The 72,089-nt window shown below is 39.0% G+C and overlaps 1 protein-coding gene across 1 annotated transcript; it reads right to left on the minus strand.

The window, feature by feature from the left end:
* Positions 1-10,587: 10,587 nt before the first annotated feature.
* LOC118590776 lies at positions 10,588-53,136 on the minus strand. The gene is made up of 7 exons (XM_036198531.1): positions 52,952-53,136; positions 17,678-17,739; positions 17,043-17,298; positions 15,343-15,948; positions 14,859-15,258; positions 14,054-14,393; positions 10,588-12,497 (listed from the first exon to the last, which is right to left on the minus strand). Exons 1-7 carry the CDS (start codon positions 53,134-53,136, stop codon positions 10,591-10,593), a joined length of 3,756 nt encoding a protein of 1,251 aa, XP_036054424.1. The 3' UTR covers positions 10,588-10,590.
* Between the last annotated feature and the right edge of the window lie 18,953 nt (positions 53,137-72,089).

The raw sequence follows: 72,089 nt of genomic DNA on the forward strand, positions 1-72,089 counted from the left end.
TTAAAATTTCCTGCCTGGTACCAGTTTGCAGAGAACAATAATTAGATATAAGCTTGTCAAACTTTCTCAAAAAGCTATTTTGAAGACGGGGATATATTCTGACGTTAGAATAGGAAATCTGTGTGAGGTCTAAAATACTTATACAAAGCTAACTGAAGGAAATATGAAGTATATTTGGCCCATCAGTGATTCATAAAATATCTACTGTGAAATCCGTGCTATCTTGTTATAAAAAATAAATGATTTTTTTATAAAAGTACTTACTTTTTTTTCTACTTATACTACTGCTAGATTTCTGCAAGAAAAATGGAATGGGATTGTCCAGCATATCCTATTTATGAATGTCAGTGACCATAAAGTTTTGGCAGACAAGAGGATGGAAAATGATGATGAGAGATGAAGTGAGCAGCTGGGATCAGTTGCCAGCTCACAATGTGTCAAGCACTGGGTGGTTTGTTTGCTTGAAGCCTTCTGATGGGCATGCAATTGCATTCTAAATAATATAAAGCGGATGCTTGGTCGAATCAGTCCTAGGAAACTGACTTAGAATTGCTATACTTCATTGTTCTTAATCTCCTTTTTTACATTTCCCTGTGCAAGACAGAGAAACTCACAATTCATTGAACACTAACATTTCTGATAATGTGGGACCACAGACTTTGGTCTGAAAATCGTATTTTTTTCTCCTGAGAACTGGCAGACCTATAATTAGAAAACACAGAATTAGATAATCCCTCATTTAAAAGAATACAAAAGCTAGAGCCAAGCATCCTCAAAACAGAGACGCACTGTTTATTTATAAGGTGGGACAAATTAATTTATTACAGTAGTAGTCTTCAGTATGCTCATATAACACAGACCATAGCACACAACCTACAAAAAGAAACTGATTTGAGCTTCTCTTCTCAGAAATCAGCCCCCTATAGCAGAGCTGAGTGGATCAGGATGCAGCTGAAATGTTGTCAGGGTTAGGGCTGAACAAACAGGAAAAACGTTGTTGTGAAACACCCTCTGTTTGATTTATGTTATATAATATTTCTCTCTCTCTCTCTCTCTCTCTCTCTCTCTCTTTCTCTCTCTCTCTCTCTCTCTCTCTCTCTCTGTGTGTGTGTGTGTGTGTTTTCTGATAAATAAACTTGCCTGGAGATCAGAGGGTAGAGCTAGCCACCAGTTAACCATAGAGGCCAAGCAGTGGTGACACACACCTTTAATCCCAGCACTTGAGAGGAGGAAGCAGGAAGATCAGGAGGTTCAAGGCCACCCCTGAACAAAATGACTGAACAAAAAAAAAACAGAGCCAGGGCAGTGGTGGTTGCAATCTTTGAATCCCAGCACTAGGGAGTGAAAACAGGAATGTAAGGCAGGTGGAGACAGGATCTCACCGGCCACATTCAATCTGAGGATTTGTAAGAGACAGGATATTCCCTCATTCGGTCTGAAGATTTTGTAGAGGTAAGAAGGACTCTGGACTGGGCCCCTCTACATGGGTGAGATAGTTGTGTAGCTTGATCTGTTCGAGGGGCCCCCTGATAGTGGGAATAGGATCTATTCCTAGTGAATGAACTGGCTTTTTGGAGCCCATTACCTATGGTAGAACACCTTGGTTCAGCCTTGATGCAGGGGTAAGGAAGGGTTTGGATTTCCCTCAGTTGAATGTGCAGGCCTTTGCTGACTCCACATGGAGGCTATACCTTTTTGGAGGAAGGGGATTGGGGGGTGGGCTTGGGGGAGGGAAGGCTGGAGGGGGGAGTGGGGAGAAGGGATGAGGGAGGGATTTCATGGTTGGTATGTGGAATGAATAAAAAATTTTCCTAAAAAAAAAAAAGTATCTAGTGATTGGCTGTTCTGCTTCTCTGATCTTTCCAGCTTTCACCCTCAATGTCTGACTCCAGCTTTTTGTTGTTAAGACTAATTAGGATCACACATCAGATTTCCTTCCTTGCTTTCCTTGTTCAGTTTAGTTTTACAAGCCTGAGTTTAAAGCCAGTAAAACATTTGTTTAATTGTGTTAAGAAATAACTAATTAAATCCTAAACTACAAATAAGGTATTTACATGTTTTATTATTATGCATAATAATAATATAAATGCAATATACCTCAACTTTTGGAAAGAAATAAAGTCAAAATGAAATAATATCTGTTTCAGCAGATTTCTCTTTTTTTTCTGCATAAATTACCTGTTAAAACTGAGTATTATGTAAGAATGTTGGTGTATTTCCTTTTTCCTTCAGGTCTGGGGGAGGGAAAATTAATTAAAAAATAAATATACAAAAGCATTTGAATGGCTTTAATTCAGGTAAATCACGAACTGAAAATATAATGTTTGTCCTAGTAGAAAAGTGAGTTAGTTTTGCTCTTTGTTGTCCTTCATGGATTCCTAGTTGCCATGGCTTCCTGTCTGTCATGTTCATGACAAGCACCCGAAGCACAGACCCTGTAGGAGGATTACTTGTCTGAGAACATGCATTCTACTGACGCCCTTTATTTCTGGCTCACTGACACTATTCACCTAAACATGCAATGAATGGCCAGATAAGCTGTACTTACCTTTTTCCTTCTGTTGTCAGTGTCAGAACCCTGAAGCCAGCATGCTTATTTCAGAGTGGGTTTCACTTCTCATGAGTTTGTCCAAATGGTGCCTCTTATTGGTAGCTGGGGGAATAACACAGTGTCATTCAATGCCCTTCATAAGCCCTCTAATTCAATTTGACTCAGGATTGTTAACTACTAGTCTCATGATTCCACTTTTTCCTCTTGATACTATAATTACAACGCCTACTATATCACTGACAGAAGCATTTTATATATGTGCTATCCACTGTACTCACATACAGAATCTTAAATTAAAATTAAAATTCAATAGCCAGAAAGTTCTATTATATAGCACTTCATTCTAAGGCAATGACTATATTATACATAGTAAACATATATATTATTATAAGACATATTATTAACACCTTAAGTTAAATACTTTCATACATTATCAAAAAACAATCTATAATCTCTATGTATAAAACGTTATTATAGTTCAGCATTATTACTTTTGTACTGAAAGACTTTTTTTCTTTAATTTTTTACATTACATGTACAACTTTGAAACTTCGGTTTCTTGCCTATGGACTGATTGATTTTCAGGCTTTCTCCAGGGGCCCTGTGGCATTTTGAGCCGAAATGGCCAATGTTTGGAGCCATCTTTGTAATTATTAATTTCATTATAACCCATTATAATTAAAATGGCTTTTTTCTCATTTATCTGACATTACTTTTGAAGATATTACTAGAATATATTTTTATCAGATTTGTTAATATGATTTGCACTTATTTTCCTTTCTAACAAAAATTATTGAAATTGGTTTTACATGCACACATTCATATATCATTCATACACATAAATCATCATAAATTCACTTATTCTTTTAGTTTAAATTGCATTAAATGGTTTGGGAAATTGAATGTAACCCAGGGTCCACCATTCTCTTACACTATGGGAGAGAAACCTAGAGGAAGAAAGACTTTAGCAAGGAATGTTAGGTCAGTGGGAACATTCCTTTAAAAGCCATTATTATCTCAGCAAGAATGAGATCAATAGATCCCTGCCACAAGGCAATAGCAACAACCAACAAAGGATGAATACTTTGAAAAGTGAACTAAAATAAGAATTTTCCTAATTCAAAATTAGAATTAATTACTTGACAGAATGATTGGAAAAGGACCATCACATAGCTGGCTATTATAAAACCTTTATATATTGTCTATGAGACTTAGGTCCTAGAGTATAACCCATTGTTTTATTTTGCCATGGTGTCAAATCTTTGAAAGCTTCCGAATACTGTGACCTTTTAATACACTGCTCAGGTGGTGGCGACAGCCAACCATAAAATTACTTCATTGCTATTTCATAGGTGTATTGTTGCCACTCATGAATATAGAGGATAACTGGTATGCAACCCCCAAAGGGGTCACAACCCACAGGTTGAGAACTACTCTTCTAAACACTTAAGTTTATACCATAGACCCTAGCTGCTCTCAAACTTACTCAGCTGGGCGGTGTCAATCAATGCAGTGGGCAGGAATCAATGCATAAAAGCATGGCTGGTCAAATTACAGAGAAAAGACGGGAGTGCTCAACCTAAAGGGGCTATCTTTATAAATTCCCTATCTCCTGGCAAGGCTACCGGAACATTTCTGAAGAGAAGGTGGAAAGAATGTAAGTATTGGGTGATGAGGAGGAGTGTTGTGATGTGCTGTCTTCTGGACGTGACATAACTGTTGCACTTACAAGCTCCTGCACAAGAACTGCACCAGATCAAACCAGTCAATGAGAGAGGTACTCTTCAGGACCCATCTCTTACTGAGGAGCTGTTGGCAGTAGATAGCTGTTGACAGAAGGATCATCGATCTCCTCTGAGGTGTGCCCACTGGTTGGTTTACCATGCCCCGCATACGCATACCAGGGCAGTGCTAATTAGACTTAGTGAGTTACAAACAGTAAAGAGAAAGAAGTGGTTAGAAGGGGAAGATTTTGGAGGGGTACAGGGGGAGCTGGAAAGGAGACATGGAGAGCGAATGTGATCACATTTCATTGTGGACATATGGGAAATTATGAAACAATAAAAAACTCTATGTTTGAAAATAAACTAACTTAATACTCTTTGATTTAAGTCATATTTGTCTTCATCAACATTTGGTCTCAAACACAGGACAAATTAGTAACTGAGGTGCCTTTTTAACATATCAAAATGGACCTGGCCCCAGATTCTCCCAGCATCCCTCAATCCCTACCTGTTACAGGGTATAGTTGGCATCCACCATCCTCTTCCCTGAACTGTCTAGCCCAGATATTGGGCTGCCTGCCTTCCAGTTGCTTTTTCTAATATAATCCAGTACTTTTGATTACACACACACACACACACACACACACACACACACACTGGCCTTTTTTTTTTTTCTAACTCCTTTTCCCTTTTGAACTCTTGATCTCTGCCCTGCCTCCATGCCCCCATCCTCACATGGCCCAGATGAGGTTCATGTTCACTTTGGACCCTCCTAGATGTCTCTGTCTCTGTCTTTGCCTCTTTCCGTTTTATCCCTTTTATCTATAATAAGCCTTCTCCCATTGTACTGAGGAACAGTCTGTCTTTCTTTTTTCTTTCTTTCTTTCATTCATTTGGTGCTGAAATCATGAGAGTGGCAAGAATGAGTTCCCTTCCTAGGGACTCAGCTGCTCAGAACCAAGCTGCTGATTTGACTCTCCTAAGGAATGTAGAGATCATATCTTTCTGCTGGCTTCTGTCATCCATCACACTTGATTCCAAATTCTAGAATCCCATTCTTCAGCTGTCACTTTCCTCCACCTGCTTTCTAACTACTTAGCTCTCTCCTGTTCCATGTAAGTATCTCTCTGAGCTCTGGCCTACTATACCCTCCATGTGGACAAATAGTCTATAAGTATATCTCTGTTTCTTGCAGTCTGGTTTGCCTCTGGCCTGCCACAGGGCATCTCTCTACTAAGTTACAAGTTTCCTCTCCTCCCCTTTGGGGTTGCAATCCAGAGAGAAGCAGTGTCTTGTATTATACAAAAATTCATGAATACATACATCTGCAGACACTAGACCTAAGCATATTTTATCATTAATTCTGTAAGATTCAGAAAGGAATGGCAAGAAACATAACTTTTATGATTAGCTCAACTTTCAAAATTGTATATTACTAAAGATAAAGTTCTACTTGGTCTTACTACCTACAGTAATCTCTTACTTTTCTAATATTTGAAAGTCATTATATTCATTGAGAATCAATCTAATAACTATCTTCTAACTGTGATGAGAATATCAGCCCGTTGCAATGAATGCACCTTCAACCTGTTATGTATCAATTACTAATAAATCATATCTTGTCAGTAGACATTTCTGTTTTCAAGACTGGAAGTTTATTTCTCCTTGTCTGGAGGGCAGATGACCAATAGTGGGGAGACCCATGCCCAAGAACTGAATGACAGACACCAAGATGAAACAATCAGAACCTCTCTACTGATCTGGGAAAGGGCTAACAGACATCTCAGCTTTACACACACATGGGGGGAAGGCTGTGGTTTTTGCACCATATATCTTTTTATTATTATTATATTTGTGTTTTAATTTTACACATTAGCCATGGGTTCCCCTGTCCTCCCCCCTCTTGCCCCTGCTCCCACCTTCCCCCCAGCCCCTCCCCTCCATTCCCATCTCCTCCACGGCCAAGACTCCCCTGGGGATTCATTTAAACCTGGTGGATTCAGTACAGGCAGCTCCAGTCCCCTCCTTCCCGGCTGAGCAAAGTGTCCCTGTGTGAGCCCAAGGTTCCAAACAGCCAGCCTATGCACTAAGGAGAGGTCGGGGTCCCACTGCCTGGGTACCTCCCAAACAGTGAAACGATTGAATAGTTTGGAGCATATAGCTTACCCTAAATTTTTCATTTAGACTGTCTCATTATTTTTCCTTCCACAAGCATTAATGATACAATATGTCCTTATCAATATATTGCCTGCTGATTGCCATATTTTATTTTCTTGTGTACTAACCTATGCAAAAATCATGTATCTTTCCCTCAAAACACAAATTTTCTCAGAGTTGATATGCATGTATGTGCTATCATTAGGGTAGTTGGTCAAGCTATCATATTTTCCATATTGTGGTTTAGTTTCCCCATTCTTAAGGTAGGTCTACTAACTTTTGAGGTAATTGGAGAATTAACTAAAAAGACATGCATTTAAAAAATTAACCTAATACCTAGCAGTGGGAAATAATAAATATTGTTTAAAAAGTAGACAAATTTTGATTCATGCTCCCACAGATAGAAAATAATATTTATTACTGGTCTGTGCAGTTTGCATAAGCTAATTATATTCATAAATTGGCAGTTGCTTGATAAATGACTCTGTTTTAGTTAGCCAATTAAAATGTTATTGTAGTGAAATTATGATCACCATATAGCCATTGCTGTGCCTATACTGAAAAAAATATAATCCAGAAATGGACATTTCCTCAAAATACTTAAAAGTGAAAGAAACCTCAGGACAAAAACAAAAAACAAACAAACAAAACAAGCACTCTAATTTATATTTCTCAGTGGAAACTAATTTTATGTTTATATTATATCACAGATAACATAATTAGCAGAATAATTGAGCCAAATGAATCATGCATGAAAATCTGATCATCAGAAGGCACCATGCTGATAATATAAAGCTGGTATGCTTTCTTCTTTCTTCTTATTGCAAGACCAGAATTCTCCTGTGATTTAGTAGATAAGCATTGGTGTCTATTTCAAGGATATCTCTTAATAACCAATGCTTGGATATCATGATACATTTTATGTGAATGATGAACCTCAAATTAATTTATTACTTCAAAGAAGAATCTGCCACAAGGACAACTGTTTCTAATAAATTTATTTACAATTAACTAATGTGCAATTTGTTGCTTGTCAAAACATTAGGAATTGTATTCTTGTTCCATGTGAAAGATAATTAGCTAAAAATTTCTCTAGGAAATGCAAACAGAAAGAAAAAGCTACTGAATTAGGACTCAGTATTCTATATTTAGGCTCTGATTTTAAAAATGAATTAAAGGAGTCTTCTGTTCACATAAAATAAAATATTTCAGCATAATATCTTCATGTCTGGTTGAATCATTTTTGATTTCAGGATAACCAGTGTAAACAAAGCATATAAAACAGACTCATTTGGAATCTTTTAAATAATGAAACATAATACATATTCTTATTGGTAATATATTTTAATTAACATTCATATCTTAGGGTTTTGGTGTGGTGCTAGTGTCCAAATTTTAGTATACTGAAAAACTGAATATAAAGATACTTCACAGCTAAAAGGGAAAAAAAACTGTTCATGTTCCTTAATTCTGCTGATCCTCTGACTCTTTACTGAATGCCTCCTTGCTCAAAGGCAGCTGGAAGTACATCTATGTTGAAAGTACATTCCAGATCACTTTAAAAATATCAAAAAAAATGACCAAAGTTTGAAAGATAATCATTAGTTGCTATTTATTACATGTCCACAGAGATCTAATTACCTTCCTAATACTCTAATTCTTCTCTTTAGAAATAATTTCTACATAAACCAGGCTTGAGACACACACCTTAAATCCCTGGAGTCAGGAGCTAGAGGCAGGCAAACTCTGTAAGTTCAAAGACAAGCTGCCCTACATAGTAAATTCAAGGACAGACTAGGATACATAGTAAGAACCTGTCTGAAACACACACACACACACACACACACACACACACACACACACACACACACACGTAAGACAGAGGGGTTGTTTCTACTTAGCTGAACTGGAAGCTACCTCCTACTGATTAGCTTTCATAATTCTGGATGTTGTTCTACATGCTGCCCAGGGAAAAACGTACAAGCTACCATTCAAATCTGGCAAGACAGATATGCTCTCTCGGAAAGTAGTGACATAACTATTATGAGGTTAACTAACCACTTTCTGATTGACATGAGGCTTATTTCATAGGGGTTAAATAACCACTTTCTGATTGACATGAGGCTTATTTCATAGAGGTTAAATAACCACTTTCTGATTAGCATGAGGCTTATTTCATAGAAGAGAATTCATTCCTGGTACTGTAAAACTGGGGAAGACATAGGACCCAGTGGAAAAGCCAGTGCTGTTGTTTTGCTGAGTGGCCATTTTTCAAACTGCCTTTTAAATTTTATAAAATTTATAAACATAAATTTAAAATTGATGTTTAGGGCCAGCATATGTTTATGCTTTTCTCAACCTTAGTCTATGTAGGATATTTTATACCATGGGCAAATAACTATGAAACCACTTAGAATAAGTGACTACAGAGTTCTTGACCCCAACGGGAACATCTATATCACCCCTTCCAAGTCTCAAGGAAGATCACAAAAGAGGGATCAGAAAAAAAAAATGTAGCAGCTGAAGAGTGGGGGAATGTTGTGAAACACTGTTCCAGATATGACATAAATCAGTTGCTGGTACCTACACAAAACCTGTACAAGATATAATCTGTTGCTATTCCATCATGGATCCAAGATGGAATCATTTGACCTCTCCTTTCCCTGAGGAGTCATTCTCATTTAATGGCTGGGGTGAGGAAAATCAGTTTCTTCAGTGGTATGGCTACTCCTGTAAAAGTGTCCTTGCTTTGGTAAATGGCCCTATCCATGAACACACAAGCAAGCTTAATGAAGCACCAGAGTAATAAAGCAAACTAGGAAGATGCATGAAAATAGGAGGTCTTCTTTTTTCCTGAAAGAAGGATTTAGCAAGAGTAGAAAAGAATGAAGAAGGGTAACAGAGGGTGAAAACAGCAAAAAAAAAAAACCATAATGTATATAAATAGATAGATAGATAGATAGATAGATAGATACAGAGATACAGAGATACATTTCAGAATAATTTAAAGAAATATGGTAGGTTATATTATAAATTAATTAAATATTTTTGAATTAAGAGAAATAAGTTCCACTCATACCTTATGTCTTAACCATAATGAAAACATTAAAATGAATAAGCCAGCCACAAAAACTCACAAAGACTAAGTCATTTTAATAAAATTGAGTTTATTCTATAAGGCAGGATTTGAAACTTCACAACAATTTTAGAGTTGCTGTCTTCTGTCCATGGCATGGCTGTTGTGTGCACGAATTCACAACAGTAATTGCTACTGAACAAACACGGGTACATTAACATGACAATGAAAGACCCCCGGAGAGGTCTCCCCTCAGGAGAGACCCCCAGCTCAAGGAGCACGCAGCGACCACGGATCAGATGCAACAGCACGAGGTTTATTTAAACACAGGTACCTGGGCAACCAAGTCTCTCGGAAAACTTGCGCGCCTCTGGGTTGGTAAGATGGGTTTTTATAGCAAGAAGCGCGGGAAAGCATTAGTCAAAGGGTTCTGATTGGATAATTTAAACAAGGCGCGAATGGTTACAAAGCTCTGATTGGACAATTCAAGTGAGGCGCGAATAGTCAAAGGGTTCTAATTGGACAAAGCTCTGTCAAAGTGAGGCGCGAATAGTCAAAGGGTTCTAATTGGACAAAGCTCTGATTGGACAATTCAAAGTGAGGCGCGAATAGTCAAAGGGTTCTAATTGGACAAAGCTCTGTCAAAGTGAGGCGCGAATAGTCAAAGGGTTCTAATTGGACAAAGCTCTGATTGGACAATTCAAAGTGAGGCGCGAATAGTCAAAGGGTTCTAATTGGACAAAGCTCTGTCAAAGTGAGGCGCGAATATATGAGCATAAATCAAATGGGGCGTGAACTCAGGCTCAGGGCGGTTTGTGGGTTTTTCCCTGGGTAACCGGATATGTGTGTTGGCTCAACCCCTATCTAGAATTCCAGCTGCTCTGGCCCTCCCGCACTGACGCCAGGCAGTCTGCCCCTGACATCCTGCTTATCTATTGGCTATCTGGGCTGCGGTGGGGCCATTCTATTTCCTGGAACTGTCTTTTGTTCCCTTATAAGCCTTGCAAACATAGCATTACTATAGAGGTGCCGGGGGGTCTTTCATTCCCCCATTTTCTTTTTAACTAAATGGAATCTTTCATTTACTGAGGTGCATAAAGGTGAGGGGCCAGGGGTGGTGTCTCAGTCTCTGACTGATGGAGTCGTTGATATTGTTGAGTTAGTACCAGAGTCTGAACCACCGAAATTCTCTCCTTAATAAATTGAATGAGTCTGTTTAAAATGCAAGGGCCAAACATCAAAATAAGCACAAGAATCAGCAGAGGGCCCATGATGGTCGATATGAGGGTGGTGAGCCATGGGGACCTGCGGAACCATCCCTCGAACCATCCTTGTTGTTCCTCAAAATATCTCTGTCTCTGCTTCAACCGCTCTCTGAGTTTCGCCATGCTATCTCTGACCAAACCTGTATGATCAGCATAGAAACAGCATTCTTCCTTTAGAGCGGCACATAGTCCCCCCTCCTGTAGAAACAGGATGTCCAGTCCCCTACGATTCTGGAGTACTACCTCAGAGAGAGAGGTTAAGGACTTTTCTAAGGCACTTATAGATTCCTCCAGAGCCTGTATATCCTGGTTCATGGCGGCTTGGAGCTGTTGGATGTGTTGAGTTTCAACTAGGGCTTTTGCTCCTGTTCCTATCCCAGCCGCAACTCCCCCCATAGTGAGACCTCCTAACATAAGGGCTAAGGTCAGGGACACAGGTTCCCTCTTGGTTCGGGCGGGTCCCATCTCAAATTGAGCATAAATGTCTTCAGGCTCATGATAGGTTATCCTGGGAAACAGTTCTATTAATACACAAAAGCTGGACTCATTGCCTTGCAGTAATGACCAGGATGCACAGTGAGTGAGTCCCGTGTCGCATGCCCAGTAAGTTCCATTAGGACTAATGGAATATCCGGTTCCCGAGGTCACAATAGTATTACAGAGGCCACGATGGGATGGGGGAGGATTCCCCAGGCATAATCCCTGTCCAGATACTTCTGACAGAGTCAGCTTATGTTGGGTCTCTCTCAGGCATCGCGCGGGGGGGGGGGTGTCCAGCTGGGAGTGCGGGCCCTGTACTGCTACCCCTTCATAATAGGGAGGGAGGGAGAGTAAACATAGCCAACATTCCTGAGTTCGGTTAGGCTGGGTGGCATTTAGGGTGGAATAGGCTCCTTGCAGTAGACCAAGGAGTCGATCCCCTGTTCCTAGGCGGGTCCTGGCGGGGGCCGCAGTTGTTGGGGCTGCAGTTATGTTGGGAACATTCATATTGAGTGACGTAGTGGGAGTGGGGAGTTGCTTACCCTGTCCTGTCTGGGACGGGGGTTTCTGATCTGAGAGGACCGAGTTGGGACCAACTGACAGGGGGGTGGTTTCTGCCTTGAGCTGAATTTTGAAGGTCAGGCCTTTGTTAAACCCTGTCATATAAAACCTGAGTCCCCAAGTATGCCCGGACTGCCATCCTCTGTCCTCCTTGCCCTTTTCAGTGAAAGAGATAACAATGGGTAAGGGGACAGTTCCCTCAGTGCTGACTGTACATTTGTTGGGGCTGGAATAATTTTTAGACACCGTTATCAGGTCCCAACTAGAGCTGGGCTTCCAATAGGCCCCGCCGGTGGTCTCACATCCCCATTGTTTGCAGAAGAATTCCTCATATCCCCCACATCTACGGGCCTCATTCCGGTTGCGGCCATCACGGGGACAGACATAAAAGTCATAAGTGGACAAGGAACAACGGGTGTCTGCATTGATACATCCAGGTCCCCTCTGTGGGAGATGGCCTCGTCCTCCCCCAGGTCTGATTGACCGGGCCGTGCGAACCGGGAAGTCAGAGTGACTCAAATGAGCAATGTCCCAAGCGTCCAGGCCCGCTACCAGCTGGCAAATATCGGGAGTTAGAGGGGGCCACCAGGTGTGGGGGGCATGGTTAGCTGTGGTTGACCATATGGTCTCCCCGGTTTGGGATATAACTTGCCAAATGAGCCTTTTAACTTGGTGAGGGGACCCTGACCCCAGGGTTGGGAGAGGGGTAAGAGTAAGGAGGAGAATCAGGCACGAGAGAGTCTTATCTTCAGTGGATTTTGAGTGCGCTGTACCTTCCATGTGGACTCCTTGGCGCTGGTCGGGTCAATCTCCTTAGCAGCCTTCACGTGGGAGGCGTGGACCCAGGCAGCAATCCCGTCGACCTTGAGAGCGGTTGGTGTGGTCAGCAGGACGGTGTATGGTCCCTTCCACCGTGGTTCCAAATTCTTGGTCTGGTGTCGCCGAACCCAGACGGAGTCCCCGATCTGGAAGGGATGAGGGACTATTGGGTGGTCCAGTTGCTCTCGGTAGGCTGCTGCCAGAGGTTTCCAAACTTCCTTCTGTACCAGCTGGAGGGCCTGGAGGTGTGCCTCTAAGGTAGGGCTGGTAGCGAAGGACGAAATGTCAGGATGAAGGAAATTCACAATAGGTGGGGGGGCCCCATATATAATTTCAAAGGGAGTCAAACCATAGGGTCCGGGGGTATTCCGGGCCCGGTAAAGGGCTAAAGGGAGTAGGAGCACCCAGTCTCTAGAGCCAGTTGCAAGCGTTAATTTGGTCAAAGTCTCCTTAATGGTTCTATTAGCTCGTTCTACCTGTCCTGAGCTCTGGGGCCGGTATGCACAATGAAGCTTCCAATCAATCCCCAGCAATCTGGCCACCCTCTGACTTACCTGGGAGACGAAGGCAGGCCCATTATCTGACCCCATTACCTGGGGCATCCCATATCTGGGAAAAATGTCCTCCAACAGCTTTTTGGCCACAACGTTGGCTGTTTCCTTCTTGGTGGGGAATGCTTCCATCCATCCAGAAAAGGTGTCCACAAAAACCAGGAGGTAACGGTAGCCATAGAGTCCGGGCTTTACCTCTGTGAAATCTATTTCCCAATGAGTCCCAGGGCGATGGCCCCTTAGGCGGGTTCCCTTGCCTAAGTGGGCCTTTCCGGGGTTCACTTGGGTGCATGCTGGACAGCTAGAGGTCACTTGCTGGAGTATTTGGTCCTGGTTCAGTAGTATAGCCCCAGAAGTCTCGTCGGCCAGTAGGGCCTTCATTTTGCCCTTGCCTAGATGGGTCAGTGCATGAAGAAACTTGAGCATGTATTGGGTATGGGAAGTAGGCATGACTAGTTTGTCTTCTTTTGTATAAGCCTGCTTCTCAGAGTCCCATTCCGCCCCCATTTTCTTTGCTAGCTCATGGTCCTCAGGGCTGTAGGGCATAGGGCCTCTGCCAGGCGGCGGGTGACCCTGCAGGAGCATCAGCTGCCCTTCCTTGGGTGGTTGGGAGGCTGCGGCTCGGGCGGTTAGGTCAGCCAGCCTGTTTCCCCGAGCCACTGCTGTGTTCCCCTTTTGATGCCCTGGACAGTGCATTATACTGAGCTGCCGTGGGAGGAATAGTGCTTGTAGGAGATCCAGAATCTCCTTTTTATTCTTGATTCCTTTACCTTCTGAAGTCAGGAGGCCCCTTCGTCTGTAGATTTCTCCATGCATATGAGCAGTGGCGAAGGCATATCTGCTGTCAGTATAGACTGTGAGTCTCTTACCTTCTGCCATCCGGAGGGCCTGGGTGAGTGCGATCAGCTCCGCTCTCTGGGCCGATGTTCCAGCCGGCAACGGCGAGGCCCAGACCACCTCTGACTCAGTGGTGACAGCTGCTCCTGCTCTTCTCGTCCCTTCCTCGAGGAAGCTGCTCCCGTCCGTGAACCAGACATAGTCTGAGTCCTTTAATGGTTGATCGGTCAGGTCTGGACGGGTACCGTGCGCTTCCGCCAGGATCTGGAGGCAATCATGCTCCCCCGAGGAGGCAGGCAGGGGTAGTAGGGTGGCCGGATTGAGGGAGACTGTGGGGCCGAAAGTCACTCGGTCGGTATCTAGCAGCAAGGCCTGATAATAAGTCATTCTGGAGTTGGAGAGCCATCTGTCTGGGGGCTGCCGGACTAGGGCTTCCACCGCATGGGAGGATAGCACAGTCATTGGCTGACCCAGAGTCAGTTTACCCGCATCCTTGAGCAGGACTGCAATAGCGGCCACCATGCGTAAGCAAGGGGGCCATCCAGTGGCTACCGGGTCCAATTTCTTGGATAGATAGGCCACCGGCCTCCTCCAGGGCCCCAGTTTTTGCACTAATACCCCTTTGGCAAAACCTAAGTTCTCATCCACGAATAGTTCGAAGGGCTTAGTTAGATCTGGTAGGCCCAGGGCTGGTGACTCGAGCAATGCTCTCTTAATTTGTTGGAAGGCCTGTTGATGTTCTTCCTCCCATCGGAACATAATTCCCGGCTTAGTGAGAGGATACAGGGGGGCAGCCAGTTCAGCAAACCCAGGAATCCAGAGGCGGCAGTAGCCGGCCGTGCCCAAAAATTCTCGGACTTGCCGAGGGCCCTTGGGAGGGGGGATTGAGACAATTGCCTCTTTTCTGGCCTCGGTCAGCCATCTTCGCCCTCCCTCCAGGGTGTAGCCCAAATAGATAACTTTGTTTTGGCATATCTGGGCCTTTTTGACTGAGGCCCTGTAGCCCTTCTCCCCAAGCCTGGTCAGCAGAGCCTGAGTTCCTTCCAAGCATTCGGTCCGGCTCCTGGCGGCCAAGAGGAGGTCATCTACGTACTGGAGCAGAGTCAAGGTTGGGTGCTCTACCCGGAATCCGGCTAGATCTGCATGGAGGGCCTCATCAAAGAGTGTTGGGCTATTCTTGAACCCTTGAGGGAGCCGGGTCCAGGTCAGCTGTCCTGAAAGCCCGATTTCTGGGTCCCTCCATTCAAAAGCAAACAGTAGCTGGCTCTGAGGATGCAGTCTCAAGCAAAAGAAAGCATCTTTTAGATCCAGCACCGTATACCAAGTATGGGTCGGTGGGAGGGTGCTGAGGAGGTTGTAGGGGTTAGGTACTGTGGGGTGTATGTCTTCTACCCGCTTATTGACCTCCCTTAAGTCCTGGACCGGTCTGAATTCCCCCGTGCCTGGTTTCTTGACGGGTAAGAGGGGAGTATTCCAGGGAGATCGGCAGGGTTTGAGCACTCCCTGGTCTATTAGCCGCCGGATGTGGGGTTTAATCCCCTCCTGCGCTTCCCGAGACATGGGGTACTGTCTGATTGAGATTGGGGCTGCGGAGGCCTTCAATGAAATGACGAGGGGCGGCTGGTCGTGCGCAAGCCCCAAGCCTCCTGTTTCTGCCCATACCTGTGGAAACCTGTCTAGCCAGTCCTGCATCTCACCCGGTGGTTCTTCAGGGGGCTCAGGCTCGAAAAGGCGGTATTCTTCTTCCAGATTTAGGGCGAGGACTTGTAAGGGGGTTCCCCCAGGCCCCGTGACCGTGGGTCCTCTTTCATCAAAGTAAATCTGTGCTTTTAATTTGGTCAGTAAGTCCCGGCCCAGCAACGGGTGAGGGCAGTCGGGTATATGTAGGAAAGAATGGGTTACTTGCCCCGACGCCAACTGGACTTTTCTTTCAGTCGTCCACCGGTATCTCCTACTACCAGTGGCCCCCTGGACCAAGGCGGAACGGTCACTGAGGGGGCCCCCCAGTATGGGTCAGGACCGAATGTTGGGCCCCCGTATCAACTAGGAAGGTTATGGGTTGTCCCCCGATCTTGAGGGTTATCCGAGGCTCAGGGGGGGCTCCTGGCCTGGACCCCCCCCTAGTCTTCCAGATTAAGGAGGTCCACAGCCTTGGGTCTGGGTCGTCGGGGTCCCTGTGGTCTCTGTGGGCATTCCCGAGCCCAATGTCCTTTTCCCTTGCAGTATGCACACTGGTCCTTTTCCAAGGGGGGTCGCCTTCGTTCTCCCATCCTAACTCCCTCTCTGTCCTGACCCTGCAACACTACGGCGGCCAGTGTCTTGATCTCCTTGTGTCGTCTCTTGTCCCTCTCATCCTGCTTCTGCCACATCCTCTCCTCCCTTTCCTCCGGGGTTTCCCTCTTGTTAAATACTTTCTCTGCCTCCTTCAGCAGATCCGAAAGATTCAGTGTCGACAGTCCTTCTAACCTCTGTAACTTAGTCCTGATATCTGGGCTCGACTGGTAGATAAATGACAGGATAACTCCTGGCGCCTGCCCTGGGTCCTCTGGATCATAGGGGGTGTACATTCTATAAGCCTCTTTTAGCCTTTCTAAGAATGCGGCAGGCGTCTCCTCCCTTCCCTGGATAGTGCTTCTTACCTGGGCCAAATTAGTGGGCCGCCTAGCAGCGGCACGGAGACCCGCTAAAAGCAACTGGCGATAGAGACGTAGGTGTCCCCTACCTTCATCGGTGGTATAATCCCAATTCGGGCGCGTTAGGGGAAAGGCTATGTCAATGAGATTGGGGAGCTGGGTAGGTCTCCCATCTTCGCCGGGGACCAGCTTCCGTGCTTCCAGGAACACCCGCTGCTTCTCCTCCACAGTCAGGAGGGTCTGCAAAAGCTGTTGGCAGTCATCCCAGGTTGGCCGATGGGTCACTAGGATAGACTCAATCAAGTTGGTTAATGCCACGGGATCTTTGGAAAACGGGGGGTTAAATTGTTTCCAGTTATAGAGATCAGAGGCCGAGAATGGCCAGTACTGGAGATGGCGGCCGGGCCCTTCTCTGAGGGGAAAGGCCTTGGATTCCAGGGGGGTGTCATCCCGGCGGGCCCGAAGGCGACCGGCGATGGGTGAGGGAGCCGGGGTCCCCCCTGTGTCCCCGCCAGTTGCCATCTTCTCAGGGGCTGCTGCCCCTCCGATGGCCGTCATCCCTGTTTCCGGTCCCGTGGCTGGCACGGCCAGTGCCGCGCGATAAGGCGGCGGCTCAGCTGTTAGGAGGTCAATGAGGGGAGAGTCTAGGTCGGAGGGGAGGACGGAAGGCTTGAGAGCCTCTTTGCGGGGAAGTATAGGGTATAAAGAGGAGGAAGAAATCGCAGGCGGTGCGGAGGGCGGGGGAGAAGCCAAAGGGGTTGTAGAGGGACCTAGGAGGAAAGGCTTGACCCATGGAAATGGGTTTTCTACCAGGGATCTCCAGATGGCTATGTAGGGGACCTGGTCCGGGTGCCCGTGGGGTTTGGGGGCAAAAATCTTCCCTTCAATCTGTGAAATCAAAGAGAGGTTAAAGGAGCCCTCTCGGGGCCAGCCGACACCCATCATAACCCATTCGGCCTCGCAGAGAGTGGTCCATTTATTCTTTTTGATGATGACTCCTTCATTGTTGCCACGGCCTTTTACGTCCGACCAGCGGTCGAGAGTGAGGCTCAGGGGCGTAGCAACGGTTTGTCCCATTCTGGTGTCTAGATAAAGAAGAATTAGGCAGCAAACAAGAAACAGACAAACAACAGACGTTACAACAAATCGCGCTGCGCGGCTTCGGCGCAAAACCGAAAGCAAGAACTCAGTCGGGGATTGGGAGGGTTTGCGCCCCCCGTCCCCTGCCAACACCACGTATCCCTCGGATACCTGGGAGGCCCCGAAAAACCGTGCCCCAAAGGGGACTTCAGACTCCCGTGGAACGTCTTCCAGGGTTGGTGAGCGAAGTCCGGGCTCGTCAGCCCCTTCAGCCTCACCCCGATACAGAACACTAGGGGAGATACCCTAGTGCGGGACTCAGGCGGCCCGGCCTCACGGCAAGTCTGCCTGCCTCCTCTCCCGGCACTACAATCAGGCGGCCCGGCCTCACGGCAGACCTTGCCCGCCTCCTTTCCTGGTCCCTCCAGACGCTGCGCAGGAACAGAGCTCAAACATAGAAACAGGCAGCACAGAGACAAAACGGACACAGGACGGCTCGAGCTTAAACAGAAATACCGAGGCCGGCCGGCTTACCTCCTGATGGTGGGTTGGTGGTCTGTGAGTAGAGGGTCTCTGCCTCCTGGCTGGCTCGCCAAATGAAAGACCCCCGGAGAGGTCTCCCCTCAGGAGAGACCCCCGGCTCAAGGAGCACGCAGCGACCACGGATCAGATGCAACAGCACGAGGTTTATTTAAACACAGGTACCTGGGCAACCAAGTCTCTCGGAAAACTTGCGCGCCTCTGGGTTGGTAAGATGGGTTTTTATAGCAAGAAGCGCGGGAAAGCATTAGTCAAAGGGTTCTGATTGGATAATTTAAACAAGGCGCGAATGGTTACAAAGCTCTGATTGGACAATTCAAGTGAGGCGCGAATAGTCAAAGGGTTCTAATTGGACAAAGCTCTGTCAAAGTGAGGCGCGAATAGTCAAAGGGTTCTAATTGGACAAAGCTCTGATTGGACAATTCAAAGTGAGGCGCGAATAGTCAAAGGGTTCTAATTGGACAAAGCTCTGTCAAAGTGAGGCGCGAATAGTCAAAGGGTTCTAATTGGACAAAGCTCTGATTGGACAATTCAAAGTGAGGCGCGAATAGTCAAAGGGTTCTAATTGGACAAAGCTCTGTCAAAGTGAGGCGCGAATAGTCAAAGGGTTCTAATTGGACAAAGCTCTGTCAAAGTGAGGCGCGAATATATGAGCATAAATCAAATGGGGCGTGAACTCAGGCTCAGGGCGGTTTGTGGGTTTTTCCCTGGGTAACCGGATATGTGTGTTGGCTCAACCCCTATCTAGAATTCCAGCTGCTCTGGCCCTCCCGCACTGACGCCAGGCAGTCTGCCCCTGACATCCTGCTTATCTATTGGCTATCTGGGCTGCGGTGGGGCCATTCTATTTCCTGGAACTGTCTTTTGTTCCCTTATAAGCCTTGCAAACATAGCATTACTATAGGGGTGCCGGGGGGTCTTTCAACAACAAGCATGCAGGCAAGGCTCATGAGGTCCCACCCACCACTGAAGAGATATTTGCAGGTAACAATGGCTGGGGAAAAGGGGAGTAGTGCCTCAAAGGTGTAGCCACTAATAAGTTGCCCTTGTACAAGTAAATAACCATGATCATGTAGCCCCCTTAATAAACACAGTAGTCTGGAAGAAGGAAGAAAAGAAGGCAAAGATGAAAAGTACAGGGAATTTGTTGGGAAGAAAACTTAAAATATTAAACAAATGTTTAAAATAATAATAAATAATAACTGAGTAGCAGGAGTATTGTTTGGTAGATAGTTCCTACTGGTAAATTCAAGCTTCAATGGAAAATGTGTAATTATGCCCCCCCCCATCCATCAACCTAAAGCCAAGGCAATTTTGGTGTTCTCAAGAGTACATGAATAAGAATGGCCCTTATAAGCTGATATAATTGAATTGTTGGTCCCCAATTAGTAGAATGGTTTGGGAAATTTTGTAGGCAATGCCTTGTTGGAGGCCCACCTATTTCCTGTTAGCTCTCTAATTCTCTGTCTCATATTTGAAGATCAGATGTAAATTCTCAGTTACTGTTCCATTTCCTGATGGTAATGAGCTCTATTCTTCAGAAATCATGAGACCAAAAGAATTCTTTCATAAGTAATTAGGTCAACAAAGTAAATCTCTCTCTATCTCATTTATCACATCATCTTACTTAAAAGAAAGCATTATCTTGCACTATCTTCTCATTCAAAAGTAGGATGAAGTTGACAGAATTCATCAGCCCATAGCTCCCCAAAGATGAGTATTTTTATTGTGGCCTCATCTTCTAAGTATATCTGATATAATGTAACTATAAATGAATTAAAGCTGCACACAATGGGTTTTGCCTATAATTCTAGCACTCTGAGGAGCTGACAGAAGGATTATAGTTAGTTGGAATCCAACTAACGGCTGCTCTGTGAGTTTGTCTAAATAAATAGGCAAATAAAAACAAATGAATTGAAAACTAAAGCAAACCACCAAATTTTCATTGGGCTGGACTTCCATTTCTATATCCATTAAACAATGTCAGTAATAAGACAGACACTTTGAAATTCAAGTGAAATGCCATAAGCAGATATGAGGAGAGGAATAAAGGGAATGTCTGCATAAAAGTCAGTCACATTATATTTGCACCTGGTTATTTTCAAATTTCTTGGTGTTACATGACCTCAAGCACACCAATAATACATCAGATTTGCCTATTCAGATGGAGAATAGTTCTTCCTAATTTTAACCAACACTAGTCAGTTCTTTACTGGTACTCTAAAGGCCCACCACGCCATATCAACTCACTCATTCAAAATGCTAGTAATTTCTAATGAGAATAAAAATATAGCAACAAACCAGCTAGAATATGCTAACTTGATAACTAAACTTTTAAGTCACAATGGGAAGTGGGGGAGAAACCAGGAAGAAACAGATGTGATTCTATCATTCTTGTCGATGGTAATATCACTATTGAATCGTGGATATTTAGTTATACTAGTTAGTTCTTGGGTGAAGGTTTTACTATGCTGATTATTTGGGAGGACTAGTAAGTACAAGAATGGGTACTTCTCCAAGGAGATACTGGCATTTCTGTCTTTATTATGGCACTATTGACAAAAGAAACCATGCAAATAAATGAAGATGACTAAAAATGTAGTATATACATCCAACTGAAGATTTTCTGTCCATGAAAGTGTCCTTTGAAGCAATATGAATGTAATTGCTAAATAACAATAAATAAACCTTGCTAAAAGATATGTACCAGACACAGGAAAAGGAAGCATAAACCTAATTAATCTTATCAATAAAAACCAGGAGTCATATATCGGGGTAAAATCTGAAGGATCAGAGAAGCAAGGGAGCAGCCACAGTCATATCATACCGCTCCAGACCCTCTATCCAAAAGTGGCCAAGATTCTGTGTCCACCCTGTCTTGTCTTATCACTTTCTGTTTCCTCTCTGTACAGACCCCCAGACCTCTATGGTTAACTAGTGGCTAGCTCCACCATCTGAATCTAAGCAAGCTTTATTTTTCAAAACACAAATAAAATATCACATAGCAGGAAAAGAAACAATACCCCTTCATCTCATATATAGAAGATAAATATTGTTGAAATAAAAGTAAAATATGACAACTAGAGATAGGAGGAATGGGGAACAGGAAATATTAAAATGAATATTAGAATTTCTCAGCACATGCCCTGTGCATGTGAAGAAACATCACACTGAACCCCATTAAAATGTTAAATTAATACATGCTAATAAAAAAATGTTAGGACGGGGCAGTGATGTCATACGCTTAGTCCCAGCACTTGGGAGGCAGAGCCAGGCGGATCTCTGTGAGTTTGAGGCCAGCCTGGGCTACCAAGAGAGTTCCAGGAAAGGCACAAAGCTACACAGAGAAACCCTGTCTCAAAAAAAAAAAAAAAAAAAAAAAAAAAAAAAAGTTAAAAGACAAACAATAAATGTTTCAACCAGACTACCAAGATTTTCATTGGCCATGTTTACACAAGCCAAAATAGAGAAAGTTCATCAATAAAAAAGAAAGGTGCTTATAGAAGACATTACATAAATACTCAGAATTTAATAACTTATACAACAGCCAGTCTTATGTTGTTTAGGGGTTTTTCTATATATTTGTAATTCTTTGTTAAGTATTAAGTTTTAATATGAAATGTCTCCCACAAGAATTTGTAAAAACAGCTCAATTAGTAAAGTGTTTGTCATGCTAGCATGAGGACTTGAGATCCATGGTGGGAAACAAAACTAACCTCGTGGCACATATGTGTAAGTCTATCACTCAAAGGCTGAGACAGGTGGTTCCCTAAAGTTTGTTGGACATCTGGCCTTTCATAATCAAAAAGTTCTCAGGCCACTGAGAGCCCTTGCTCAAAAACCAAGGTGAATGGCACCCGAGGAAGGGCACTCTACACCCTGGAAAGAGAGAGGGGGGATAGAGAGAAAGGAAGATTGATTTTCAAGTAAATACAATTAGAAATGCAACCAAAGGCTCATATAAAAACAATGACTTCAGTTGATGGTGATGTTTTAGAAGACAGTGGAACTTTTATGATATGAGTCTATCATGGCATGGACCTGGAGGAGGGCAGACTACAGCCCAGCTCTTTATGGCCATAGAGTCTTTCTGATTCCTGATGGAAAATGTGAACAAGATTGCTGGTATTGTATAGAAAACAAGAGCATAGATCCTTGTAAACTTGGCTGGCAAACCATGGCTTTGGCACTCATAAGCTCCAGAAGAAAGCTCACTACTATTATAATAATAAATCAGCATAATTTTAAACTGCCTTCTAAATATTTATCCTTACGACCACAGATTAGTGTAGCTTTCAGCCTTTACCAGAAAAGCTTTTTGCAATGGCCAGTGAATAATGGAAACTCACAACCGAAGTGCCAAGAATAAGTGAGTGTAGAGTGTTAAATTTAAAATGGTTACAGATATCTCCACCATTATCCCGTCTTCAAGGCTCAGGGAACATCACCAAAGAGCTGATAGAAAGAGTTTAAAAGGCAGAGTTTCAGGATGATTGTTGGAGGACAGGACAAGGTGAATGTAATCATGAACTCAGAGCAATCAGGCTGACTTGCATAAGATATGCATGAGAACAACCTAAGCAACATTCTACCATAAATAGGGAAAGAACACAGGAAAACCCAACCAGAGCTGAGGACCGATGGACAGTTGATGGCTACTAGGAAAGGGAGTGTCATTTGTCTTCAAGAACATGGACTCTGGTATATTCCCTATGCTCCACTGGACTACACCCATCTGTTCATATGGGCAACTCAATTAACAAAAGAAAAAACAAAAGAGGAGGGAGGAGGAGGAAAAGGAAGAAGAAGAGAAGGAGGAAGAGGAGGAGGGACAACGTTGTGAGGGGCACATGTGGATGTTCAGGAAGAGGTGGAGGGATGAGGTATGTGATGTGTTGAATTGGAATATACCATATTGGCTTTGGTAATTGGATTCTTAGTGCCCCGTTGTTCATGCTATTTCAGGAGGCTTAGGATGAGCAGCCTTGCTGGAAGAAGTATGTCACTGGAGGCGAGATCTGTGTCATGCAGCCTCTCGTTAGTTCTAGTTTGCCCTCTCTATTTGAGACTTAGAGTTGAAGATATGATTTCTCTACCACCTGCTTCTGCAACAGTAGAGCAGACGTTTATGCTTCTGGAGCTATAAGTCAAAATAAACTCTTTACTCTATAAATTGGCTTGGTCATGGTGTTTCATCGCATCATCAGAAAAGTAATAAGATAAGGGTATAAATATAAAAAATTCTTATACAACTAGAAAAAATGTAGAGCTCTTGCTTATTAAAATATTTATTCCCTATAAAGAAATGATAACTTATACCTGCAGCATTAATTGTACATAATCAAATTTTGTAAAACAGTGGGAAATTTCCTAGCCAAAATTATTAACTAAAGATATAAATTACAGTCTAATTTATGGTGTTTGTGGATAATATTTAAGATAATTTGAATCACTACTATTTATTTAAATGGCATGTTCTTTTCAATGTAATGAAATTAAAAGTACTTTCATTTATGTTTATTTATCCCTATCCATGAGGCTGTTACCTGAGATTTAAAATTTACCCAACCAAAACCAACTTTGAGTTACAATATAATTAGAATGTCAAATCAAACACATTTACTTGTTTTGGCTTCACTTGAAGTCTCAGAGTGCAGCAATACCAAGAACTTTGTTAAAATGCTGTATGTCTGTAAATGAGTCAAGTTTACTTTACATAATCTGTTCTTTCTACTTGTTTTAGAGTAACATAAAGAGAACACTTCTTTTTTCATAAAGGAAGAAAATTCATTTCTATGAGATGCTTGCAGATTCTTCCTATATTATATTAGTGCTTCCTATATTATATTAGAATCATCAGAATGAAGTTCCTCAGTTGTAATGCTGGATTTCTTTAGTACCACCTGGAGAACTGGACAGAAAAAAAAAAAAAAATCTGTGTTCAAGTCTGCTCTACTACATACATTTGAGATAAAGAGTTTGCTTTTTATGAGACTGCAAGGAACGTTGATGATGAAACAGTGTAAGAAATGCCTCAGCAGGGGGAAAGTCATTATACTTCAAATGCTCAAAACAGTGAGAGACTGCAGGATGTGAAACACACTGCAACACAATAGAACAAGCTAAACCCACAGATGAGGCATGCATTAGGGTGCGGAAAGCCTAGGAAGCTAATATAAAGTTTCACTGCACCATTGGCTGTCTTTCAGACCACCAAAAGCAATCCTCTTAAGAACAGGAATAACATTAAGGGAAAGTCATAATTACATGGGTGGTTAACTCAAACTACACATCCTATAGACTCACTAGTCCCTCTGTATTGTGTATGATAAGTACAATATCAGGTGGTTTACCTCACACATACAAACTCAAATGCAGAAAAAGAAGACAAAAAATTCCTACTTCAAATATTTGCTTCTTCACTGTCTGCATATCTGGCAAGTCACTAGGGTTCTTTAGGCAGTGTTAAAGATGATGATATTGGGAGGTGACAATGGCTCAATATGTCTTTGCAGAGCCCATTTAATATGATAATGAGAAATATATTGCTATAGATAACATCTGTGAAGTAATAGAAAAGGCCACAAAGTGGTTAAGAATAATGACAGAAAGGAGATTTATTCTTATTCTAAAATGTTGGAGTTATTATGAATCAGTCACCATTTTTTTTTTCTACACGGAATTGAAATTATGGCCTGACTCAGAAAGATAGATGAGGACTAAATTGGACAATTATCACTTGCTGTGGACCAAACAATGTAGTCATCTAATCAGCCTACTAACATTGTATAATGATGTGTAGTTTTTTTTTAATGTAGTTAAAAATTGGTTACAAAAGCTCTATAATGGCTGTATTACTGAAGAAACAAATATTAAAGTTTTGTTTTTCTGAAATATGCTATAGATGTAAAAATAGGAATTTAAGATTAAGATAATATAAGATTTAAAGAATATTTTATCTCAAGTTAGTTTTATACTGTAGAAGAAACAATGTATTCATGTTCAGTACTAACATCCTCTTATTTTCTGGACCAATTTGTGAGTTGAATTATCTTTGCTTTTTTTCAGAATTCAAAACCATCTGGATAAATATTTATAAGTAACTTGTATCTTTTTCTTAAATTCTTTTTAATATTTTAAAGGTTTATTTATTTATTTAGTGTGTGTGTGTGTGTGTGTGTGTGTGTGTGAGAGAGAGAGAGAGAGACAGAGACAGAGACAGAGATTCCCCTAGAGCTGGAGTTACAGGCAGTTGGGAGCCATCTGACATCACTGCTGAGAACCAAATTCAGGTCCTCTGTAAGATAAATAATTGCTTTTTGCTACTGAGCAATCTCTTCAGCTCCCTGTTGTTTTAAAATTTTATTTACTGTTTTCTTCTGTGCATGGTGTGTGTTTAAGTATATAGGTGTGAACATGTGCATGAGGTGCCTACAAAGGTCAGAAGAAGGCATGTGACCTGGAGCTGGAAGTACAGGCAAACCCTGTCAACATGGGTGCTGGGAATTGATCTCCAGTCTTTTGCAAGATCAGCAAGTGCTTTTAACCACAGAGCCACTAATTAAACCTATCTTTATAAAACTATAATTTTCAATTTTAATTTCAAAACTCTGATAAGAATTGAGGAGATAGATCAGCAGAGCACTTGCTGTACAGGCATGAGGACCTGAAATCAGATAGCCAGCACCCAGGTTAAAGTTTGGTGGGACCAGATATACCTGTAAACTCAGCACTGGGGTAGAAAAGGAAACAAAGATTACTGGGGTTTTCTGGCCAGCTATCCCAGCAGGAACACAGCAAGCCTTTTGTTCAGGGAGAGACCCTGTCTGGAGGGAATAAGCAAAGGTAACATTCGAGGACAGGGTACACAATATCTCCCTCAGGCCTTGCAAGATGTGCATGCCAGCATGTACACACATTGGTAAACATACTTACACAACACTCACACACACACACACACACACACACACACACACACACACACACACACACACACAAAGACAGAGACAGAGACAGGGAGACAGAGAAAACCATAAAAAAAAAAACTCTAATAAAAAATACATTCTTAAGTATCACCAAATAATGTATTTGAGAACAAAGGAGATTTTGTTTTGCTTTGTTTTACCTGTTTGATCCACACAGCATACTTAACTACCCCCTCCCTTGGCATCTTTTTATAGAGCAGAGTTTATATAGAATGGATTCCTCTCAACATTTCTCTGAACCTACTGTGTGATATGGATATGCCTGATCCACTTGGGTAATCTTTAAATATAGATGTGTCCACTCAAATTCCTTCATCCACCAAGTCTTCCATGGCACATTAACCCCCTAACACCACTCCTTCACACATAGTTTTGTAATTAGTTACCAAAGTCATGTGGTTTCTCAGACATCTACGTAATTCACTTGTATGAGTGCTGCCACCAACACAGGGGCCAGAGAAAAGTCAGCATCTTTCCCTCCAGACCTGAGTGTCTGTAGTACATCTACCACACTATTCTTGTTTCCATTCTGCCTGATTTGATTAACAAGCGCTTCTCTTCTTTTATCTCCAGTCTTATTACCTTGCATTTCCATATATCACATTTCTCTCCTAATTGTAAAATAAATCCTTAACTACTCCACAAATTCCAACATTCCTTTGTGGCTTTACCACCATTTCTGTCTTAAAAATATGAATCTGAAAAATAACCAAGATAGATACTGGTTCATATCACAGGGGAAATACATACTAATTTACAGTTTTCTCTTGCCCACACTTACTGCCAACTTGACTCAACAAGTAAGGAAAAGCTTCATGTTTCTATGAACAAAACTGTATCCTGAGATAGGAAGATGGAGCTTCCCAACACTTCCAGTGTCTAGTGCTAGCAAATCACATTAGCACCCTGGAATACAATGCCAGGTCTCCTTATACTCTTGCAGTTATGTTCAGTATGATTTTTCCTTCTGGCCTTTATTTTCTGAAAATGCATTCACTTCATATATATATCCTAAGGGAGGCTGAAGCCATTAATACTGCTAAGGAAGCCTCTGTGGAAGATCAATAAGATTAAGTCCCTCCTTGCCCATCTTTCTGCAGCCCCTCTTTTATATATGATTTATAGCCTTGATAAAATGAGAGCATTAGAATTTCCATAATGTTTCTGTCTTCTGGGCCTAAGTTCTTCATAACTGGGATCTCTTCAAAGACCATGTTATCTTTGATCCCAATCACTTATTGCTTCTTGGCAAGAAATATTCAATAAATACTTCTAATTATGTAAAATCCTAAGTCACTTCTAGTCTTATGGCTACAATTAGACCAATGGGATATATAATTTTAAAGACACTGATCTTATTAATATCCCACAGTACTATGCTGTGTGTTAGCTTTGCTGCTCACACTTCTACTTTGTAGCCCTGTCTTCCTGACACCTAAGAGCAGTAACATTTGTTTCTCAGTGATTGCTGTGAGACACACAGTACTCAGCCTCTTTCATTGTCTCCATTGCTCTGTGTGAAGAGACAAAATAACAGTGATGTAAGTACAAACCTAATAAAGCATACACTCACTTAAACACCTTGCATGCGCACATTATGATTCTTAAGAATATATTTGAAATTGAGAGAAAAATATACTTTTGTTCCAGTATGTTAGGAAAAAATGAGAAAATTTCGACTAGATACTTTTAGTCAATCTTTGTGATTTAAAACCTGCTGTTGAGATGGCTCAGTCCAAGAACCCCCACTGTAGAAGGAGAAAAATAATTCACTTCAAGTTGTCCTCTGATTTCCTCTGATTGTCCTCAGACACAATGTCTGAGATTGCATGTGCAGGCATGTATACACAAAGACACACACACAAATAAATATAATTTAACATTTTTAAATAAACATACTTCATGATATTATGCATAAATATAATATTATTTCAAAAAATTAATATATTGGCTTGTTCACTAACTGGTACTTCATATACCTCCCCAGGAAGCACAAAACTGTTCTTCCAGTGTTTGGAGTACCATACACCAACTCTGCGGAGTGTTAGTTATTCTCATGCTACTTCTATTTGTGGTGCATTGTGTTTTACTTCTGCAATTGTTCAGTATTCCAGCAGAAGAGTCTGAGGTGTGTGAAAATGTCAGAGTGGGAAAGGGCGGCTGTCTTTTTCCATTGTGAGTCCACATTTACTACATCAGTGTCGATCATGCTGTCATCCCACAAAGACACACCGACTTAAAATCTTCCTGGTTAGTTTTTATGTAAGAAAAATGTATTATGCAAAGTGAAGAGTTGACAGCCAAGAGGTAAATGCTGCTAAATGTCAGTTGACAAAATCATGAGTGAGTCACATGAGAAACCATATATTTTTTACTCTGTGTCAGAGTATTCACTCATAGGACAGTTTCAGAGAAATGGAGCAAACCTCTCACTACAGAGGGATTTCTTAGAAACAAGCTTCTTTGGAAAATTACAGATTGCATGAAACATTGCCCTTACAGTATCTAGACAAGATTGTCCACATTTCATAACAAAATCCAAGATTATTATTATCATCACATTCAACCATTTGTGCAGAAATATTTACTTGTGAAAAAAGCATAATTTTTTTCATAAAAAGGAGTGGCAATCACTGTGAAGAATTAAAAGGACAAGAATTGATTTTTTTCCTGTAAACAATAAGCTGAGGGACGGGGAAGAGGTTCTATAATAGCAATAGTTGTCTTAAGAGTACAGAGCCCTGGGTTCAACCCATAGTATTAAAAAAGAATTATTATCTCTAAAAAATCCAAAACTTCAAGAGGATATAAATTTTTAAGTAATTATTAAAATTCCAAATTTATTAGAGATTTGTGTATAGTTTCTATTTTGTTAAATTTAGAAATACCATCACACACATAGTATTGTACAAGATAATTCACTGATTCTTTTTTAATAAAATGGGTTGTGTCCTTTTTGTTCCTTCTCCTTTTTTATACTACCAGTATCTTATAACATATATCTGAATTTTAGAATGTCTCTTGCTCTCTGGCTTGAGAGTCCTCTATTATTATTCTCATGTAGTATTGCTCTATTAGTTAAAAACTAATTCTGTCTTGCAATTTAATGAGCACATAAAATTTACTTAAAAAGAATTCATTTCTAATTGTCATTTTATCTAAACCAAATTATCTTAAACTTAGTGACTTACAATGGTAAGTGTATGTCACATACAGATTTGACTAATACTCTCCTGACACTACTCAATTATGAGTACACTATCTTAGGGGCTCCATGCAACCTTAAGGTTTTGGCATGGGATGCTAGAAATCTCCATCTCCAGTTAGACTCAGAGAATCAACATATGTAGCAGTTTGCATTTCATCTCAGGATCCAAGAAAGCAAACTGGAAACCTCTGGGTTCTAAAGGCATATCTGACATGGCACAGTTATTTTTGCTGTGTGATTCATTAATGCTAAGGGCTGTTCCTCAATACCTATTGAAGATTTGCACCATGACCCCAAAGATAACAAAACCCAAGAACATTCTACTCTCTAAAATATAAAAAACTGTAATATTGCTTATAAACTACCCATTTCCCTCTATGTACTTAAAATTTGCAATACATTTACTTATAAAACCCACCACAAGTTAGTGTTGTATAAAATGTCTATAAATTATTGTTTAGGAAATAATGAAAAATGTTTCTACATGTACCGTAAAGGCACTATTTTAAGCAATATTTTGTCAATCTACATTTGTTTGCATTTAAAGTTTGGGAACACATAATCTCAGAATACAGGATGTTATTTGTTAATTATCACGGCCACACAGTTGCCAAAATGTAAGAAGGAATTCTGTTTTCCAAAGGGAAGACATAGAAAAGAAATTGTGGCTCCACTTACTCTCCATGAGTTATTTATACTTTCTTTTTACATATCAAAATCCTTACCCTGCCTCAAATTCTGATTATATATTATAGTCCCTGAAGAAAATGACAAATTTCCAATTTTGAATATGGTAAGTAATAGTAACTTATAAAACAAGCTGATATTCAATATTAAACAATTACTCATTTGGGACATTTTACTTTAATGTAGAAAGAGTAGAGGAATTTCTTTTATATTTGGAATTTCTTTTCATGCGATATATTTTGATCATGTTTTCCCATCATCCAAGTCCTCCCAGAAGCTAGCTCCTCTCTGTCTCTGTCTCTGTCTCTGTCTCTCTGTCTCTGTCTGTCTCTGTCTCTCTGTCTCTGTCTCTGTCTCTGTCTGTCTGTCTCTGTCTCTCTGTCTCTGTCTCTGTCTCTGTCTCTGTCTGTCTGTCTCTCTCTCTCTCTCTCAACAACAAACCCAGCCAAAGCAAATCAAACTGAAGCAGCAACTCCTAACAAATATCACTGAGCTTGTTCTTTGAGGACGAGAACTAGGCCTGCTCTAGAGTGTGGCTGACATGCCAAGTGACAGTCCATGAGAGAAGACAGATTTTTGTTTGCTGGCGGTTGTAAATTGCAGATAGCTTCTTTTTCTTCTAACTTTTTTTCTTCTTTTCACGTACCAATCACAGATTCTCCTTTCATCCTGATCCTTCTCCTTGCCCGCCCCCATCCCTCATCCCTTCCAACAAGGTAAGTTGTCCCTTTGAGGAACAGTTAAGGATGGTACATTCAGTTGAGGCAGGACCAAGCCCCTCCCCACTGCATCAAGGGTGAGCAAGGTGTCTGACCACAGGTAATGGGATCCAGAAAGCCAGCTCATGCAATAGGGGTAGACCCTGATCACATTGTCAGGGGCCCTCAAACAGACTACATAACTGGCTCTCTTATACAAAGTGTCCACTTAGGTCCCATGCAGGTTCCATTAGCAGTCAGTCCAAAGTTCATGAGTTCCTTTGAGCTTGGTTCAGTTGTCTATGTAGATTTTCCCGTCATGATCTTGACACCCCCCATCCCCCCCCCCCCCCCCCCCCCCACCTCCGCTTTGCTCATATAATCCCTCTTCCCTGTCTTTGACTAGACTCCCAAAGCTCAGCCTGGTACTTGGTTGTGGATCTGTATATCTGCTTCCATCAGTGAGTGGATGAAGGCTCTATGATGACAGTTAGGGCATTCACTAATCTGATTACCAGGGTAAGCCAATCCAGGCACCCTCACCACTATTACTAGTAGTCTAATCTGGGGTTGTCCTTGTGGATTCCTGGGAATTTCCCTAGCGCCAAGTTTCTCCCTTACCCCAGAATGCCTCCCTCTACAGATAGCTTCTTGGCTATTAATGGAATAAATGTGAGCATAGTCCTATTATGTCTGGAAGACACTATTTCCTTGGAGCTATTCATCACTTCTGGGTCATACAATAAATATTTCCACCTCTTAGGCATAGATCCGTGAGCCTTTGGGGAAAGGCTTTGATGAAGACATCTGGGACTGAGTGAGTGCTCAAAAGTCACTTACTATATATTGCCTAATTGTGTCTGTGTTAGTTCTCATCATTGCAAGAACCCTCTCTGATGAGGGATGAGTAAGTTACTTATCTCTCAGCAAAACAAAATGTAATAAGATGTCATTTTATTGCTATGGGGTTTTTTTTTTAGCAGAATGATAGTATTAGGTTTCTTAGACCCTTGGTTTACATAGTCTCATGTTCTTTGCCATTTTAGTAGTATCAATTGTGCCTGTGATGTTTGTGGATTTCCATAGTGTGTCTTTTGGCTAATAACACAACAAGATGTAAATGATTCCTGGAAATGGAGGTTTTACTTAATTTCATAAGATATTAAGTTGAGGCATTTTATTCTCTACTATTTGATGATTCCATTTAGATTCATCTCATATATGTACACACTTTAGGAAGCTTTTACAGTAGTTGTCCATCCCCATATTTCTCTTTTTTCCCCTTCTATCCAATGCCCCTCCTTATTTAACTCTCCTATTCTAGTTTCTTATTCTGTTGTTTTTCCATAACAATATATTATATTTCTTCTCCCTTGGAAAATCTTTTACTCCACCCAGTTCCTTACTAGATACATAACCTCTGTTTATTCAGATTATAGCACACATATTGAAATCTCAAAAGCTAGCATCCTTATATAAGAGAAAATATGCAATATTTGTCATTGGGGATCTAGGTTACCTCATTCAGGATGTTTGATTGTAACTTTGTCCATTTATCTGCAAATTTCATATTTCTTAACAACTGAATATGTCCATCATGTAAATATACTCAATTTTCATTATCCACAGATGCATTTCTAGGCTATTTCTAACTACTGAATCTTATGAATAAAGCAGCAGTGAATGTGGATAAGCAAGAATATGTCAAGTAAGATGTAGAGTCATTTTAATGTATGGCCAAGAGTGGTATGGCTATGTCTTGAGGTAGATTTAGTCACAGATTCCTGAGGAAACACACATTGATTTTTATAACAATTGAACAATTGGTGGGAGATTTTACTCCTACCAACAATGAAAAAGCATTCACCCCTTTCTTTGCATCTTTATAGCTTATGTTGTCATTTGTTTTATTGATTTTAGACATTCTAACTAATGGAAGATGAAATTTCAAAGTATTTTTAATTTGCATTTATCTGACTGATAAGCATGTTGAGAATTTTTTAAGTGTTTCTTAGTCATTTGTGTTTCATTTGTTCATTATTCTCTGCTTCATTCTGTACCTCATTTTTTAAATGGGCTATTTGTTTTCTTGATGCTCAATTATTTTAACATTATGTATATGTACATATATATCATATGTACAGATAAATAGACTCATAGATAGATATGTATATAGGTATATACATACACACATACATAAATGATAAATATAGGGACACACATATGGCTTCTATCATTTGCAAATACTTTTAGGTTTAGGTCATAAATTTTCCTTTCTTGTCATTTATCTAACAAACTTCATTGTCACCCCTTGAGGAACTTGCTCAGCATATCCTCCAAGCTACTGTTATGTTATTGGTACTTGCTTGTTTTATCTTATACTTGAATCAGCATGTATTTCTTCTGCAGGCAAAGTTTGCATCTAATTCATTTTTCACACTATAAATTGGCATTGAATATGCTAAATAATTGTCAGTTTTATGAAATCTTGAGCCTATTGCTACTTGTGGAAAAGGAAATAATTGCAGAGACTTGCATCAAGACTGGCTTTATTTAGTCACTGTGAGTCTTCAAGAAAATTAATGTTCATAGAACAGAGTAAAAATTTTCGTATTTGTTTCAGAATAAAATGAGCTGTGATATGCAAACCACATAGCAATGACAATTATTAACCATTGTTATCCAGGTATGCCCAAAAGATATTAAGTATTCATGTAAAAGCATGAATGTTGGTAAAAATGTTCTGTAGTAAGTTGTTGTCAGAGTAGAATTTAATATTTTGCTTGTTGTGACCCAATTCTAGTAATTAACATTAAGTTGAGTTTATAAAAAGATCAGGGGTAGATTTATATGACACTGCCATAAGGAAGATTTGAAACTCCCAGTGCTTTGTAGTGCTAAAACGCAATTGCTCATTAAGGCATGTTAACATGTCCACATGTTTCTAAAAAGAGTGCCGTGATCTGGGTGTCTATTACTCCGTCAGTGTTTACAGCTCTATTTAGTACATCTCTGTAGGCTATCATTTCATCCTTAAGTTGCCTATACTGAGTACAAAGTTAGCAGATAAAGACTAAATAACTGCAGTGAGAATAAACTAATCCAGAAGATACTTCTTGCCTCCCCTATTTTATCGAAAATAGCTTTGTTTCTCCCTCACATAATGTTTCCTGATTACAGTTTCAGATCCCTCCACTCCTCCCAGTTTCTTCTCATCTCCCTTCCCATCTGGATCCACCACAATTCTGTCTCTAATTAGCAAACAATTAGAAAACAGACGTCCAATGGAAAATAATAAATTAAAACAAAAAATGTAATAAAACAAAAACCCAACACACTGTAAAAGGTCAAAACAAAACAAAACAAAAAAAAAAGAGGGAAAAGAGCCCCCACATTAAACAGACATAGATGCAGAGGCTCCCATGTGCATACTCAGAAATCCATAAAAACATTAAACCAGAAATCACAGTAGTGTAGAAAGACTATATATCATATATATATAATATATATGTTATATATATATACATACATAGATGAGCTGACACACACTTCTGTCTAAAAAAAGGTTTATAATCAAATACTTGAAGTTTTTCTTTTATATGTCATCCATCTGCAAAATAACCTTGCAGATTTTCAACAAAATATACTATTTTACGTAAGAAAATAAAGTTTAAAATGTATAATGTTTTGTTTTCATTTTCATTCAATTCTAGAAAATCTTTCATTACTTTTTTATAACTATCTTGACCCTTTCTTGTTTTCATTTAGTAGTGAGACTTTCAGTTTCCATGAGTTTATAAGCTCTCTGTTGTTGAAACTCATCTTTAATCCATTGTAGTCTGATAGGATGCACAGGGTTATTTCAGTTTTCTCCTATGTGTTGAGACTTGCTTTGAGACTGAGTAAATGATCAGTTTTGGAGAAAGTTCCATGATGAGCTGAGATGAAAGCATATTCTTTTTTGTTCCTGTGAAGTGTTCTATAAATATCTGTTAAGCGCATCTGCCTTACCATATCTGTTAGCCCCCGCACTTCTCTGTATGGTTTCTGTCCGGATCAAGTCAGCAACTATCTGTGTGTGAGGGCCAAGAAAGCTTTAGTGGTGTTTCTTTTACAAACTTGGGTGCCTTGTGTTTTGGTGCAAAGATGTTCAGAATCACCATTTTCTCTTGGATTTGGTGTCCTTCCCTATCTCTTCTGATTAGTTTCGGTTTGACGACTGTTTATCAGACATTAAAATGGGTTCAACAGCTTGCTTCTTAGTTCCATTTGCTTGGACTATCTTTTCAATCTTTTTAACCTGAGGTGATGTCCATCCTTGATGTGGCTCTTGGATGCAGCAAAAGGATGGATCCACATTCCTTCTGTTAGTCTGTCTATCTGTCTGCTGTAGAGCTGGAGATGAGGCTGGTGAAACGGATGTAGTGGAAAGGAGGAAGATGTGAAGATCTTCAGCTAGCCTAGGCTGCTTCTCTCGCTGGGGTGGCCTGCAGGTTCCTAGGGAAATACCTGTTGGAGTTGGTGGATGGGAGTTTAGGATAGTTTTGAAGGAAATTTGGAGGGAATATCTGTGTGATGCACTGGAGATGAGGCCAGAGAGGAAGGGGAGGTCTCAGCACATGGTCCATTACAGTCTTGGGGAGGAAACAAAGGGAATGGATTTGGAGAAGAGGAGATGAAGAGATGAAGAGGTGCAGTTAGCCTTCCTGTTCCCCAGCCAGGAGTACAGAAAGCACTTCTACAAAGTCATAATGTCCCAACTCAAAACACAAATTATTAACAGCAACATTGCATTTATGCCTATAGAAATTTTCCCTTGTTTCTACTTTTATTTATTTATTTATTTAGGGCTGGAGAGATGTCTCAGTCATTAAAGGCTAGGCTCACAACCAAAAATATTTATTTATTTATTTGCCTATTTTAATCTACATACCTGTATTGTGTGTGTGAGTGTGAGAATGAATGTGAGTATGCACTTGCCAAGATTTGTTTACATGAGTAAAAGACACATTTCAGGAGTCATTTCTCGATTTCCACCCCTCTGAGGCATGATCTTGATTGCTTGTGCCTCTGTGCTATGTACTCCTTGCTAGGTGGCATATGAGCTTCCAAACAATTTTCCTCTCCTCTCCTCCCATTTTGCTACATGGGTGCTGGAAACACAGATGCACACTGCCACATCTTGCTTTTTACATAGATTCTGAGGATGCAATACAGGCTCATCAAGTTGGCATCACTAGTGTTTTGGCCAGTTGAACTACCTACCTGCTCACCAAAAACTTTGTGGCTCTAATTTACTTAGTATATACTATCATCATAGAGGTAAGTTTCTCAAACTTTTATGATTGCTTTCAAACTTGAATTTTCTTAAATTGTCCCTCACATTTTGTGGAAAGCACTATAATGAGAAAAAATGTTATACCAATTTATGATTTATATTTTCGTAAAGTGTTTTTGTTTAATATTTGAAAATTTTCTGCTAAGATAAAGTACAAATTCATTAAACATAAGCACCAGAAGGTAGATACATTTTGCCTTTCAATACTATAAAGAAGAAACTATCATTCAATAAAGTATATTAAGGGAATAGCTTCCTGAAAATTATTAAACATGTAAAAATAATAGATGAAATTTTAAATGTTAATGAATTCAGTTATTAAAGAACAAAGTGTTATTAGACAAGAAAACATAAATTGTAATGTTGACTTTTTAAATTTTTAACTTCTTGCATTTACAAACTGTTATTGAATTAATAATGAATCTCAAAGAGGACAATTGGTCCATGCATATTTCACTGTATTATATTCTTAAACATATAATATTATCAGCATAAAACTTGAGACATAAGTATATATATGTTAAAATAAGTATCTCAGGGTGGGAGGAGGGAAGAGGGGGATCTGTGATTGGTATGTAAAATGAACAAAACATTTCTTAATTAAAAAAAAAAAGACCAAAAAAAAAGTATCTTACTGTGAAAGCATTTGTTTTAAAGCATACAATGCTTTCATATTTTACTGTTATGCCATGAATAGTTCTAAATCCTCATATGACACACACACACACACACACACACACACACACACACATACACACACATATATATATTTCTGGACAATTTAAGATTGAAATCTTGGAAATTGAGTTTATTTCTAGAAAGGTAATTGCCCTTTTCTGAAGTAACATTTTTAAATTATTGGCCTGTAATCAACTACTCAGTCTCTCATAACGAACACCATATACTTTGTGACATCAGAAACGGACACACTTTCCTGGGTTCTATACAATATGGAGGAGACAGTTGCAGGGGTTTCTCAACACTGGAGTCTGATATGGAGGAGCCAGTGTAGGCAAGGTTTGTTTCTACTAGACTTCTCTCATTGTCCTGAAAATACCTTGATCTCTGCATATGGTAGTTAATCTTCTTGTTAGTATGCAGCAGTTTAGAACAACATAGGAGACTGGAGCACAGCTCTGAGCGCTTCTGCAAAGGCTTTTCCAGGGAGAACTGCTTAAGGGGAGAAGACCCGCTTCCAGTGAGGGCAGCAGCATTCCCTGGGCTGAACATTTAGTCTAAATAAACAGAGTTTTATAAAGAAGAGTACAAATTGCTAGGAGACATTTTCAAAATGTTCAACATTCTTTGCCTTCAGGGAAATGCAGACTAATACTAGTTTAAAATTCCATGGTTTTCTTTCTTTTTTTTTTTCCTGCAAGCAGAGTTGGTTTCAAATGAGAATCAAGGTTGCAACACATCTCAGCGATTTATACAGTATTGCATGAATGATGACTATTAAAGTAGTAGCTCTTCGGTGTCTTAATAATAATAATAATAATAATAATAATAATAATAATAATGGTAATTAGTAATGATGTGTTGAAATGCTGAAAGAATTTTACTTAACACAAATATGTACAGGATATTCTTGTAACTGAAAAAAGGTAAAAATAAGTAACGGCTGTATGACAAGCAGACAAATCAAGAAACTGGATAACACAGATGACAGAAACCTTTGGGAGGCCATTGGTGACAATTAACATTCTGTGACATCAATAAGTATGATAAGAACCTAAGAAAACTGAGAAGTACCTGACAAGAAGTACTACTTACGGTGATGAGTAAACCCTGGGGAAGGTAAAGCCTGTGTCCATATTGTGAAACACCTCTACATGGGTGTCATAGATGAGGGAAAGTGTATCTAAATAAAACAGGCTGGTCAATTTCCACAGAAATAGCTATTTAAACAGATATATGTATTTAATACTCATGTAAAGTACACTATTAAGTGATACAAAACTAAATTTTCAAAAGTGAATTAAAATTTAATTACCTATCAGGTAAAGGAGCTTATAAGTTTGAACCCATTATATGCCAAGTAGAAAAACTCCATTTTCTTTGCACATCTGAGTAGCTTCATTACAGTATAGTTAATATGCAATTCCACTGCAAAGAACATCTAAACACTAGCTTTTAAAAACACAATCTTAAATTAAATAAAAGGAAAAAAATAAAATATAGTACAAAGAATGAAAATTCCTAAAGCAGAAAATAAGAAAATATAGTTGTCCCCAAGTGAAACTTCCAGTTCTGGAAATGGGTTACATTAAATTGAATTGTTGGTCAAACGAACCCCATGGGAGCCCCCCCAAAAAAAAGTTTATTGCCAAAGATATTGACTGCTTTCCAGAAACTAATGATAAGATCTTATTGCTGAAGAAAACACCTATATAACTCATTGAACATAGAGAAGTCAAGTTGGTGCCTACCTAGTGCCTGCACCACCTACTGGCAAATGTGCAGGTACTAGAAGGTACCGTTCCCTTACTTCAGGAGCAACTTGAACAACAACCTTACTACAAGCTCTTATATCTACAATGTGATCTTTCTGCAAGATGTGCAAGCACAATAGTGGCACAAAGACTGTGGGAGTAACCAACCAAATCCGACTGAACTTAAGGCTTACTCAATGAAATGGAACCCATCCCTGGCACTGCACAGGTAGCCAAAAACCTGAGATTAGAGAGGTCAAGGACCTAGCTGAGAATCAGTCACTCTTGTTCTGCTAAAGGAACCCAGTAATAAAAAGACAGTCTGTTATATCAGTAGATCTGTGTCTCACTCAGCCATCATCAGAGAAGCTTTCCCCTGAAGCAGAAGAGAAATAACACAGAGACCCAGAACTAGACAATATGCAGGGAATGAGAGATCTTGGAACACTTCATCCTAAATGAGTTGTCTCCATCAAATACCTCCCTTCAGGTCTCAGGAAATTCTGCATAATAGGAGGCAAGAAGATGGTAAGAGCTAGGATGAGACCAGGGAAACACGGGTTTCCACACAAAGCAGGATGGATGCACAAACGAACTCACAGGAGTGTGGCAGCATGCACATGGCCTGCTTAGATAGAGGCCTATGGGGTCCCAGTATTGTGAGGGAAAGGAAACTCAAGCCTGCATCCCTAAATCAGAAGCACTCTCCAATTGAAAGCCACTTGCACAGAAAAGATGGGTCTTATTTCCCCAAAGGAGTCTCACTGAGTGCACAGGACATTCTTACTGAAGTCCAGGTCCCATGCCCACTTGTAAATTACCAACATAAAACTGGCTGAAATTTCTTTGTCTGATAATACTTTGCCTGGGATTTTTTTTTAAACATCCAAGTCCTTTGTGTATATAGTATATAATGTGATTTCTTGTTTCATGTTCCTATGGGATTTCTTCATGTAAGAACTTGTGTTTCTCTGTGTCTATATGTGTTTCTTGAACTTTTTCTTTGACTTTGTTTCTTCTTATTATTTGTTTCTTTTGTCCTATCCTATTTTACTTGTTTTTATCTAATTAATTTAAAATACTAGTTTGTATTTCAATGAAAGAGAGAAAGAAAGAGTATAGATTTGGTAGAGGGGACATGGAAGATCTAGGAGGAATTCAGGGAGTAGAAATCATAATCTGAAAATACTGTATTAAAATTATTTTCAATGAAAATGCATCTTTTGGAAAAAAGAGATTAATGCAGTAAGAAAGAACCTATGTTGAAAACATGATCCAATAAAAATAACTAAAAGATGAATGTAATAAAGTAAATATCATTTATATTTTTTATATTTTCAAACATTTAGTGTAGAATCAAAAATGTAATGACTATGAGATTAATAAAATGCTCTTATTATACTAATGTTCATTCTTTTAAAATCACATATAAATGTACTACAGTCTTTTCATTGATAATTAACATTCTTATTTCCTTGGCTACACAATCTGAAATGTGAGTTGAAATAAAAATTATGCTATGTTCAAACCCTATTAAGCTGACTGAATACTCCTCTGTTTATTTGTGGAATTGGTGGTTGAGGCAGAGAGAGCAGCTGGGGACAAAATATAAATTTTATGGTAAAATTTGCAAATAATATTATTAAACAAATATTAAATTGCTTAAGTAAAGTTAAAACCTCTCACAATTAATAATGTATTTTAATTATGTGTTTTACAAAACCAAAAGGGGTGCATACATCAGCTACAGAGGCAAATCTCATAAAGTACCTCATTAGTTAATGATTAGACAATTTCAACTTATAAATTCTGAGAAAGTAGCTAATTTTTGCAACATGAAACAATCATTCTGATAGGATTTTATTTTTTTCTTATGTAGTATAAATATCTCTATGATGTAGTTTCTACATTCATAGTTAATCTTAGAGGAACTGGATTCAAATCATATTTTTGCACCAGTAGTATTATTTTTGTGTATGTGTGCATGAAATGTTGGTCCATCCTAAATTTAATAAAAAGAAAAACACTGTGAGACATAAAAGGAAAGATACATCGAGATGCAGTAACAGCAAGTGATTACTCTTATTTATTTATTTATTTATTTATTTATTTATTTATTTATTTATTTATTTATTGAGACAGGGTTTCTCTGTGTTGCTTTGTGCCTTTCCTGGAACTCACTTGGTAGCCCAGGAACTCACTTGGTAGCCCAGGCTGGCCTGGAACTCATAGAGATCCGACTGACTCTGCCTCCTGAGTGCTGGGATTAAAGGCATGCCCCACCACCGCCTGGCCCACATTACTCTTATTAATAAGTGGATCATTGAGACCAGATAAGCATCAACAAAGAAACTTTAGGATTAAAGTGTGTGATCAAATAAATGGACTTAACAGGTATCTACAGAACATTCATCAAACAGATGAGGAATACACAATCTTGTTTGTAACCTGCAGCAGCTTTCCAAATTACCACACCGAGGCTTATATTAATTATAATTGCTTGGCTGATGGCTCATGCTTATTACTAACTAGCTCTTACATTTAAATTAGCCCATATCTATTAATCTATTTATTGCCATACTGTCTGTGGCTTACTGGTTCTCTGGCATTTTGCTTCTTAAGCAGTCAGTTTAAGTCTGTCTTGATTCTGCCCCTCTTCCTCTGAGTCCTTAGTTTGATTCTTCCACCTAACCTTATCCTGCCTTTCTATTATTATTATTATTATTTTATTTTTATTTATGCTTTATTATCAAACAATGAGAGCAATACATATTCACTGTGTACAGAAGGATCATCCCACAGCATTTCCCACTTTCTGTCTAATCAAAAAGGAAGGTTTTAACTTTAACATAGTAAAATTACATACAACAAAAATAGCTATCAACCAAGAATTATAGTTACAATAACTAGTTTATTTGTATTTGACAAAATCATAGAAAACATTCAATTATGTATCTTATCTTGGTGAGTCTGAAGTTTCATATCTAATTGACCTTTATCACAACTAAGGAAAACTATAATTATAGCTTTCTAGTTTTTAAAAAATTGTTTTCATTTTATATACCAATCAGAGACCTCCCGTTCATGCTCCCTCCTGGTCTTGCCCCACCTCCTCTTCACCCCTCATCCCCTTCTCCAACAGGGTAAGTTCTCTCATGGGGGAACAGCTAAGCCTGATACATTCATTTGAGGCAGGATCAAGCCCCTCCTCACTTTTTTCAAAGGTGAGCAAGGTGTCTGACCATAGGTACTGAGATCCAGAAAGCCAGTTCATGAACCAGGGACAGATCCTGATCATACTGCCAGGGGCATAAATGTTCAGAATTGAGACTTCATCTTGATGGATTATTCCTGTGATGAAAATGTAATGTCTTTTTATCTCTTTTGATCACTTTTAGTTAGCATAGCTATACCAGCTTGCTTCTTAATTCCATTTGACTAGAAAGACTTTTTCCAGCCCTCTACTCTGAAGCAGTGTCTGTCTTTGAAGTTGAGGCATGTTTCTTGCTTGTAGCAGAAGGCGAGATTCTGTTTTCATACCTATTCTGTTAGCCTGTGTCTTTTTCTAGGCAATTTGGGTTTACTGATATTAAGAGATATTAATGACCAGTGATTGTTAATTACTGTTATTTTGGGTGGTAGTGTTGTGTGTTTCCCTTCTTTGGGATTTGTTAGTGTGGGATTATCTATTGGCTGTGTTTTCATGGGTGCATTTAACTTCCCTGGGTTCGATTTTTCCTTCTTTTTGTAGGGCTGGATTTGTGGATAGGTATTGTTTAAATGCGGTTTTTATCATGTAATATTTTGTTTACTCTGTCTGTGGTGATTGAAAGTTTTGCTGAGTATAATAGTCAGGGCTGGCACCAATGGCCTCTTAGTGTCTGTATAACATCTATCCAGGACCTGTTCACTTTCAGAGTCTCCATTGAGAAGTTAGGTGTTATTCTTATGGGTCTGCCTTTATATGTTACTTGGCCTTTTTCCTTTGCAGTTCTTATTATTTTTTCTTTATTCTATATGTTTAGTGGTTTGATAATTATGTAGTGAGGAGACTTCTCTTTTGGGTCCAATCTGTTGTTCGGTAACCTTGTATCTTCATAGGTATTTCCTTCTTTAGGTTGGGAAACTTTTCTTCTGTGATTTAATTGAATATTTTCTGTGCCTTTGAGTTAGTATTCTTCTCCTTATACTATCCCTATTATTCTTAGGTTTGGCTTTTTCATGGTGTCTCAGATTTCCTGGATGTTTTGTGTTATGACTTTTTGGCTCTAGTATTTTCTTTAACTGACAAATCTATGTCCTTAATTGTATGCTCCACATCAGAAATTCTCTCTTCCACCTCTTGTATTCTGTTGGTTATCCTTGCATCTGTAGTTCCTGTTCATTTACTCAGGCTTTCTTTTTCTAGCATTCCCTCAGTTTCTGTCTTCTTTATTTCTATTTCAATTTTCAAGTCTTGAACAGTTTAATTGCTTTTTCTTGGTTTTCTTTAAGGGATTTATTGATTTCTTCCGATCTTTTGTTTGTCACTCCCTCAATTTCTTTACAGGAATTTTTTATTTCCTATATTTAAAGTCCTCTTTCATCTTCTCAAACTCATTTTTAACTTCCTTTTCTTCTGCTTATTCTACACTGGGATGCTCAGGTCTTGCTGATGTAGAATCACTAAGTTCTGGTGGTGCCATATTGCTCTTTATGTTGTTGGATGTATTCTTGTCCTGGTATTTCTCCTTCTCTTCTTCCAATTTGTGTAAATGGTACCTATGTCTCAGGGAGCCACTTTTGGTCCAATTGGAGCTCTTGGTCCAATAGGAGCTCACAGAGTCTGTGTCTCAGAGAGCAGCTGAAGTCTCAAAGGATGAATAAGTTTGCAGTGTGGATTGGGGCTTGTAGGTTACAGGATCTCTTGGTCCAATCTGAACTGGTGGAGTCTGTGTCTCAGGTAGCATCTGTGGTCTCAGAGGATGGGTGGGTTTGGGGGGTGTGAATTGGAGCTTATAGGTTACAGCGTCCCATGGGGGATGGTGGTAGTCAGGCCTATCTGCAGGATTCCTACTTGCTGGCCTGCAAATGGGAATCTTGGTTCAATTGGTGGTGGAAGAGTCTGTTTCTCAGGTGGTAGCTGAAGTCTTGGAAGATGGGTGGGTTTAGGGGGTGGATTGGGTCTTGTAGGTTATGGGGTCCAGTGAAGTGGGGTGGTCAGGCCTGCCTGCAGGAATCCTGCCTGCTAGCCTGCATCTGGAGCTGCAATGGGGGATATATGGAGGCACTAGCTATGATCCTGGGCCTAAAGCCTAGAAGCTGGTGTGATACACTAGGAGAACAAGGACTAACTTCTTTGTCCAATTAGAGCTGCTGGAGTCTGTCTCAGGGAGCAGCTGTGGTCTCAGAGGATGAGTAGACTTTGCGGGGTGGATTGGGGCTTGTAGGTTACATGGTCCCATCAGGGATGGTTGTAGTTGAGCCTGTCTGCAGGAGTCCTGCCTACTGTCCTACAACTGGTTGTGCCCCTGACTCTAAAGCCTAGAGGCCGGGTACCAGTAGTATTTTTATCTGTAACTATATTCATCATTTAGGGGTGATTGTTTATAACGCTGTCCATCCAAATTCACGATTTTGTAAATGTAAAATTAATATATTTTTACATATTTGAATAAATTATAGCATCAGAAATGGGTAAAATATTTGAACTAAATAATGATGAAGAAACATCACTTTTTACTATCTGTGTGTTAATGTTCTTATCAATTTCTAAGATACCTTTGAGCTACTGAGTCTCTATCTCCTGGGCTTTAACTTTAGGCAGAGCTACATTCTTTCCAAAAATAGGCGTAGATTTGCTGCCCTAAATTGAGTATGAAATTATCCTCACTACTTTTACAAGATCAAGTAACCAGTTAAAGGGAAACATTATGAATTTACTCATGAAAAACATGATGTTCCTTTTGCAACCAAGAGGTCAAAAAGTCATTAGGGAAAGGAAAATACTATGAAAATTAATGGCAGACAAAAATGTGACTTTTTTAGTGTCTTAAGTCTTTTTGTACTTCATGGTTACTGTCCTTTATTCCAAACAAATAAACTAAAATTAAGGACAAAAGCAAACTCAGATGGACTGCTGTACCACATGCAGAATACATCATACAACACATGAAGCTCTTAGATTGAAATAACTTTAGAAATTTTTCTTGAGAAAATGGCATAATAATGACTTTTTGCTTCATTTTCCTAGATGCAAGATCACTAAAATGCCTATAAAATATTTGCTCTACATTATGTAGAAATGTCAAATATCAAATATCACAGTCATATGTGCTGTAGTTTGTCTTTATTAAATTTTATTTCTGGAACACTATGTAGTTGAAACCTCTCTTAAAAAAAAAATGCTACCATAACAATTTATTCTCTAACTACAACTGGGAAAAAAAAATCATAATTCTCAAAATAAATGGTTATGTGGCTAGCACTGCAGTTAGTGATTTTAAAACACCTATAAGATATCCTAACTCCCCCAAATAACAAAAGAGCAACAACAACAATAACTGGCTGTGGAATGAAAATCCAAGTTAATCTCCTTTATGTGTAAATGTTTTCATCCCCTGTAGTCTGCTGTGGCTGGGTTTTTAAGAAGCTCTGTGACTGCCACTGTTGTAAAGTGGATGTATGACTCAAAGCAGACTTTCTCTGCTGATTCTGCTTGATTCTGCTCTGCTGTGTGTGGAATGGCTAGGATAAACACCACGAAAGCACAGCAGTATTTTACAAGACAGAGTATTAATCAACCACCGGGGAACTCACCCTATATTAGACCCCCTGAGGATTCCGAAAGCATATTCAGTAGTGCAATCCTAATGCCTCTGGCAGTCACAGAGTTTGGGTATGTTAAACTTGACTGCAAGTTTCATTGAGTGGGAGGCAGGATGCTTTGAAATGAATGCGGTGATGTGTAGCTGTTAGGAAGGTGTGGGTTCTCTGGGTTTTCTTACATTTATTTCATCTGACATAATCCTAGTTATGTCAAGAGTTTTAAGAGGTGGATAAGAAGGACTACCTGTTTCTGACAGTTGAATAAATGCAAATTTGCAAACAAAACTGGAAATGAAGAACAGCCAAACAATGCCAAAATTGTCAGTTTTTTTTGTTATAAATTGGTTTTGAAGCCAGTGTAATATTATGTGACCATAGCAATAACTGTACTCTTTTTTCCCCTTTCACTGTCTTTTAATTCCTTAAATAACTCACCTTATTTTATCATTTAAACATTAATTCCTACACACAGTCCTTCAACTTGAGATAAGTCTTTGTCAAAATACATTGATTAAAAGCTGTCTACCTAAATAGAACGATAATTTCACAACTTGAATACTTGCATTAAATTTAAAGAATTAACGATAATTAAGATTATATAATGTTTTACTAAGTAAATCAACAGAACGTTCTCTACAAACTCCTATGCATAGCCTTTGTTTCTTCATTTTAATCTATTTTAGGCTATTGAAATGGTGGGCAAGAAGGAAAAGTGTTATACTTACTCTGAATATATAACAAAACGAATAGACATAATAAATATTTTAGGAACTATATTTGAATAAACAAGAAAATAGTAAATTAAATCAATGAAATAACACATACATATTTAAAAATACATATAAGTCTAGTTTAAAGTAGCTTTTGATTTAAATATAAATAATAGTCAACAATTTTGTGCAGAGAAATATGTAGTTATTTGGTTATGTGTATATTATCTATTATGCTGAATTTAGCTCTGTAACTATAGCTAGCTCATCAACATTTTACAGATATATTCTAAAATTACAAAACTTATGTGTGGAACTTGCACTATTAAATTGATGGGTTATTGTAGATCAAACTGGCATGATTGGCTCTGAAGAAAAGAAATGAGATTACTGAGGACATTATGTCAAATTGTCTGTTTAACTCTTATTCATTTGATTTAATTCTGCTATATGAAATTTTATGCTAAGTTAACTAATTAAACTATTTATTGAATCACCTGTCCAATTTTTATTCTAATCCATGGACTCATTATTTTGGTAAATATTGATACTTATGTACATTCATTTAACTTCTAATGTTGTTCATATTGCTACCTGACACTCCTTTTTTAATGTTCTAAATTAACATCTTTGTGTTCCCTGGGTTTCATCTTACAGGAATGAGCTGCTTCTCCCTTTCACAGAAGAAAAGTCTGGACATAGTGACATACTGCTTGTTACACTTTAACATTTTGAGGAAAGGTTCATTGGGACTTACTTCTCACATACTTGAAAAATTATAACATGGTGTGGTCATTTTTGAAAATCATATCAGTGCATTTGACATTTTCTTCATATCAACAAAAATATTGATTTGCCTAGAAAGGCATTTTTGATGTAATATGTGGTCAGTCATTCAGAATTTTGTGATACTAGAAATAACCTAGTGTTGTTGCAGTTTTTTTTTTCAAGAAATATTCATGGTTTGTGTTTTAAGGTTAGCCCTGACTATACAGAAGGGTGTCTTTAAAATTCTGCACTGATTTCATTCATTAGAAAGACCACTATCCACATTTATTTTTCCTTATGAATGTCCTCATATATTGCAATTACATTAACTATGACACTCACTGTTATCTTTTCTGTATTCTCTTTTTCTTCTTTTATCCCCCTCTCTCTCTTCCTTCTTCCTTACACACTCTCCCTTTCAATTGTATATATCTGGAAATCCCTTTAACTTCATCTTCAATATCACAAAGTACAATGTGTAGGTTTTTGTCTTCAGTCACAAAACTAACAGAATTCTAAGTGAGGTAGTTTATTACAAAGTTGTGTCAATTTAGGCAAGTTATTCAAATTCACATTCAGCGTCTTCTAAAATATTCTTATTTAAATCTAGAAGAAGAGAATAAACTCATGGAATTTTGTTGTGAGTTAGATTGAGTTATGAATTTATAACATTTGTAGAACAGTTCTTTGGCCATTATAGCCAGAAATGAATTGTATCCATCTTACCAAGGAGTTGAGTTTGGGTTCCACTAAAGTTTAGTCATTGATTTTTCTATATCAAAACTAAAGTGATTTTTGCTTGATTTCTTCGATCTTTATTTTTCTGTAACTAAATCTGGTTCTCTCATTTGCTCTCTTGCTTGCTCTCTCTCTCCATACATAATATAATATTATATATGTGTATATATATATATATATATATATATATCTTAAAATGTGAAGAAATTAAATAGTATATGCTATTGTTAGAATGTTTTATTATGTTCTTCCTGAATTATTTATCAATTTGTTCCCTTTTGTGTGTGTGTTTTGCTATTCTCTATGTACCTGGTAATCCTTGTTTTGGTACACACACACACACACACACACACACACACACACACATACACCACTTGCACAAAAAATAAGTCTTTCCTTATTTTAAAATGTTGATACAGGGCTGGCAAGATGGCTCAGTGAATAAAGGACTTGCTGTGAGAGCTTTTCCATTCACTTTTACCAATGATAACTATGGAATTATGGAAGGAGAAAACTGACTCCATTAAGTTGTTCTCTGATCTCCAGAAATTTGTTGTGGCGTAGAAGCCCATGCACACATCATATGTGTGAAGTGTGCACACACACACACACACACACACACACACACACACACACACACAGAGTAATAATTTTTCAAAATATATAAATACATATAGTTTTATTTTTCATTTCTGTGATTCTGCATCCAGAACAGGCTTTTTTTCCTAATATGTAAGGTCAATAATTAGCATCATGGATGTAAAAGAAAGAAACATTTCTGCAAAATGCTAGGCATCTGAACTTCACAACAACACAAAAAAACAAAAACAACAACAACAACAAAAACAAAAAAAAAACTTTACTCATTGACTGCAGTACTTTAGTGAATACCGTTACTAAGAAAAACAGTCCTCAAGCTTTACATTTTTATGTTCTCCATAGAAACTATGATTCTTTTTCCTGGGCTCTAAATTTTGCTTTCAGCATTTCTTATGCATTACCTATCATTAACTTGAAAAGTGGCTTGTAGTTTTAAATCTAAGTACAAAATATCCAGTGTGCAGTTTACATGTGTATGATTAGTGGATTGGAGGAGGGCAGTGCAGGCTGCCTCAAATGTCTTAATTAAAGTTCTTTAATGAATTAGCTAGGCCTGTTGTGTTTTGTACAGTTATCGACATGAACTTTTCTGCAGGCATTTGGCTGTTTGTTCAGCCTCTGAAGTCCAAATCCAGGATTCTCTGACCAACATGTTTTATCATGTTCTATGGAACCTTTTCTTTCTTAAGGAGTTCCATTATTTGGGAATAAGCAATTTCAGAAAAGTAAAGAAAGTTATTCATGTAAATTTACTTAAAATAGAGAATATTAATATATAGCGAGAATACATGATAACATTTGGTAAATTTACTCTTTCTTTACTAAATTTTCATGCGATACAGCAATTATTAGTCTCTAATATTATTCTCCTTATGTATAAAAAATATTTCAAATATTTTGTTAAAAATATGAATTAATTGCATATTTCATTGTGGTCGCTTGCAATACATTATCCTAAAGGATTAAACTGTTGACATAAATTTAACAATAAATCAGAAAGCAGATAAATTACAGATATATATTCAATGTCTGCAAAGAAAAAAATACTCCTCTGTTAGTCCAGGAATAAGCCTGCCAATCTATAAAACACAATCAGATGTTTAAAATATCTGCACTGTCAATGGTAACAGTTTATTATGACCAAAGACTAAGACTTAAAATAACCTTATAAGTTTGAAATTGTACTAATGGATTGAAAATTATGTCTGGCAATTTTAACCTATATCCTCTTAAAGATTATGAAATACAAAGGCGGTTTTCTTCATTTTTTAGAAAACTTAAGTTTGGCTGTGTTCATTCTTTCAGAAGATAGGGAAGAAATAAAACAAAAGTCTTATTAACTAGGATAAGAGAATGATTGATTGCTTGCTTAATAATTAAACTGTTCTTCCATGTACATTAAATTAGTCCCACTGCTTATGATAGGATGGGTGGCATGCATAACACTTAAACAGCATAAATAATGAATTATTACATTAGAAAGAACTGCAATATCATCATTGTTATTTGCTATTCAGACAAATTATGCTAGTGATTACCATGGCACATTTTAAGAAATTTAAGTTGAAGTCCTTTAAAATTAGACAATAATTTTAGAATATAAAGTTGTATGCTAGAATATATAATTTATAAAAGAAGTGTTATATAATATATTATTTTTAGGAGATTGTCTTAAATTCATAACTCTACCATGTATTTTATGTATTATTGATATATTTTTATGTATTTGATATCAGCCATTTTTTGCTGCTTCATGAATTCTGAAATAGGCATTTTTATCCTTATCAATTTATAAGATAAAAGGTTACACAAATTATTAAACATTTTCTCACAGGCTCATTTTTGGCTCAGTTGCAACAAACTAGAGCTAGCCTGTTCCTTGGACTAGTTTCATAGATTTCATCAATATAGGCACTGAGATAGCTGGAGAGTCACTCTAACTAAAAGTATATAAAACTAGCCAAGATATTCACAGAAGACTAGGGCAACTTAATCCAAATTTTTATTAAGAAAAAAAATTTTATTCATTTTACATACCAATCAAAGATCCCCTCTTCCTTCCTCCAGCCCTTCCAGCCTCACCTTCCCAACCCCTCCCCTACTCCCTCCTATAAGAAGGTAAGGCCTCCTATCGAGAGGTACATTTAGTTAAGGCAAGTCCAAGCCCCTCCTCCTGCCTCATAGCACTGTGAGGTGTCCCATCATAGGTAGTGGGCTCCAAAAAGCCTGCTCATGCACCTGGAATGGATTCTGATCCTACTACCAAGGGGATCCTTAAGCAGCTCAAGCTGTACAACTATGCAGAGGGCCTAGTCCAGTCCCCTGCAGGCTCCACAGCTGTTGATCTAAATTTCATGAGTTCCCACTAGTTTGGTTTGGTTGTCTCTGTAGGTTTCCCCATCATGATCTTGATGCCCCTTGAGAACAAAACCCCTCTTCTCTCTCTTTGACTGGACTCTTGGAGCTTGGCCTGGTGCCTGGCTGTGGATCTCTGCATCTGCTTCCATCAGTTACTGGAGAAAGGTTCTATGATGACAGTTAGGGTATTCACTGATCTGATTACTGGGGTAAGTCATTTCAGGCACCCTCTCCACTATTGCTAGTAGTCTAAGCTAGAGTCATCCTTGGGGATTCCTGGGAACTTCCTTAGCACCTGATTTCTCCCTATCCACATGATGTCTCCTCCATCATGATATCTCTTTCATTGCTCTCCCACTCCATCCCTGTTCTAGCTTGACCATCCCATTTCCTTCTAGTCTCATCCCCCATCCCCTACCCCCCATTCACCCTCAACCCCAATTTTCTCATGGAGACTCATCTATGTCCCCTTCCCAGGGCAATCCATGTGTCCCTCTTTGGCTCCTCCTTGTTAACTAGCATCTCTGAAGCTGTGGGTTATAGTCTGGTTATCCTTTGCTTTACATCTAGTATCCACTTATGAGTGAGTACATACCATGTTTGTCCTGAGTCTGGGTTACCTCACTCAGGATGATATTTTCTAGTTCCATCCATTTGCCTGTGAATTTCATGGTGTCATTGTTTTTCACTGCTGAGTAGTACTCCATTGTGTAAATGTACCACATTTTCTTAATCCATTCTTTGGTTGAGGGGCATCTAGGTTCTTTCCAGGTTCTGGCTATTATGAATAATGCTGCTATGAACATAGTTGAGCATGTGTCCTTATGGTATAATTGAGCTTTCCTTGGATACATGCCCAAGAGTGGCATAGCTGGGTCTTGAGGAAGATTAATCCAATTTTCATTGTGTTATTTGCATCACAATCTGCTAAATGTTGTGGCATATAAAGGAAAGTAATTACTGTCTTCATCTCTCAAGTCTTTAGATTAATGCATGGAGAAAAGTGATGTAAGACATTAAAAAAGGAAGTGTGAAAAAATAAAATTTGGGCCTAAGCCAGCAGGGGATACAGATGTTCTTCATCCCCACAGACTTCCTGGTGTGGGCGGGGCACAATCAGCCATGAGCCTGTCTCACACTAGGCAGTCGGGCACCATCATAATAAGCACTACTTGTGGTTTGGCCCTGGTATGGGAGAGAAGAAAAGCAATAGCGCTGTGCCATGCCTCGCTGCTGGGTCAGGCAGGGCTCATACAAGTGCCACCTGTCACTCAACCAGGGTTCCTGGCACCAGGCAATCTAGCATCATTATTGTGAGCAAGGTGGAGAAATGCAAGAGAGAAAGAGGCAGAGTGGTTTCATGAGCTGGGGAGAGAAGCATAAACAGAGAATGGTCTGCTAGCCACCCGAGTCCAAAGTGATGTCCGGACCTGGGCTATTGCCAAGGGCCAGGTCTTGATCTGACCCCCTGCATCAGCCAAAAGGGTCTGTGTTGATGTCTGGAGCTTCTGTTGCCACTGAGGGCCATGCAGAGGCCTGGAGTCTGGGCTGCCACCTGGGGCCATGTTGGTATCCAAAAGCCATGGAAGCCATGTGTAGTAGGAATCTTAAAGGTCTTATTAATAAAATCAAACCTGAGGCCAGTTATTGGGGTGAATGCTGGAAGATCAGAGAAGCAGAACAAGCCACAGCTATCTCACCTTGCTAGTTCCTCAGGTAATCCTTTTTCCTCAGGGTGGAAGCTTCTGAGTCCTCCTCCACATGGATCTCAGCTGAACTGTGTTGCTCCAGAGCCTGAATGCTTAACCAACCAGATGCTTAACTAACTACATGCTTTACTCCTCAGTTCCTGGTCCTCACGCCTCATATACCTTTCTCTTTCTGTCCCCACTCCCTGGAATTAAAGGCTGGGTTTCTAGGATTAAAGGCGTGAGTCACCAAGCTTAGCTGTTTCTAAAGTGGCCTTGAACTCAGAGATCTGGCTAGCTCTGTCTCCCAAGTACTGGGATTAAAGGCGTGCACCACCACCTCCCAACTTCTGTTATGGCTTACTCTTTCCAATTTCTAGCCACCATTTTTGACTTTGTTCTAATGGCTGTTTGTTCTCTGACCCCAGATATGTTTATTTTGGGGAACACACAATATTTCAGGGAACACAATACCCACCACAGCCATGTCCGTCTCAGAAGCCTGCACTGCCAACTAGGGTCATGGTGACATCTGGGCCCGGGATGCTGCTAAGGACTCTATCAATGTCCATGGTCCTAGCTCAGCCAGGGTCTGTGTTGATGTCCCAGGCCCATGTTGCTACCAAAGATCACACAGATGGTCAAGGGCTAGGCCACAACCTGTGGCCATTAGGGTGTCCAAGGGTCATGCAGCCACCAGGGCCATACTGATCTGAGTGGCTTGTGCTGCCATCTGGGGCCATGGAGACATCTGGGCCTGAGTTGTTGCAGAGGGCCTTGTCTGGGTCTTTGGTCCTGCTGTAGCTGAGATCTGTAATGATGTTGATAGCTTGTGGGTAGCACATTGTGTCATTGGCTATACTGAACCAGCCCACCCTTCACTGTCCCTGTAACATCTGGTCCTGCCCCTTGCTGGATACTGCAACAGGAGATCTGGATCCTCCCCTCAGGGAATAACTGGCCCCCTGTACTTAGGAAAGATGGCCCTATCCCTTACCACAGGTGTGTAACTCACCTGAGCTGCACACTAGAGCTGATCCTGTTATCAGGTGTGCAGGGGAGCAGGAGAGCTGATGCATGTCCTAAACCCCTAAACCCCTACATGTCCCTTACAGCAAAGAGGAGAGAGGACCCCTGACACCTTGCCTAGGCAAAACAGCAGAACAGGCCCTGGTGGTGAGTGTGGGTAAGCTGGATATAAGGACATGAGAGGAGAACTAGCCCTGCTCCTTGCTGCGGGCTGCATTAGGTGAGCTAGCCAAAGGCAGTGCTGGAAAGCTTGCCCAGGTAGTGAAGATGAAGGAAAGCCTGACCAACCCAGCTGGCACTCAGGCCCAGAACCAAGGCTATGAGTTAGCCCACCCCAACATCCACATCACCTATGAACTGCTGGAGCAGGTGACGGGAATTAACCTACAGATCCAAACCAGCAGGATCCTCATTACACAGGGCAACAACAGGATATCCAAGAGCAGCCTCAGTGAGAGCCCCTTTTCGGTGGTGTAGCAGAAGCCAGAGCCCCCCAGCTAGACCAATGAGTCCTGGAAATTAACACTTGCAACTAAAGATGAATGGACTAAAGGGTAACTTGTGTGACACAATGGGCCACGCCACAGATTCCACGGTGGGCTTCTGCTGCTTCTGCTTCTGCTTCTCCTCCCCTCCTCCTCCTCCTCCTCCTCCTCCTCCTCCTCCTCCTCCTCCTCTTCCTCCTCCTCCTTCTCCTCCTTCTCCTCCTTATTTTCCTGCTTCTCCTTCTCCCTCTCCTTCCTCTCCCTCTCCTCCCTCTCCCTCTCCCCCTGCTTCTCCTTCTCCTCCTCCTCCTCCTCCTCCTCCTCCTCCTCCTCCTCCTCCTTATTCTCCTGCTTCTCCTTCTCCCTCTCCTTCCTTTTCCTCTCCTCCCTCTCCCTCTCCCCCTGCTTCTCCTTCTCCTCCTCCTCCTCCTCCTTATTCTCCTGCTTCTCCTTCTCCCTCTCCTTCCTCTCCCTCTCCTCCCTCTCCCTCTCCCCCTGCTTCTCCTTCTCCTCCTCCTCCTTCTTTTTCTTCTTCTTCTTCTTCTTCTTCTTCTTCTTCTTCTTCTTCTTCTTCTTCTTCTTCTTCTTTTTCTTCTTCTTCTTCTTCTTCTTCTTCTTCTTCTTCTTCTTCTTCTTCTTCTTCTTCTTCTTCTTCTTCTTCTTCTTCTTCTTCTTCTTCTTCTTCTTCTTCTTCTTCTTCTTCTCCCCTGCCTCCTCCTCCTCCTTTTTTGTTTGTTACATTTGGTCTTCGGTTTTTCTCTTAAATTTCTTTTGTTTGGGGGAATGTTATAAGGGCAGTGGAAGGTTGTGAGGGGATGGGGTGATAAGTGGGATTGGGATACATGATGTGAAATCCACAAAGAATCAATAAAAGTTAAAAGAATTTTAAAACTAAAATAAAATATGTATCATAAACAGTTATAAAGATGTCATCTAGTTTGCTTAAGAAAAAATATTTTATTTATAATTGTAAAAGATCTCAATAGAATTTGTAGAGGTGTTTTTTAATGGATTGAAAAGAGATGTGTGTAAAGGGATACCATCTCAGAATGTGATTATCAAAGCCCTGATGTTATCTTACCAGGTACAAATGACATGCTGTAGGCATGTTAACTAAAATGGAAAATATAAGACATTTTTAAGGAATGCCAGTGTTTCTACTTGAGAAAAAAATGTCAGTATAATGATGCCTAATGATATTCTGCTATACTCACAGCTTGATGCCTAGACCAACTGTCATCAGAGAGGCTTCATGGAGCAACTGATGCAAACAAATGCAGACCCATAGTCAAACATTAGGTGGAGCTCAGGGAATCCTGCCTAAAAGGGGCGAATGGATTGTAAGAGCCAAAAGGGTCAAGGATACTATGGGGAAAAAAAAAAAACCCAACAACTCAGAATCAACTAACCTGGGCTCATAGAGATTCACAGAAACTGAGCCAACAACCAGCAAGCTCGTATGGAACTGACCTAAGCCCTCTACATGTATGTGACAGTTGTGGTACCCATAACAGTGGAAGCAGGGTCTGTCTCTGACTCTTTTCCTGGCTTTTGGGACTCTACTCCTCCTACTGGGTTGCCTTGCCCAGCCTTAATACATAGGGAGGTACTTAGTCTTACTTGATATGCCATATTTGTTGATATCCATGGGAGACCTACCATTTCCTAAACAAAAACAGAGGAGGATGGAGGAGTGGATTATGGGAGGGGGGGCAGTAGGAAGAGGCCTGGGAGGAGAGGAGAGAAGGGAAACTCTGGCTGGGATACTAAATAAATGAATTAAAATATTTAATCAATTTTCAAAACTTGAAATGACTATGGAACTATGGACGTTTGATTCTATAAATGATGAAGATATTTTTAAAAATAAATCCTTGATTAATTTAGCAAAAAACAACAATAACAACAAAAGGTGTCTAGCAGGCACAGACACTGTAGTATGCGTTATCTGATCAGGCCATATTTTTTCCCTTTGATTCTTCATCACATTCACCCCTAGAGAAGCAAAGGCAGGTCTAGATGAATTCGGTGCACATGCTTCTTTTGAAACACAATGACAACACTCCTCTAATTTAATTTAATTTACACTTATGGTAAGAGCCCTAAATGCAAAGTACACATTAGTAAAGTAATATAAGTACCTAATGTTCAAGTCAAACTTCCATGCTGGAAATTAATGTGACACAGATATGTTTATATTTATTCACAAATTCTAAAATAGCCAGTAAGATGTAGAAATGGAATGATGAAAAATATTACATATAATATACAAACTTCCAGCAGTATCTGCTGGATAAATTGAATAAAAGGCAGAATTTATCCACAGCTTCTTTTTTTCTACAACACCATCACCATTACCTTAGAGGACACTAACAGATAGTTAAGAGACTTCCAACTTACTGTGTGTATGTGTGTATTATTTATGTGTGCTGTAAGAGAGCGATTGACTTTGTGTATCTTCCTCTATTGCTCTCCCTCTACATTTTTGGAAATGTCTCTTACTAAACTGGAGGTCCATGATTGGACAGACTGACTAGTAGGCCTCTGGGATCCACCTGTCTTTACACCTTCCTACCCCTGCCCCAGGTGGAGCTTTCAGATGGACACCACCATATTTACTTTTCATGTGGATGCTGGGGATCTGACTCAAGTCCTCACACTTGTACAACAAGCACTTCATCTATTGAGCCATTGCTCCAACATCTCTCCTACCTTTATTCATATCATCAGTAGAATCGTGACAAAAGTAAGCATGGGTACTACAGGGATCCTCAAAGTGTTCAAACCTGAGCTATACTACTTATGGTACCAAATATTCAGACAAAGGTAAGTTTTAGTAATCTCCGTACCTGACATTTGTATGTTAGTATATTAAAGACAAACATTCTTAAGTGCCATGGGTAAAGAGCAGAAGTTTGACCTGCTGTAGCTAGAAATGCTCTTTGCCCATTAATCACTTCCTGAAGAGTATTAGAGTTTTAAATTGGCCTTCACTTGCATTGCTAACACTGAAATATCTGTGACAGAATGGTTGAGATCAAAATTTAATGAGGTTCAAAAGTAAGCTATTATAAATATTTCTTGTGAAAGTAACTGTTTACATGAGGAAAGGAAATTTCATTGAAGATTTTATATTCATTTGTAAAATTAATGAACATATTTTGCCAATAGCAAAGAGAAAAATATCTTTGATGCTGTTTTTCCATCATGGCTCTTTTCATGCTCTCAACCATAAGCAGTTAATATTTAATATTAAAGTTGGAATAATTTAAAATTTCTCAACTCATTTTTACAATTTATAAATGTGCATCATAAAATTGTGCTCATAATTTTATTTTAAACAGCATTTAGTCTTTTTTATGATGATCAGGTAGTAGAGAGATTTAGAAAAATAATACAAATAGCATAATTGGGTCCAATTAATATACATACCATCCACACAGATCCTAAGGCAAAGACTTTTGAAGGTCTTATCTGTTACTGTTTGCAGTGTTGCAACAAAATGTCTGACAAGGAACAACTTAAGAGAAAAAGGGATGAATTCAGATGAGAACTAGAGAAAAACCAGTCTAAAGTGAAAGCACATGTCAACAGGAAGGGGAGACTGCTGGTCACACCACTGCCATAGTCAGGAAGCAAGCATAAAGAGAAAGTGGGGACAATCTGTAAAACTTTAAAGGCCACCGTAGTGATCCACTTTCTCATTAAGGCTCCACCTCCTAAAGCTTCCACTAGCTGTACAGACAGTGTCAATAGCTGGTGACCGACCATGCAAACATGTAGGCATAGAGGGTCACTTCACATTCAAACACAGCAGTAATATTTCTGCCTCAACCCCTTAGACTGGAAGTCATGTAGACTAACTTCAAGTATACAAAGTGTACACGTATCTTTGTAGGTTACTGTTCATAGATAGCCACCTCACTGCAGTACTTTATGACAGATGAGTCAACATTTTCTAAGAAGTATCTTTCAATGCCTGTCACTGTAAAGAAGAGTCAAGAAGTTGTTCATAATTACAGGGTTTTGTGTGTATTTTCAGATAATTAGTGTTCAGAACATTATTATTTAACTAATTATTTCTGAAAATAGCAGATTTCAACATGTAGCTTAATGCGGTACTTTCTTGGAGTCACAGAAGACTAAAAAATCAGTTGAATAAACTGAGTTTATTGAACAGTTTTGAGAATAATCATTTTGAAAAGAACAAAATTGGGACACAGAGCAAAAAGACATTTTCATGCAGGACATTTTTGATCCATTAGCATTCTAGTTCTCGATCGTACTATTCTTAGACACCATGACCTTTTTATTTCTTATTCATCACATACATTGTATTGAGTATAATATATTATGACTTAATTCAAATTCATTAAACTGCACAATTAGCTGTATAATTTAATGCATTTTTCTTCTCACCATTTATTTCCAAAAGATTCTCAGAGTTTCACAAATTAAAAGTAAAGTAAATGTCCTTGAAGGAAGCTCAGTAACTCGGCCTTAGTAAATATTATAAAAACAATAATTTCTTCATCAGTATGAGGAGCCAGCTGCAACAAGCCTGAAGAATATGAATTATATCTTGTCTGGGAGAAATGGAAAAGGTTAAAATTCATCATTTTAACTGATAGGCTCTCTACAGAAAAATAAGCAAGGCAAAGAATACCAATTGCTGCTTTAATTTTTAAGGTGTCCTAACTACATTTTCTAGGGGGAAGTGACTTAATTATTTGTATTGTAAACAAGATTATTTTGTTATAATCATCTATTTTATGTTTAATTGGCCTTAATAAGATATGTTTCTGTGTTTAAAACATACTAACTGAAGGAGTTTGGTTTCAGCAGCTAGCACATTGGAGACCCTGGCAGCAAAAGTAGCTACCAGAGTTAACTAATTTTTCATTCTACTGGGCATGACAAATTTAAATCAATAGTTATATACATTTCGATTGCTTTGAAAGCTTTAAATTTACAAACTCAAGTTCCATTTGCTTTCAGTATACCATCTTACAAGGACTCCATTTTGCAGTAAGGCTCGTTAAGGAAGGGAATGGCTCAGCTGCCTTTAGCCTACTGGCTATGTGTGGGTTAAGACTTCTGTTGGTCTTTTCTGTGTTGAACGCACAGATTGCTAGCCCAGTGCCACTTAGAGATCTTTGGCAACAGTTAACTCTGCAGCTCTCACACTATTGAGCCTGTATGATAATGAGTAATCAGAGACGGGTAATGTCTGGGGAGCACTCACCAACCTAAGACAGAACACCTGTGTGTGGCCTGGACAGGTGTCTCCATGATGGGTAAGGTGACCTGCTGCCTGCTGACGTTCCACACAACCTAAGTCAGAAGCTCATTTTTTGTTTTTTTGGTTTTTTTGTATCTTCACTTTCTTAAACACAATGTAACCTATGAATAACATTTTTTTTTTTGAGACAGGGTTTCTCTGTGTAGCTTTGTGCCTTTACTGGAACTTGCTTTGGAGACCAGGCTGGCCTTGAACTCACAGAGATCTGCCTGGCTCTGCCTCCAGAGTGCCAGGATTAAAGGCGTGTGCCACCATTGCCCAGCCCGAATAACAATTTTAACTCCTTCATGACAATTATATTTCATACTTAGATTAGGCCTGAGTCTGCCTTTTTGGGGGTTTACAAAATAGAATTAATTTCAATATCAAGATACAAAATCAATCAGATTTTAAAAATAAATGTTATTATTTATCTCTTTTATTTTTCTTCATGGACAAGTTAAAAGAGTAGAAAAAGTGGCAGGCTATCAACACCAACTGATTTCATTGGGGGAAAGGAGGGAAATTAAGAGCTATAAAGTTGGTTATTGAAATAAATCATTTTTTCATATTTTCTAGCCTTTACCTAAGTAATCAGTGTTACTTTCATGGTACTCTATGAAATCCTTCACCTTTATCTGGAAAGAAAGTTTCTCAGACATAGCTTAATACCCAACTATAGGTTATCTACAAATATCAGGAGCCAGAGTCTAGTTATTACATTGCATAGACATGCAAGAAAGTTTAATTTCTTTTCCTTTTTATCAGCTACAATCTGTATTAGTATTGACTCTCTCCAGGAAAAAAAAATATAACAGAATGGATATTTATTAAAAGGTCTGTATTATATTGGCTTGCAAAACTACAATATGGGTTGTCAAACAATGGCTGTCTTTTATCAGAGAGGACAAGAATCCAGTAGTTTCCCAGTGTAAGTGTCTTGATGTCTCATTAGTCTTCTTCTGGAACTAAAGGCAAAAAGGATTCCTTGAGAGGAGTTTGTCTTCAATCCCACTGGAACCCTAAGCTGAGTACTAATATCATTAAAAGAATTCAGCAGGAGCAGTAACAGGGTAGATGAACTTGTCAGTGAGATTGAAGGCAAACTGGCAAAAAGCAAAAATGTGTCTTCTCTGGGCTCCCTCTAAAAACACTTGCCCGTCCAGGTTTAGGGTAGGTCTTTCTACTTCCAGTAATTTGATCATGAAAATTACAGAGTACTAAGCAACTTGAATATAGTTGAGTCCATATCTGGTCAGGATGGCAAACAAAAGTAAGCAATCAAATGTCCACCCACTCCTTGTCAACTTGACCCAGTTCTTAGGATTACACAATTTCTAAATATAAATAATAGCCATAACAGGCAAAGATGCCCTTAGGGAAATCCACAAAGTGTTGTTATATGAGCTTAGAATAAGAACACAATATTCCTAAAAGAAGTTATGGAAGGGAACAAGAATATGTGCCTATAAGGGACATTATTGAAAATCAATGTTTGAAAAAAAAAGGAACTTTTATATATGGTGTCAAGTGAACCACGGGGAAAAGTTAAACAAATCAGAAAGGGAAAGGAGTGATTAAAAAAAAAATTCCTCCCACATGGAGATGTATATGAAGCCAATGTGGATGTCACAAGTTATGAACTAGATGTTTCCGGTCATTTATTCTGTATAATAGTGAGAGAAAGCCATAGAGATGGGGCTTATCTCATCAATTCTAATACCAGATGAAAAACTGAATAGATTCCCATGGTTTGGACAGGAAGTACTGTGGTAAGGGGGAACTGGACAGACAGTTATTGAATTCACAGATGACTATTGAGAAAAGGAATCAACCCCTTGTCCATATTTGCAAGGCTTGTTGCACAAATGTATTTCCAGCACTCACCTCTATTTAAGTTCTTTTTTCAAGACAGTTTTCAGATTTTGCTTATGTATTTTATTCATTTATTTCATCCCTTGTATGATATGTTATCATTTAAGACAAAGAAAATCCTCATTAAAATCATACCTCAAACATGTAATGTTCTCACAATGTTCTTTTAATATGGATCATGTCATTCAAATATGATCTTGATTTTACAATTTTATTGTTAGTGATAGAGCCATCTTAAAATATTGGCTGCCCTTTTTGAATTTTCTCATCTTTAAGCTTGGATAATTATACTTGAAACTGTGGTTTGGAAGTCTGTTAAACACATTTTTAAATTGTAGAACAATTAGCATAAACTTGAACGTTAGAAACACAGCTCAGTAATACAGCCCTTTTCTAAAAAGTATAAGATCCAGAATTTAGTCCCTACCAACAACAGTTCTGTCTACTATCTACCTGTCTATCTGTTTGTCTGTCTATCACCTATGTGTCAATCTATTGGCATATATATATATGCATATAAATAATATATTGATCTATCATATATGTGTGTGTGTATATATATATAAAATCTATCATCAACCCATTTCACCTATTTATAAATACATATATAGTAAATTGTTGTCGTTCTAATATTCTGTCTTGTCTCTTAATTTTGTACACATTTATTTAAATTACGTTTGATTATATTATGGGCACTTCAGCTTGGTACAGAGCATTTTCACAGTCATTCCATGAGAAAGCTTGACAAGTAGGTGTCTATTATAGTTCCAGTGTATTTGCTCCCAGAGCTGGAGAAGAGAGGAGCCAGGTCTATCCAGTTTTCTCCATCTACTCACCATAATGAACAATTAATTTCCTCTCGTTCATATAAAGTCCTCATTGGATATGAAAATACTATAAAGTACAAGTTTAATACATTTGTCAAGAAAGTTATAAATGCACATATGTCTAGAAATATCACAATACTTCCTTTTAAAAGTTTGTGGTTAAATATTTCTTCAGTAACAGTAAAATAGCCTCAGTTACCCACATAAATAAAAATAAAAGAATAAAATAAAATAAAAATTTTAAAAGATATTTTGGGTGTGAGGACAATGTTTACAGATTCCTGTAGGGATTATAATAGTTTATTAAATTAGTGGTTATAGATTCTCCTCCAATAAATGTGCCTTTTCTAACATTGAGTAGTTAGCAGGGTTTCAAGTACCAGGAGTGATTTACCTCTTGGTGAGTAGGTCCTTAAGTCCAATTAGAGAGTTGTTACCCACAGATAAGTATAGTCTTCACCCATTATCAAGAAAATTTTTCATTGCAACAGGTGGAGACCACTACAAATAAAAACACAACCAAACAAAATGTGGAGTTATGGAACCTAGTCCCAGTGGACACATCTAAAAACACTCTGGCACCTAGGGCTCAAGGAACATTGTGAAAGATGAAGCAGAAAGATTGTAAGAGCCAGACCACCAGGGAGCTTGCTGTGAGACTATGTTTCCAAGTAGCATTAGAAGATACACTCATAAAGGTACACCAACATGATTGCCCAAACATAAGCTGAACAAGAATGGAATCAACAAATGTGCTGAACCACAAAGGGAAAAACCTTTGAGGCCCCACCCTACTCACAGAACTATAGGCAACTGAGGAAAGCTGGGAGTGAGAGAGACGGCCTTCCCAAGGGACAAACATACCAATTGGTTGTCTAGGGCCAAATGGGCAGCCCTGGAAATATATATACAAATAACATATAGACTGACAAAGTTATATTTTGGAATATGTGTATGTGTGTATGTTTATATTTATGATTTAATGATTCATTTAAAAGGAGGCCATGCCATGAATTTGAAGGAAGGTGAGAAGGGTATGTGGGAGTGTTTGGAGGGAGAAAAAGGAAGCAATTGATATTTTAATTATTTATAATCTCAAAATTTTTGAAGACATTTTGGTGCGATTATAGTCAGCACATTTCAACTAACTGGAGTCTACATGTAGTGTAATGATGACAAAATTAATTACACATTCGTTCCACTTTTCAGTGCTTCATAGTCTTTGTTCATACAATCAAGTGTTTTGAAAGTTGTTTTATTACATCAATGTCGGTGCGTTTAGCTCAGCTGTATAGTATACACTGCTAATGAAGTCATGGGCATGGTGACATACATTTTCAGGCCAATTAGTTTTACTCTGCTCACAGACCATAACTCTAACTTAAGGTAAATTGTACTAAAATTAAATGTCTTCTCTTATAAAGCAATCAGGAATAGAATATATGTGGTTCTTTTGCCACAACTAAAGAAAATCTCAGTATCCATGTTTGTGAAGATCTAGTAACTGCAGTATCAAATTTCTCACCTTACATAAAGGCAGCACATTAGAATAAAATAAATTGTATTAGTATATGGCCATACATTTCTTAGATTGTTTTTTAGAAGAGTTAGTAATTCACTAGTATCAAAATCAGTCTGAACTCTTTTTTTCTTATTTACTTCATCCTTTTAATGTAAATAACACCTGTATAAATTTTTCTAGTCATAGATATAAGTGACAGTTTTTACTACAGATATGTTACCTTAATCCAAAGCTTTTACAAAGCAGTTTAATTTATATTTTATTCTCCATGAATCCACAAATGAAAATATTGTTTGAACTCCTAGGTCAGTTTCTTTTTAGCATTGAGTTTGATGGATGATCTCTAGCTTTGGCTATAGTGTGAGTTAGGTTTATGATTCCCACCGGGTGTGGAGCCTTTAGAACAACACATATACCTTTCACCATTAGTTAGCCCCTAAAAGTGTGACTGCACAATTGAAAACACCTTATAAATCATCACAATTAACAGCCTTCAAACTGTCCATCCAAAGCAACTGGCTTAACATGCCATCTGTTATTTTTCCTTCAAAATCCTCTAGTCTGTTTATCTAAGGCAGCCATTAACATTTAAAATGATGTTCCTTTTTAAGATGTGTGATGGGCTGATGCAGTAAAGCTTTTGTTTTAATTATCAACAATTTCTATGATGCAATATAATTTTTGTGGTACTCGGGGCCCTTTACAAATCAAAATGAATCCAACTAAAACAGTAATTAATGTCAAATGACAAGTCACAGAAGGCCCTATTTAATTAAAAAGTTCTAATCTTTGATTACACCTCATCATACATTCTACTGATTGCAAACTCTTGTCTGAAAAAAGGAATATAATTGGGGACACAGTCTATTGTGTCTCCAAAATGACACCTGAAAACTTACATGAAATGGCTCTGGTGTACTTAGAAGTTGGAAAAAATTACACAAAGACATATTTTTATTGGTCATTTTCTTTTTTGTCATTAAGCTTAGGAAAATTATATTTTGGCAGTATAAAATGAAAGATGAAATAAAGTGCAATAAAATTCAATCTATTATTAAGGATATTGTTTAACTACTGTATTTCTTACAATTGAATTTAAAGAATAACTTCACCCTTACAAAATCAATAAAAATCTGATATAAAAACACAACATTGAGTCAGTTCATTATGATATATCTTGGGCTTATAATTAGAAACACTAGCTGGATGTGGTGGCACATTCCTCTAATTCCAGCACTCAGGAGGCCGAGTTCTCAGAACTCAGGAGGCCTGTGTTCTCAAGGCTAACCTTTCTACAAAGTGAGTCCTTGGACAGCTAGAGCTACACAGAGAATCACTGTTTTGAAAAAACAAATAATAATAATGAAACAAAATAATATATACATCAAAACATGATTAAAAAAAAAAAAAAACTACATTTTTGCCAGGCAGTGGTAGTGCATTCCTTAATCCCAGCACTCAAAAGGCAGAAGCAGGTGGATCTCTGAGTTTGAGGCCAGTCTGGTCCAGGAGAGCCAGGGATACACAGAGAAACCCTTTCTTGAGAAACAAACAAACAAAATAAATAAGTAAACAAATAAATAAATAAACAAATTTTTCCTTAAATCTCATATTCCTGTATGGATAGATTCTACTGCATGTGGAAGTCCCACTGTACTAATTTTATGTCATTATCAGAATCTAATATTTAATTTCAGGAATGTTAAACTTAGCCACCAATAATGTCTTATTTTCCTTAGCTTACCAAATATAGACATATTCCTAAATGGACATTACAATAGAACTTGGAGTATTCCTGGAAATCCATATGGTGAAGTGATGGTCTCTGTTTCAGCAACAAGGATCTAAACCAGACACAGTGCAGCAACAGAGCAATTAAATGTTAATGTTACTAACAGGCAGGTTAATACATTTTGTTATTTGAGTACAGCATACTCTGGGAATATTTTTATCCATAACCTACAGATTCCATTCTTACCTCTAGCCGCACATGCTAATCTGGTCACAAGAGCAAGAATAAAATACAGACTTAAGGAGAGCTAGAGGAGAAGACTGACAGACAAAACTCAGTGCCTGCTGTTTCCTGTGTGAGGTATTGGATGGATATCATTTCCCTAATGTACCAAAATAGATCATTCATTCACTGAATCATAGTTTCAATGAAAAACTTATGCAGCATATGTAAAACAGAAAATGGTTATATAATAGAATATGTAAATATTGATATTATACTGACTAAAACCATATAAAGTGCAACTAAAACTTTTAAAAAGCAAATTGCTTATTGCAATTTATTATCCCATAGAATTATTTTAATACTAAGATCAAGCTAACACATCTAGAAATAATGTTTTCTTCAGTCTTTCTTTTAAAACAAGAAAAGAACTTGATTAATTGATACAGCACATCTTTAAACATATTAAGCAACACATCAAGTAATTTGTATGTATGACTTCTGTGCATAAAGCATTCTGCTAAAATTTGTAGAACTGACTCAGTAACAAATGGAATTAACTTCATGAAGATAATTGAAACAATAAAACAAGCTAAAAGGCAAATCGCAACATGATTTTTTGTTTAATATAATCAGTATGAGTTTAAATTTTGTTATTTGATCTAGCTATGTCCTTATATTAGATATCTCTTTTTTTGTAACTTTGACCTAACCAAAACAATAAAATAAAGTCTTGTAGGAAGAGAGGTTTGTTTATTGGGGCTCACCATTTGAATTGTTGCAATCCATCAAGACAAGGATGACATGGTGATTGAAGCTAGTCCAGGTTATGGCAATAGAGAGGTGTGCCATTTGTTACATTCCAGCTGGGAATGAGTTGGAATCACTAAAGTCTACTATATCATCATGACTGGCTTCTCAGGTACTTACTTTCATTGAGGTCTGACCTCCTATTTCTTCCATAACCTCCAAATAGTGCCACCAACTGGGCGCAAAGTTTTCAAACATATGAGGTTGTAGATGATAGGCTCTGCATATGAAACCATAATTGTCCTTTGTAACATTTTATAAATTAAGAATTCTTAAAATTCTTAGGTATTACAGTTAATTTTTATCTACTGCTATCTCTTTAATTCTTAAATATGTCCAGGGTTTTTCTATTTTGTTATAAATGCTATTTTGAAGAGCATTATTTCCCTAACTTTTAGGATATACCTGCTTATTAATAAATATTCATTTTGACATAGCTAGTTAATTTCTTCCAAGTTAATATCATTTTTACAATCTTAAAATGTGTAAATATTTTCTAAATTTTTCAGATCTCAATATTTAAAAGTAAAGCACTATTATTAATATATATATATATATATATATATATACATATGTATATATATCATATACAGTAAAGGAGGCAGTTGCATAGGTAACAATATTTCTTTGGTCAGATTTACATCCTCTGTATCCATCCATTCAAGAGAACAGTATTCTAATATAAAATGACATGATCAGTATATAGAAATATTAACATAATATAATATGCCTTGTTAGATATTTCTTATTATAAAAGGTAATGACTAGAACCAGATGTGTTGCATACACCTATAATCTCACCTTTAAGAGTGAAAGGTAGGAAATTTTTTTTAGTTCTAGGGCAATCTAGTCTATACATAGAGAGAGTTCCAGCAAAGGCTGTATGTTAAGACACTGTCAAAGAGAAAGAAAAAAATCTTTGAATGAAACACTTTTTGAAAATATATTGTTAATAACTTATACCAAAACATTCAGATTGTGAGACTAATACAAATTATTAAATTTATTCTGCACCCTAAAAAATCAGAAATTGAGCTAAAACAATTGTGTGATTTATAAAAAAATAACATCCAAACAGTATTATAACTTAAAGATTTTTATTAAATAAGTCTTCTTTTAACAGATTCTCTCTACAAACTCCAGAAGAAAACCAGTATTCATTTGTGTTTTGGAATAAGTTAACTAGTTTAAGTGATTACTGTTAGCTAGTTTAAGTGTTAAATTTTAGCCATATGTCTATTTTGTAGTCAGACAAATGTGAATGTTAGCTGTATATGTATCAAGTATCGAAATTACAGGTAAAAATTATCCTTAAAATCATCAGGGGAACCTTCAGCAAAAGTACCACAGGAAATGCCCTGCCCAATATTCAAAGGCACGTCAGTTCCTCCTGCCAAAAATCATGCTGTTGACATCAGAATACTGCTGCTAATTTGTATTCTTCAAGAAGTGAGAACCTTAATCTTACATTTGACAGATGTTTGTGTAAAATGTCATGTGATATTTTGAGAAAGTGTGACTGTGCTCTTTATAATTTTGTTTCTGTTGTCACAACTAAATAAACAAAAGAAAATCACTAGTTATTTAGAGCTAAGCATATATATCAGAAGTAAGACATTTTCAAATATATAAAACAATGGATAGATCAAAGAAAATATCAACTCAGAAAGCACATTTCTAAATATTTAAAACACTCAATAATAAATGGGACAGTCAAGACATTAGCTGTTGCAAGTAAATTGGATTGGAGAGAAAGCTCAGTAGTAGATCTTTTGTGACTCCTGGGTACAGTCCTCAGTGCTGAAAATAAACAAATACTAAATATATAAATTACTTTATGGTTAATGCTGTATCTGTTATGAGGATATCTTTACAATTATTATATGCTCACAGTTTCTGTATTTGTAATGATTTAAGTACAAAAAAAAATGAGAATTGTTTAGAAATTGTGAGAATTTCCCTATTATCTGATTCCCACAAATATGGAAGGGGAAATTAGGTATTTTATCAGCATTTGTGAGAAAATGGTTTTTGTGACGTTAGCTAACTTGCCTTTAAACTAAACAAAAGCTAATAGAATCACTATCACTCTGAACAGCTCCCCTATATACTGTCCCAAGGTCCTTAAAAAAGTGTAGGTCCTATAAGAATTCCAATGATCTCTGGGCTGACAACGCTTCTCCAAGGGCCAAAGACTGTTTAATAAATATTCCAACACTAGGCATGAGAAACTCTCTTTTGCATTGTTGTTTTTGGCTTGTTCAAGAGACTCTCAAAATATTATATACTATTGCTACTGCTCTTGGTTGTACACGGGAGGTGGAAGGTAAATATTGCTGGGGACACCGTTTTTAAGACACAGGGCATATAGGCCACTGAGCTGGAACTGACAGAAAAATCTCCTCCTTGAGGAGTAGTTTTTATAGTACCAGAAGGTGCAATGCAAGCTTCCAAAGAAGAGAAACAACCAACTGCTGTGGGATGCTCTGTATGTCAAATGTGTTGCTCTGATTGGTTAAAATAAATAAAGTGCTGATTGGCCAGAAGCCAGGCAGGAAGGATAAGGTAGGCGGGACAAGGAAGAGGAGAAGGCTGGGAACAGGAAGGCTGAGGGGGATTCTGCCAGCTGCATCCATGACAAGATGTAAGGTACTTGTAAGTCAGGAGCCACGTGACAAAGTATAAATTAATAAAAATGGACTAAATATAAAAGTAAGAGCTAGACAATGGTAGGCCTGAGCTAATGGCCAAACAGTTTAAATAATATAGGTGTCTGTGTGTTTATTTTGTAAGTGTGCTGTTTAACAGGGGTTGGCAGGGACGGGAGAGAATGTCTCCAGCTACAACTAACAGTTCTATGCAGCTGATTCCTATGAATCACAACAATGACCAGCATGATACAATAACGGATGCAATGGTGGTAAGCATACCTGGACAGTAACGAGCTGCTCTCTAATTGGACTTAAACTTCTCAACAGGAAAGAAACCATGCCTGACACTGGGAGCCTACTCAACTACCCAGGGCTAGTGAACTCATAGAATTTAGCAAACAACCTACCTACTCTTGACCCTTGACACCTATGGCAGTCAGGAGAGTTGGTGAATTGACCCCGTGCCTCACTGGCTGAAGCATTTAGAAGAGCAGGTTCTGCACCTCAAGGGGCAGCAGAGTAGAGTCGACCCTGTTGATGGGGGGCACAGCTGATCTGCCCCCTGCAAAAGTGCATGGGAGATCTAGTTCCACTCTTCATCGGCCATATGATTGAGAGAGCAAGAGAAAAGGCATCTCCACTCACCCACCTATCACTTCCTGTGGTTGCTGGGAGAGCTGGCCCTAAGGTCAGAAGAGTGGGAGAATTGGCACTGCACTTCATCTGGGCAGTTTAGTAAAGCTGACCCTCTTGGCAAGGGTGCAGGTGAGCCTGCCCAGAGGGTGTGAAACAGGAGAACTGACCTCACCATCCCTCATCTGGCATGTGGGGGCATGGTGAGGGAAAGACTCACCCTCTTGCTCCTTAATACCTCCAGCAGGTGGGAGAGCTGGCCCTGCTCTCACCAGCTTCAGCACACAGGAGAGCAGGCCCTGCAGGTCATCTGGGGAACACACTAGAACTGACCCTTTTGGTGGGGACTGAGATGAGCTGGTCCTGTGGACTGAAAAGGGAGAGTGGTACCTGCTCCCTCCCTTGTTTGCCAAATCATGGCACGAGTGAGGGAAATGTGGCCCTCTCCCCTCAGCCAATTGTGGCAGGTAGGATAGTCAGCCTTGGGGCATAAGAATAGAAGAGCTGGCCCTGTCCCTCACCACCAGCAGCAATTGGGAGAGTAGGCTATACATGTCTCTTGGGCAAAACAGTAGTAAGAGAAGAGAACTGGCCCTGCTCCTTGCTGCCTGCTACAATGAGTGAGCTAGCCTAGGCAGTGCTGGAGAGCTTAACCTGATGGTGATGATGAGGAAAAGCTGGCGAGCTGACCAACCCAGTTAGCACCCAGGCCCAGAACCAGGGTTATATGTTTGCTTACCCCAATATCCACCTCATCTATGAAGTAGTGGAGTGTGTGAAAGGGACAGACTTACAGATCCAAAGCTAAAGGATCTCCATGACAGAGGACAACAACAGGATATTCAGGAAAAGACCCAGTGAGGGTCCAGTATCAATAGGGTAGCAGAAACCAGAGGCCTTGAGCCCTGTCAACAATCCATTGTAATGAGCACTTAGAAGTAATTACGTATGGACTAAGGGGTATACTGTGTGACTCACTGGGCCACACTACAGCTTCCATGGTGAGATTTATTTTTCTTTTTTGTTTGCTTTGGCTATACTTTTAAAGGTTGTTTTGTTTTAGGATGGGGTTGCAAGTGCACAGGGTGGAGGCTAGGGGACAGGGAGATGAGTAGGATGTGAAATCCACAAAATATCAACAAAATTTTTAAAAAGAAAACAACAACAACAAAAAAGAACATACAATGACTACTTTACAAAACCAACTAAAAGAATCCCTAACTGTATTCTGAATATTTCTTCTTTGATCAAGAGATAAATTTAGTCTTCATCTCTCATCAAGGAAACTTCCCTTTGCACTAGAGGGAGACCAGTACAGAAAATCACAATCAATTAAACTATAGCGTTGTAGAGCCTACTCCCAGGGGATACAACTATACAACAACTACACCTAAGGCTCAGAAAACAGTATGTAAAAGGGGGAAGAATGATTGTAGAAGATCAGGGGTAAAATGATTGTAGAAGACCCAATTGAACACATAACAAATCATTTTTTAATGTGACATATGTGAAGACATTTGTACAAAGGAATTTTGTGTATTACCACTCTTTGATAAGAAAAACATTATTGTCTGGGTGGTGGCTCACACCTTTAATCCCAGCACTCAGGAGGCAGAACCAGGTGGATCTCTGTGAGTTCAAGGCCAGCCTAGTCTACAGAATGAGATCCAGGACAGGCAACAAAACTACACAGAGAAACCCTGTCTTAAAAACAAAACAAAACAAAAACAAAACAAAAAGAACAACAACAGCAAAATACTGTGTTAGCTGTAGTTTTAATCCAAATAATATACATAGGTAACTCATGAGGTATTCAATTTCACATCCAAAAAGCAAATATAACAATTTGTTGTACTTACAGAAATAAGGATGAAAAGTTTAACAAATAACTTCTTGGGCATGTTAAACTACAACTCATGTTAAACTCCTATTAATGTCAGAAGTTATATCCATAAAATTTCATCAACATGACCGCCTAAACATGAACTGAGAAAGGGCAATAACAATACATGTACTAACATGGGTGGAGAAAAACCCAGGGGGTCACAATCCTACACAAAGAACTATAGAAAACTAAGCAATGCTCAGATCTGGAGAAGGTCTTCCCCAAGAAGAGCATGTCAATTTGTTAATACCAAATAGTCAGGCCTTAAAGCATGCAATTAATATTATACAGACTGAGCAGGGCACATTTATGTGTTTTGGAATATATATGAATATGCACATACATATGTTAGGGGATATTTGTGCACCTTGATTACTCCAAGAACACCATGGAGCTAAACTTGGTTACGAGGGCAAAGTCCACATTCATCTGACTAGAATGGGCCATCAAGTTCTCTGGACAACTAAGAGGAGAAAGTGAAGCACACAGGGAAGGAAGAGGAGGCGCTATGGGTGGCATGCTCTCTTGGATCCAAGAAATAGAGATGAAGAATCATGTCTTGGTTGTTCTGTGGATTTCTCAGGTTTATTCCTTAATATTTATTCCCAAGTTTTATTTTTCAATAACACTTTAACATGCCCCAGGTGGAAAAACCACCACAGCTATGCCTCCCTCCCAGCCAGCTGGCACTCTGAGCCTGGCACCAACATTAATGTGCAGCAGAGTATAGTCCAGATCCACATTGCATCCCAGCCACACAAATTTCCCAACCACACTGGGTCCTGCCCTCTGCCATTAATGGCAAGTCAGACAGTCCTGTACCATTCTGCATCCTAGCAGTAAGGG

The sequence above is a fragment of the Onychomys torridus genome, chromosome 9 (assembly GCF_903995425.1).
Source record: "Onychomys torridus chromosome 9, mOncTor1.1, whole genome shotgun sequence".
NCBI classification, from domain to species: domain Eukaryota; kingdom Metazoa; phylum Chordata; class Mammalia; order Rodentia; family Cricetidae; genus Onychomys; species Onychomys torridus.

Excerpts from the sequence above, each read along its gene's own strand:
- LOC118590776 (XM_036198531.1), bottom strand. The coding sequence starts at position 53,136 with ATGTGCTACCCACAAGCTATCAACATCATTACAGATCTCAGCTACAGC. Across the intron at positions 17,299-17,677 it reads CTCTCGACCGCTGGTCGGAC|ACTCTCCCCTCATTGACCTC; the intron begins GTAAAAGGCCGT and ends CCTCCGACCTAG. Across the intron at positions 12,498-14,053 it reads GGCCCTCCGGATGGCAGAAG|GGTCCCCTCACCAAGTTAAA; the intron begins GTAAGAGACTCA and ends CCCTGGGGTCAG.